Source organism: Artibeus jamaicensis, unplaced genomic scaffold, assembly GCF_021234435.1.
Source record: "Artibeus jamaicensis isolate MK-2021 breed Jamaican fruit bat unplaced genomic scaffold, CSHL_Jam_final contig_452, whole genome shotgun sequence".
Lineage (NCBI taxonomy): Eukaryota > Metazoa > Chordata > Mammalia > Chiroptera > Phyllostomidae > Artibeus > Artibeus jamaicensis.
In genome coordinates this window covers 11,313,261-11,385,349 of record NW_026521837.1, presented here as the reverse complement: position 1 = coordinate 11,385,349, position 72,089 = coordinate 11,313,261, and the positions used below count along the sequence as shown (strand labels likewise).

Genomic DNA, 72,089 nt, shown 5'->3' with positions numbered 1-72,089 from the left:
GAAAGAGACTACTTCTGTGAGCATGACCACTACATTCTTATATTGAGGTAGAGTTTCAGTGGAAAATTGAATTATAGGCTTAATGTTTTTCTAGGTCATGAATTTAAAATTTTTAAAACTTTTACTTATTGATTTTAGAGGGAGAAAGGAAGGAAATAGAAACATTGATTTGTTGTTCCACTTACACCTTGGCCTGTTGACTAACCAGCAGAGCTACAAGGCTAGGGCTGTGAACTTGTATTCTTTGAGAGAGGACTTTGTTTCAGGGAATAGCCATAACAAAAATGTAATATATAAGGTAGTTACAGTTTAACAGTCTCAGAAATGGCTGTGAGTGGGAAAGCGGTTCTGTGCTTTCTACCTTTTTCTCTAAAAACAATGAGAATTACTCTGCCCTGTTGGCTCAGTTGGTTGGAGTGTCTCACAAAAGTTTGCGGGTTCAGTCCTTGATCAGGGCGCACGTACCTAGCTTATGGTTCAATCCCAGTTGGAGTGCATATAGGAGGCAACCGACTGATGTGTCTCTCTTTCTCTCTCCCTCCCTTCCTTTCTTTCCCTCTAAAATCAATAACTATATCCTTGGGTGAAGATTAAATATAAAAATAAAAAATAGCATGAAGTTCACCCTTCCATTTAATTAAAATCTCAGAGATTTTAAAAAGACTTTTTGTGATATTTTATGTTATTTTAATTAGGTCTAGAACATCTTCATTCTATAATGTGTTACAATTTTTTTCCCTGATGATTTAGATTGTTGTCTTGCACCATAGATGTAATTTCCAACTGGCTAACCAAGTTGCCATAGGGTCAGGGTGGTGACTTTAAAATGAGGAGTAGAATGGAGTCTTAGGCATTTTTTCTACCATTTTTGAAACTATTTTCATGAGGTTCAAATCACTGGCTGAAAAGTAAATAACATTGACAAACTGTGTGTCTTATAGTCTCTCAAAAGGCTAAAAACACCTATAAAATTAAGTCACATACTCTTATACTTATAAATTTACAGATTTGTCTTTTTTTTAAAGAGTGAAGAAGAGAGAAAGAGAAACATCAATCAGTTGCCTTCCATATGTGCCCTGACCAGGAATGGAATTTGCAACCTGAGATACTTGCCCTGCCTGGGTGTCAACCCACGGCTTCAGGTGGACAGGACTATGCCCAAACCACTCAGCCACACAAGCCATGGCAGATTCCTCTTTTTCTGACCAGGTAACTATCTAATGTCATGATGATTTTTTTTGTTTTGTTTTGTTAGCTTAGTCTCAAACATAGGCTTGTAGAATTCATTTAAGGAAAGAAGTTTCTTCCCTCAGGAATATTATTATTAGGATGAAATTTTGTAATCTTTTTAGATTCTTGGATTTACTAGGAGACTTCAAAGTTTCAATGCCCAATAGAAATTAATATATTAGAAATATAAACTCATGTGTCTATTTGCATACTAGCTTTTGCTGAAGATATCAAATGTCCAAAATATCTAATAAAAATCTACATACACATTAAGGGTATCCATAACATCAATCTGAAGGAAAATCCATTTAGTATCTTTTATCTAATCTTTAATATAGACATAGAAAAAGTTTGTTAAGTGAAAAGGATATTTCTTTTTCCCCACTTTGCCAATTTGGGGGCAGTTCAGCATCTTCATCTGTCTTTTTTTTTTTAGTATTTTTTATTGATTATGCTATTACAGTTTTCCAAATTTTTTCCTGCTTTATCCCCCCTCTGCCCTGCACCCCCAACCCCCCAGCACTCTGTTCCCACTTAGTTCATGTCCATGGGTTGTATATGTATGTTATTTGAATTCTCTGTTTCCTATACCATTTTTATCTCTCCCCATCTATTTTATGTCTACTAGTTATGCTTCATCTTCTCTGTACCTTTTCAGTCTGTCTTTTATAGTCCTCTCACCTCCCTGTTGGAGAAGAATAACCATCGTCTGTACAGAGACATCCATTTGATGCTCTGAGACAGACTCACTCCCCACTGTGGACACTGAAGAGGTGAGGTCAGTTTCCCATCTCCCTGGTGCGGTCAAGGGCAGGCATGTGATTTAGATAGACCTGGCCTATCAAACACTCCTCTCTCCACACTTTGGAATATTGAATGAATGACACAAAGGGTAGCAGGTTATTTGTTGCTTCTGTGGCAATCTTTTTGTCAAACCTTTCTTGTTCAAGGACCATTGATGTGGATTTTTTTATCTGACCCTCCGGAGCCCTGATCTCCTATTTAAAACATCAGATGCTTTAGTCTCTGCCAGTTATCTCCTACTAAAGATACTTTCTCTTCTACTAAGTTAGTCATAGTCAGTTTCTGTGGCTTGCAAGTGAGAAAAATTTTTACTGAAGACAATGGGGAAAGTCAAAATTTTGTGACTTTACATGGTAATCTGAGGATGTAACATTCAATTTTAAGTTTTAGGTGACTACAAAAGCATGTAGCAAAGCAACAGGAGATATCAAATTTTAGTTCATCAACAGATTGGTAGTTATAAAATAGTCATGGAGTTGTAAAGTGCAGCACAAGAAATATAGTCAATAATATTATAATAACTTATGTATAGTGCCAGGTGGATACTGAAAATATTGGGGGGAACACTTTATAAAGAATATGCTTGTCTAACCACCATGCTGTATACCCTAAACTAATTACAAAATAATATTGAATGAAGGTTGTAATTGAAGATAAATTTTAAAAAATAGCCTATGAAGTTATCAAGGATGAAAATGATAGAACTCCACACTAAGAAGAGAAGGGCAAACTTTCTTGTGCACTGTTGATAGAATGTAAATTGATGATACTAGCATATATGCAGTTTAGAATAAGTTAACGTTTAAAAGGAGGGTATCTTTTCATTAGCAACTTCAATCCAAGTGCTATCTTCTAAAAAGGTAATACCCCTTGTTAGAAGAGACTCCTGCACAAAGATGTTCACCGAAGCAGTCCGGAGAGCATACTATTGGCAAAAACCCAAATGTCTATTACTAAGCAATTGAGTAAATAAATTATAGTGTATCCATACGATATTGTATTTAATAGTCATCAAATACATAAAAATACCTATATTTGTTGACAGAGACAAATATCTATAACATTTTTTATACTTTGAATTTTAGAAAAATTTTATATTTATTTTAAAAATGTGTTAAAATTTGTATGTTATCTTAAGGGACTCTGAATAACCAAATAAGTCTTGAAAAAAGAACAAAGTTGGAGATCTTATACTTCCTGATTTTGAAACTTACTATCGAGCAATAATAATCAAAGCAGTATAGTACTGGCATAAAAAACATACATGCAAATGAATGAAACAGATTAGACTGTCCAAAAATAAACTCACGTATCTGGTCAAATGATTTTCAACAAGCATGCCAAGACCATTCAGTGCAGGAAAGGCAGTCTGCGTGTTGGATTTTATCTAACACCATATAACAAAATTAACTCAATAGCCCTGGCTAGTGTAGCTCAGTGGATTGAGTGTGGGCCTGCGAACGAGAGGATCGCAGTTCCATTCCCAGTCAGGGCACGTGCCTGGGTTGCAGGCCAGTTCCCAGCAGGGGACACACAAGAGGCAACCATACATTGATATTTCTTTCCCTCTCTCCTTCCCTTACCCTCTAAAGATAAATAAATAAAATCTTTAAAAAAATTAACTCAGTAGATCAAAGACCTAAACCTGAGGACTAAATTAGATTTAGAATTACCATATGAAAGATACATAAGTATATATCCAAAAGAATTGATAAATATATATCTAAAAGTATTGAAAGCAGGGTCACAAAGAGATTTGCTCACCCGTGTTCATAATAGCACTATACACAATAGCCAAGAGGTGGAAGCAACCCAAGTGTCCACTGATAGATGAATAGATGAACAAAATGTAGAATACACACACATACACACACATACACACACACAACTCAGCCTTAAAAAAGAAAGGAAATTGACTCTTATGGATGGAATGTTTTTGCTCCTCAAAACTCGTGTGTTCAAATCCCCATCCCCAATGTGATAGTATTAGGATGTGGGGCCTTTGGGAGGTAATTAGATTTATAGGTGGTCTTGGGGGTGGGGCTTGCATGATGAAATTAGTGCCCTTTAAGGAGAGGAAGAGACTAGAGCTATCTCTCCATCATGTGAGGACATAGCAAAAAGTCTAAAAGTCCAGAGGAGAGTCTTCATAAGAACTTGACCAAGTCATCACATTGATTTCAGATTTCCTAGCCTCCAGAACAGTGAGAAGTCAATGCCTGTTGTTTAAGCCTCCTGGTCTATGGTATTTTGTTACAGCCACCCCAGCTGGTTAGGACACCAGCACATACTCCAACATGGATGAACCTTGAGGACATTGTGCTCAAGTGAAATTAGCTAGTCACAAAAAGACTGGCATAGATTTCTTAAATCATTGCTTTAATTTTTCTAGTTTTACCCAATGGGAGTTCTTTCATGTTGGCTCTTATGTGCTTTTATTTTGAGCATTTTTTGTTTGTTTGTTTTTGTTTTTGTTTTTCTCCAGCATCATCTTGTATTTTCTCTAACCTGAACTGGTCAGTTTGCCAATGACCTGGTTCCTTTTATTGGAGATTGATATTGGAAGCCAAGGTTTAGAAACTGAATATGTTTGTTGCTACACTGGGATCACTGGTTGTAGGCCCTCACAGTGGAAGGACTTAGAAAGTATATGTATATACAAACTATGTATTTACACCTATGTATAATTTAATTATTTTAATTTATCTATATCTATATTAACTTAAAATGATTTTATACCAATGTATTCAAATCTAATGTAGCACCACATGTCTCATTCTTGCTTTCCCTTCTTTGACCTATATTCTTCTTCTCCAACAGTGAGAGGCCTGGCTCCCATCATTGGCCACACATTCATTGCCTATTTGTTCAGTCCCAATATACAGGTATAACAATCTCAGAATTGCTAACCTGTATGCCTGTGAGAAATGACTTTTTGATTAGGTACAGTGTTTACATACAGTTCCTTTTTATTTTAGTCTTACAGTGTCTAGTAAAAAATATGGTTATCTAATAAAAATGTTTTAAGGAAGTGCTTAATATTTAAAAAATATTCTTTTAAAATTATATAAAATAGATACAACTACATTCCTGCTTACTAAAGATTGAAGCGGTATCAAAGAACATGGCACAAAACATGGCTAAGCCTTTAGTTTATATTCTTTTAATTTACTCACAAGGAAGGGTGTGCATGCACACGTGTGTGCATGTGTATATATAAGTATGTAAAATATTAATAGTACGTACATACAAATACATATACAAATAAGTGATTTATTTCTCTTATTCATATATATTATTATATGACTGACTTTTTTGAAATTAATTTATTGCTATATATATTACATATTGGTGTATTTTTTAAAATTATATTTTATTGATTGTGCTATTACAGTTATTCCAGTTTTTCTACCCTTGCCCTCTCCACTCAGCACCACCCACTCCCTCAGGCAATGCCCACACCATTGTTTATGTTCATGGGTCATGTTCCTATACTGTAATTTATATCCCCATGACTATTACAGATTTCCACTTTCTTGCTCTTTCTGATCTCCTTCTGGTACCCCTAGAATGAGAATGTTGGTATGTTTGAGGTTGTCCCATAAGTTCCTTACACTATTCTTGTTTTTCTGGATTCTTTTTTCTTATTGCTGTTCTGGTTGGTTGTTTTTTTCCTTCATTATTATCCAGATCATTTATTTGATTCTCAGCTTTATCCATCCTACTGTTGTTTCTCTGTGAATTGTTTTTTTATTTCAATTAGTGTATCCTTCATTTCTGACTGGATCTTTTTTATGCTGCTGCTGAGGTACTTACTAAATTCTTAGAACATCCTTATAACTACTGTTTTGTACTCTGTATCTGATATCTTGCTTATCTTCATTTTGTTTAGTTTTCCTTCCTGAGGTTTTGTTCTGTTCTTTTATTTGGGCCATATTTCTTTGTCTTCTCATTTTGGCAGCCTCTCTGTGTTTATTTCTATGTATCAGGTCGAGCTGCTATGACTCCCTCTCTTGGTAGCATGGCCCAATGTAGTAGGTGTCTTGTAAGGGCCAAGTGGCACAGCCTTCCTTAATGCCCTAGCTGGGTACTCAAGGTGCACCCTCCATGTGGGCTGAGTACACCCTCCTCTTGTAGTTGAGCTTTGATTGGCAGGTTAACTTGTTGGCAGGTTAATGGGAAGAGTTTAGCCAGGCAGTTGTAGGAACTGGCTGTGTATATTGGTCTATTTTTAAGGGTGTTATTTTATGATGTCATTGTACCACAGTTGATTCTCTTGTTCTCTTACATATAAGCAGTTGTGTCAGTTCCTAGCACTGCTGTAATAAAGTAATAAAATTAGGTGGCTTAAAAGAAAGAAGTTTATTGTCTCATAGTTTGGAGGCTAGAGGTTTGAAATCAAGGTGTCCACTGGGCCAGACTCTGTCTGATGGCCCTAAGAGAAAAATCTTTTCTTTCTTCTTCTAGCATATAGTGTTTGCTGGCAATGCTTTGTGTCCTTTAGCTGGTTGATGCATCACTCCAGTCATGTGGCTGTCTTTTTCCTGTGTGCCTTCAGATTGTTTTCTCTGTGGGTGTGCTTGTGTTTATAAAGTGTTCTCCTCTTACAAGAACATTAGTCATATTGGATTAGGGCCTATACTACTTGATTATGACCTTATTTTAGCTAATTGTAATAAGCCCATTTCCAAATAGGATCACATTCTATAGTACTGGGTGTTAGGCTTCCAACGTATGTTTTTTTAAAAAATGTATGTTTATTGATTTTAGGCATAGTGGAATGGAGAGAGAGAGAAAAGAAAAAGACATTGATATGAGAGAGAAACATTGATTGGTTGCCTCCCATATGCACCTTTCTGGGAAATGAACATTCATTCTAGGTATGTACCCTACCAGGAATCCAATGATTAACCTTTTGGTGCATAGGATGATGCTTAAACAAAACAAGCTACACCAGTCAGAGCAACACATTTTTTAATGGATACAATTCAACCTACAGATTCAATTTAATGGATGCAATTCAGCCATTCAAAAAATGAAGTTGCTTCTTCATTTTTTGCTATTAAAGGCATTAACGCAATGAAAATAATTGTGTGTACATTTTTTAAAAAATATATTTTATTGATTATGCCATTACAGTTGTTCTATTCCCCCCCTTCATTCCCCTACACGCTGCACACCCCTCACCCACCATTCCTCCCCTTTAGTTTATGACCATGTGTCTCAAGTTCTTTAGATTCTATATTTCTCCTGCTATTCTTGCCCTCCCCCTATCTATTTTCTACCTACCATCTATGCTACTTACTTTCTGTACCTTCTCCCCCCTTCTCCTTCTCCCACTCCCCTGTTGCTAACCCTCCATGTGATCTTCATTTCTGTGGTTTGCTCCTGATTTAGCTGTCCTTTTAGTTTGCTTTTGTTTTAGGTGTGGTTGTTAATAACTGTGAGTTTGCTGTCCTTTCACTGTTCATCTTTTTTATCTTCTTTTTCTTAGATAAGTCCCTTTAACATTTCATATAAGGGCTTGGTGATGATGAACTCCTTGAATTTGATCTTATCTGAGAAGCACTTTATCTGTCCTTCCATTCTAAATGAAAGCTTTGGTGGATAGAGCAATCTTGGTTGTAGGTGTTTGGATTTCATGACTTGGAATGCTTCTTTCCAGCCCCTTCTTGCCTGTAAGGTCTCTGTTGAGAAATCAGCTGACAGTCTGATGGGAACTCCTTTGTAGGTAACGGTCCCCTTATCTCTTGCTGCTTCTAGGATTCTCTCCTTCGTTTTGATCTTGGCTAATGTAATTATGATGTGCCTTGGTGTGTTCCTTCTTGGGTCCAACTTCTTTGGGACTCTCTGAGCTTCCTGGATTTCCTGGAAGTCTATTTCCTTTGCCAGATTGGGGAAGTTCTCCTCTATTATTTGTTCAAATAAATTTTCCACTGGTGGCTGTTCCTCTTCCCCTTGTGGTATCCCTATTTTTTAGATGTTGGAACGTGTAAAGATGTCCTGGAGGTTCCTAAGTCTCTCCTCATTTTTTTGAATTCTTGTTTCTTCATCCTTTTCTGTTTGGTCATTTTTTTCTTCCTTCTGGTCCACTCCCTTGATTTGAGTCCCAGGTTCCTTTCCCTTACTATTGGTTTCCTGTGCGTTTCTCTTCATTTCAACTAGTTTAGCCTTCATATGTTCCTCTAATTTTTGACTAAAATCAACCAGTTCTGTGAGCATCCTGATCACCAGTGTTTTGAACTGTGCATCTGAAAGTTTGGCTATTTCTTTATCACTTAGAGTTTTTGGCTCTGGAGCTTTGAGCTGGTCTTCTTGAGCCATAATGTTTTGTTCTGTTTGAGCCTGTTAGGTATGAGGAGCGGAGCCTTGGGTGTTCACAAGGGCAGGGCCGTCCAGGTTGCTGGTTTGTGATGCTGTATGTGGGGGTGGGGTCAGAGAGGGATAATAGCGGTCCCCTCTGCTGCTTCCTGCTGCTGGGGCCTGCCCGGTCTGTCTCACTGCTCGCTCCTTCGCTGGTTTAATCTGCATGTGAATGTGTGACCACTGTCAGCCCTCAGTGGGTCCACCACCTTGCGCCCTCAGTGGGTCTGCCCGCTAATCCACACCTGGGATCCACCCACTGCCTGCGTGCCTGGGTCGCGCGCCAGGGTCGGTCTGGTGGTTCTTTCCTGCTTGACCCCACTCTGCTGCTGGCTCTGCCCCTCTTACTGGTTTGGCTGAAGGGTTCGTTGTTGTCAGACTTCCATATAGTTCAATTTTCTGTGGTTTGGCTGTGTTTTTATTGCTAAAACTTTGTTGTTTTTAAACTTGGTTGTGAGAGAAGGCAGAGTGTTCCCACCTATGCCTCCATCTTGGCGGAAGTCCTCTAATTGTGTGTACATTTTTGTGTATGTATATGATAGTCTTCTGATCACATCTCAAAAGAGGAAGTGTTGGGTTAAATGGCACGTGCCTTATAAATTTTGTAACATTCTGCTAAATTTTCTTTCCAAAAAGATTCATTTATTTTCCATCTTCAGAACACTGCATGAGAGATCCTGCTTCCACACACTTCTATGTTATTGTTAAATAAACATTGCCCTTCTATTGGGACAAAGTATTATTTTAATAAAAAGGCAGATAAAATATTTCCCTTTTGGCCCTAAAGTAGCCTTGACTGTGTTCTAAATCTTTCTAAGTAAATTTTGTTAGTTTTTCTCGGAACTTCTCTCCCCAAAGTGACAAAAGAAACTAGTTCTTGGGTCTCAAGAGCAGACAGACCCATCCTTTCCTTCCTATTCACTCATCTGTCCTCCGAGTCCTGTACAAATCACAGACTCTTTTCTGTTATCAACTAAAGACAAATAAAAATGAAAAAAAATATCCTGGATACAACAATGGATGCAAACAGGCTTTAGGGGTGGGAGTTAGATATGCTGTTTATACTAATATTTTCTGGACTTCTTTTAAGCTTGTTAAAAGGTTCATTGTCCACCCATATTTCCTAGTTATATTTATGTAGACTCTTGCAAAAGGATCTATTTTAGTTTAAGAATCCATCCTCGGAATTGGGGGAGGGGCTCTATGGAACTCTTCCAAGGGTCAGGGACATCCATATGTAATTTGTCATCTCTTGTGAGGCTTCCTGGTACCTGTACCTGTGCTTGGCACCTAGACCTCCAAATATAGTTGGTGAGAGCATGAGTAAGGGGAATTTTTTTACATCTCAGTCACCCACATCAACCCACTCTCCTCCTCTACCAGGTGAAAGACTTCTCCTGTTTTAGAGGTAGAGCACCCCTATCTTTATCCTGGCTAACTCAGCCTTTACAAAGGTCGTGCTGATCCCCAGAGCTTTGCAGAGGACTTCCCTAGAGGACTCAGCTGAGTACTGAGCAGCACATGCATGTGAAGGAATTGCCTGAAGCCAGGAAAAGAACCAGCCAAAGGATTGGAGGGAATGGTACTCACATAGGTTAAGGAAAGAGCCTGCTCCCATCAGCTAGAATAGAAAACCTCATAATTCACAGGGTGTTGGTTGGGAGTGGTCTTGTGTGCTCTCTGCTTTTTTCCCTTTTCCATAGGTTGGGAAGTGAGGAGAGGTGGAGCGGCTAAGTTGGACATCCTGTAATTAAATGAAGAAGCAACACGTTTAGGATGGCAGGCCTACCCTATTAGCCCTCAACTATACACCTCTGACTGTTTTAAGAAAGAACAGTAAACTTTTTCACATTTAAGCTATTTAATTAATTTGGGTTACCCCCAAAACATACTTTGAGATAAAGATTTGGATGCAGTTAATTTATTTGGGAAGTCCCCAGGAAGCAAAGATAAGAGACAAAAGGCAATACAGGATGCACTTATGTGAGTAGTCAGCAATGTGGGTGGTATCCATGGTGTCTGAGTATTATAGAATTATTCTTTTATGTGAGTTTTCTCATGTAAAAGTTGCCCAGTGAGATGGCCTTTTTCTTATAAGAAAGTTATAATTATTTACTGTTATGCTCCTGTGACATAGGACTTTACCATTTCCAAAAGTGGTGCAGAATCAATGCTTTTTTCCATACTACTTTTAGGAATAAGAATAAGCATTATGTAGTTTGATTTGTTTATGTCAATTATACTTTGATTTGGTGCGGAAATATTTACATATGGTCTTCGTAATCTTAGTGATTGCCAGCTGTTGGCAATATGATTTAATTTTCAAGGTCTAGTTGATCACTTCTTCCACTATTAATTAAGGACATTCCAGCATCATGAGTTAGTTGATTATAACATAAATTCTCAGGCTGTTTATTGTATATCACATTACAGATTCCAAGACCTCATGCCTTATGTATTGTTACTAGTAGATGTAATATCTGTTTTATGTTGGGGTCATAAGTTATGTGCCAAGTCTGTGGCCTGTTGCTTCTCATTCGATGCACAGTAGGTGTAAATTAATAGACCACAGCACAGCTTTTCTGAGGGCTATAACTAGACTGTGCCTGCAGCTGGTTTGCAGTAGAGAAAATTCTCTTCTAAAAGAGCCACTACTTTGTGCTTGTTCCAAAATTGAAAATTTTCCTTCTCGGATGTTCCATATGTTTCATAGCTCCTGCTTTGCAGAACTTTTAAGAGAGATTATTAGAGAAGTTGAAGATTTTCAGGTAAGAAATGATCTCTTTTTACATTGCTATTAATTAAGAAGCTAATTTTTCATTACTAAGTTTTGAAAAATGTATTTTTTGGAGATATTATAAGATTTCGTAAATATTTCAAAGTTATTTGGGGGACATGAAGAATGTTAAAAAGTTTTAAATGTTATATTTTGAAAACATAATATAAATGAAAATAATAGTATTATTGAGAACGAATGACCATTTTTTATTTTAAAAAACATTTCTTTAATGACCATATTAGAGATGCCATCTAAGCCAGTTTCAACATAGCTAAGATTCTGGAAATTAGATTATATAGTTATTCCTTCCATCACAATGTCAAAAATTCATTAGCACTAGATTCCACAGTTAGTTAATGCCCAAACCAGGAACTTAAGAACTGTACAACTTAGATAAACACTTCCAATAGCAAGAATAACATGGAAGAATACATGATCAAAGTCTTCTCATGTGATGGCTAACTCTGGGTGAAATGGTACTTATTTTCAAGGTATATGCTTTACAGTCATAGAATGATATTGCAAGGTGAAGTTGTAGGAAAACAGTTATTTGTATACATTATTCTTGTGAGTATCAGTTATATATAACTGTAAATTTACATATAAAGTAATTGGTAACATCTCTCAAAAATTGAAATACATATTCCTTTGATCCACCAATTCCATTGCTAAGAATTTCTCTTACTGAAGCTAATGTGCAAAAATATATGTGCATGTATGCTCATTTTAGCAGATTGTAATGTAAGAACTGGAAGCAACTTAAATATATATCAGTAGGAAATTATCAAGTAATGTAGAGTATAATAATGCCTGCAATAACATTTAGCTATTACAAAGAATGAAGTTTTGTGCACCAACATGAAAGATTTTTCAATATATATTTTAAGGCAGAAAAGCAACTGCAGAACAATAGGCATATTTTGTTCCTCACATGCATAAAATAAATGTGTGCATGTTCTTGTACATGTCCCAGAATTTCTATGAGACCCCCCTCAAAATGAATAACTTTGCTTACAGAAAGTGAGGCTTGAGGTTGAAGTAGAGGAAGATATTTACTTTTATTTTACTGCCTTATTCTATTTGAATTTATTAAAAAGTCCATGCCTATGTTGTTTTTATAATAATTACATTAAAATAATATTGAGAAGCTGTATAGACATCTAATTTACCAACAATGGAACTATGGAGAAATCCAATAACGTAGGTTCATTGATAGCTTCATAGTTTTCAAATACAGTACCTCCAAGGAATAACTTAGGTTAAATCGATACTTGCTAATTTTCTATTCTCTCTGATTTTGTTTCTTTTTATTTGGTTTGTTTTGATTATTCAGTTTTGTTTTTTAAAATCATTTGTCCTGATCCTTATCAAATAATATATTTTATTAGAGAAGTCAAATAACCAAATTTAGCAGGAATGATTTAATATTTTTCCATCATGCTAAGTTGTTACAAAATCTAGGAAATGACACAGAAGCCACAGGCAAATTCTACTCTGGTAAATTCTCCACTCTGAGTACAAGGAGATGGGGGGTGGGATGGGAGTGGGGGTGGGGAAGAGCTGCCCCAGAATTTGCTGGCAGCTGCTTTGGTGGAGATCATGGGCTCCTGTTTTTCCTTGTTACACCGAGTCTCTGAGGATGGGTAAGTATGATGCTAGATAAGCTTTTTCAGAAGGTTCCTCACCAACAAGAGTCCTTGCTTTGTTGCCCAATTGCATGGGTGTTTAGACAACAACTTCTAGGTCAGAAAATAGAGGGTTTTGTGTTATGCAGTTTTTATTACAGAAATATTTTAAAATAAACTTATTGTAATTCATATTTTAGAAAGTGTTGAAAGTATTAAGATGTTCATATCAATCCTTTTACACATTAATCAGTCAAACACCCACGATTCCATCTCCTAGCTACAATTGTTAGTATTAAATTACTATTTAATATTTTACCACATTTTAAGAAATATTACTCTGTTACATGTATCACATTTTAAACTTTTTGCTTCCATTATCATATACACTTCCTCTCATTGTTAAAAACTTTTCCTAAACAATTTTCAGGATGCTTAATATTCCATTCTGAATTTATACAGGGTCCAGCAGAAGTAAGGCTTGCTTGAGTGTGGTTGGAAGGTTAAAATATGGGTGTAATAATATATAGTTTTAATTTGAACATTTCACTTAAAATGTCATATGGTGCACTTGAGTGTGATATTGTTATATTACAGAATTACATGCTTATAATTTTGTAATAAATAATTTTGTAATAAAAAAGGGGCATTATTTGTGCCAGACCATCAATCTGAATTTGGATATTTAAGTCAATTCCATTAAAAAATATTTAGCCATTATAAAAAACTTACTAAAAACTTCTTTTAATAAATTGTATCTATAGTTCTGATAATCATTTCATGTTTTCTTTTAAAAAATATTTTTGTACATATTTTGGAATAAAGCAGCCACCCAAGGTTTCTTTCTTTTTTTTTTTAATTTACTAAAAGTATCACAAATAGCTGGGGTAGGGGAAATGGGAGGGGAATGGAGACAACTGTACTTGAACAACAATAGAAAAATAAAATCAATCAATAAAAAAATAAAAAATATTTTGTGTATGCCTACAAAATTAAAAAAAGTTTCACATATGTACTCAAATAAGCAAATTACTCATCTCATGTTAACTGACGAGCATTCAGAGATATCAAGGGTAGCTTGGACTGGTAGCATCTGAAGCTATTTATCTGTGTGTATCTCTAAATAATGAACAAAAGATGCAGGTGAAAACATGGATGTTCAGGTTGAAATAATTATATTTCTCATGGATAGTCATTAACTCAGCATAATTCTTTTTTTAAAAGATTTTATTTATTTACTTTTAGAGAGATGGGAAGAGAGGGAGAAAGAGAGGGAAAAAACATCAGTGTGTGAGGGAAAAAACTGACTGATTGCCTCTTGCATGCCTCCAACTGGGGATCCGGCCTGCAATCAGGCATGTGCCCTGACTGGGAATTGAACCAGTGACCTTTTGGTTTGCAGGCTGGCAATCAATCTACTGAGCCACACCACCCAGGGCAACTCAGCATAATTCTTATTAATTAATTTTTTTGTAATTAGCTTTCAAACAAAATAAATTTAAGTGTAACCTTGATTTATTATTTAATAAGCTGTTTCATTTCAGATTTCATTTAAAATAAGGATTCCATTGCTTAAAAAATATGTGAAGGACCATGGAAAAGGGGATTTGACTGTCAAATGATGGCACACAAGGTTAGTAGAGAAGCATAAGTTGGTCGTGTTTGTATTATTTACCTCCTAAGTTACATAGAAAATGCATTTTCTTAAATGGGGATGTAGTCATTACTCAATTTCTGCACAAGTAGATTATTTTCTTTATCTGTAGGCAGTACTCACTTTGCACAGCAGTGTGAGACAGTAAAAACAACGGCAAACAATCTTAAAATCAACGGGAAAAGTTGATCCTTCTGTGATCATTAAACATCTTTTGTCAAAACGGAAACTCTTTTACTGTTGTTTTGACATGTAAATGCATAGTTATACATGTACAGGTACACGAAAATAATAGCACAACTAATATTTACTACACTATAATATAAAACATTAGAAAGTTTGAGAATTAATGTTTTATTTGTTTGTAAAAACTTATTAAGTGTATTTTGAGAAATACTTGTCTTCTTGTTTAACTTATAATAAATAAGGAGTGAGTATCATTTCCATGAGTTGGTGAATTGTAGTTTATTTTTTAAGTTTTGATCAGCTTCCAACATTTAATTCTATGCATTTTGCTGGTTTATTTATTTAGAATATCACTGCATTTATTTTTATACATGTAGTTTTTTCTACTGCTTTAACATTTTCCTTTCAAAAAAAGAACAAAAGAGTCCCAAAACTTAGAACAGGACAGCTCGGTCCATTCTCTTCTCATCTACTCCCAGTTCAAAGTGCGCGTGTCTCTTAATGGCCAGTATCCTCTTGGATCTGCAGTTAGACTCAACACATTCAAGCCACTGCACAATCTTCTTTGTGATTTTAGTCTTCTTCTGGAAAATCGGCTTTGTCCAATGTAGCCACTCCGCTTCCGAACATAACACCTATTTTCCCTGGGCATACAGGGAATCCTTGCTCTTCTTATACTGGGTCATTTTGTGAGGCTGATGCTTTCCACACTTCTTACACAAAGTTTTTCGGGTTTTAGACTGTCTTTGCCCTAAAGTTGTTTGGAAACTCAGCGCCCTCACTCTTCGACTTGCTCTGCTCGTGCCTCTCATTCTATGCATTTTAACGTTGGGAATGATCTCTGAGAATTTCTTTTATGTGAGGCTTTTTTTCTGGAGTTACTTCCTTTTGGATATCTTTGCTACAATAATTTATTTCCTCATTTATGTTCACTTTCACTAAGCTCCTCTTGCTGGACTATGTAAAGGTGACAATGTCTACATTCATATGATCAACCATTCTCGCTATAAATGCATTTATATTTGATCCTAATTTTACTACCAGCATTTTTACTTGTTTTTTCTCCCCCTCCTCTCTCTTCCTCCTTTTTAGCTGCATCGTTTTGGCCAATTCCCTCTTTTGATTAGCCATTTTTGTGAAATGTCACCTGAGGTCATCACTGGGAAAAACAAGGACACAACACAACTACACACTTTCTTGTCTGTGTTTGAAATAAATAACATGCTCAGTGATCACTTATAAATAGACTTTGAAAGAACTGACATGATTGCACACTGATCATGAAGCACGTTTATTACTTATGTAGTGATTTGCAGACCGAAATCAGCAGAGAAGTCTGTACTTTGAGCAATCACTCACATGGAATATTCTGGGTAGTCAAAATTTGAATTTCTTTTGGGGGACAGATGTTATTTAATCAATTCCTGGTAACTGAAATCATGTCTATGGGAATCATGCAAAGTCATGATCACCCATCTTCTCTGCTTAAGCTGTAATATCATAAATATCTCTGCTTTGGAGACTGGAGTTATGTGAGTTAATAATTATCACAAAACAATGAGAATTTGTAAATATCTTATTTAGTTTGCGTGTCCATCTTATTTTTTGACACAACAGGTAGGTCAAACATTTTTGTTTGTAAGCTATTATAATTCTTATCATTGGTGTCACTACCATTATTATTTTATGAATATTAATTATTAACCATATTGCATTATGAGAAATTCAAACAATACCAAGATGCTTTTAAAATTTTATTGTACACATATTTAGTTAAAGCAAGGTGTAGTATTTTAAAAAGCATTTTATTTTTAACTATAGATTCATAGAAAATTGCAAAAATAGTACAGGGAAGTCCTGTGCACCCTTTGCCCAGTTTCCCCAATGGTTACATGTTGTGTAACTGTAGCACAATATCAAAAGCAGGAACACATATTAGTAGCATATATGTGTACAGTTCTGTCATTTTAATCACATGTGTAGATTGGTGTAACAGCCGTGGCAAGATGCAGAACTATTCCTTCACCACAAAGGTCTTCCTCATGCCGCCATTGCATAGACACACCCAACTCTTCCCTGGCTGCCTGCTATCCCTACCTGGCAGCCACTAATCTCAAGTTTTCTTTTCAAAAATGACGAAAACTCTGTTCCTTGTTGTCACTAGGTACTATTCCATGGTCAATGATTTTGTGTGTATTAAATGTCTTCATGGGTTGTTTCGTATTCTTTCACTCTTTTGAAACTCAGCGTTTTTTTGAGATTCATCCATATTGATCATTGCTGATCTATTTCAAAAGTAGCATATAGTTACTGTTTTAAACATTCATCTGAGAGGCTTTTAACTAGTGACTTAAGTCCATTTACACCTAACACCATAAGTGGAATATTTGTTTTTATTTGTACTGTCTTACATTTAATTTTTCACTTACTTTTTCCCTGTTTCTTGTTTCTTTTTTCTTGCTTTCTATTGAAATGATTGGATTTATAATTTTTTCTTTTTTTGAAGTTACACATTGTTTCTATTCTTCTAATGAATATCCCAATTTTTTTGTATGTATTCTTGTTCTAAAACGTTTTTAAATTAATATGCATCTTTACATTTTTAGTAAACTTTCAGAACTTTGGAATGCATTTCTTGAGTCACTTTTCAAGTTTTGTAGTGTTTTATTTCTCTCATTTGTTTTGTCACTCTTCCTCCAGTTGTCATTACTGTCGTTGCTTACATTAATTCACATCTACCAATTTTTATTCTCCATTGTTTCTGCCTCTCTTTTTCAAAATCACTCCTATTGACAAATTTGGGACACAATAGACTTCACAGAACAATAGAAATAAGACAGTCCCAAGACTCCGGAGTGTAACATTACAGCAGATAGGTTAATACTCTTCATCCTCATCCTCTTACTCAGCACTATCTGCTTCAACCTTGTCATAAAGGTCTTTGTAAGAGCAGCCATGTCCTGGGCCTCAGAAAACCCTCCTTCCTCTCTGCCTTCACCCATGAACCAGTTGACAAAGGCATGCTTGGCATATATCAAGTGAAACTTGTGGTCCAGGCAAGCCCAGGCCTGAGCAATAGCTGTGGTGCTGCTCAGCATGCACACAGCTCCCTGTATTTTGGACACATCTCCACCAGGCACCACAGTGGGAGGCTGGTAATTAATGCCAACTTTGAAGCCCATGGGTACCAGTCCACAAACAGGATATTACACTTGGTCTATATGGTACCAATGGCAGCATTGACATCTATGGAAACCATGTCACCATGTTAAAACAAGCAGCAAGCCATGCATTTATGATGGTGAGGATCATATTTCACCATCTGGTTTGCTGGCTCAAAGCATGCATTGGAGATCTTTGCTAGCGTAAACTGTTCATGGTAGGTTTTCTCAGCAGAGATGACAGGGGCATATATGGCCAGAGAGACATGGATGCAAGGATAGGGCACCAGGCTGGCTGGTCTGGAATTCTGTCAGATCAACATTCAGGCTCCATTAAACCTCAGGGAAGCAGCGATGCAGGACACTATCTGGCTAATAAGGCGGTTTAGGTTAGTGTAGGTTGGGTGCTCCATATCAAGGTTTCTATGGTAGATGTTGTTGATGGCCATGTGGCAAACTGAGGCACAATCAGAGTGCTCCAGGGTGGTGTGGGTGGTGAGGATGGAGGTGTAGGGCTCAAGTACAGCTGTGAAAATAAGGGAGGCTGGGTAAATGGAACACTGCAGCTTGGACTTCTTGCCATAATTGGCAGAGAGGTTCCATTAGCAGGGAGGTGAACACAGAGCCAGTTTCCCCACCAAAGCTGTGCTCTCTCTATTCTCACTTTGCTGATTATCTTAATCATAAATGGGTACTGTACTTTATCAAATGCATTTTCAGCATCTATTGATATGATCGTATGATTTTTGTCTTTCATTTTGTCTATGTGGTATATTACCTTGATTGATTTGTGAGTATTATACCATCCTTGCATCCTTGGGATGAATCTCACTTGATCATGGTGTGTGATTTTCTTAATGTATTGCTGGATCTAGTTTGCCAATATTTTGTTGAGGATTTTAGCATCTATATTCATCAGAGATATTGGCCTAGTTTTCTTTCTTTGTTGTGTCTTTACCTAGTTTTGGAATTAGGATAATACTGGTCTTGTATAAAGAGTTTGAGAGTCTTCTCGCTTCTTGAATTTTTTGGAATAGTTTGAGAAGGATAAGAGTTAGTTGTTCCCTAAATGTTTGACAAAATTCACCTGTGAAGCCATCTGGTCCAGAACTTTTGTGTGTTGGGAGTTTTTTGATTACTGGTTCAATTTCGTTAGTTGTTATTGGTCTTCTCAGGCTTTCTGCTTGTTTTTGATTCAGTTTTGGAGACAATATTTTTCTAGAAATTTGTCCATTTCACTTGGGTTGTCAAATTTCTCAGCATATAGTTATTTGCAGTAATTTCTTATGATCCTTTGTATTTCTGTGGTATTGGTTATAGTTTCTCCTCTTTGGTTTCTGATTTTAATTATTTGGGTTCTCTCTCAATTTTCCTTGATGAGTCAGGTTAAAGGCTTATCTATTTGTTTATCTTTTCAAAGAACAATCCTGGATTTATTGATCTTTTGACTTGTTCCTTTAGTCTCTGTGTCATTTAATTCTACCCTCATCTTGATTATTTCCTTCCTTCTACTTGCTCTGGGCTTTATTGTTGTTCTTCTAGTTCTTGCAGATGTAGAGTTAGGTGTTTATTTAACATTTTTCTATGTTTTAGGTAGGCCTGTATTGCTATGAACTTTCCTCTCAGGACTGCCTTTGCTATATCCTATAGGTTTTTGGCTATTGTGTGTTCAATTTTATTTGTTTCCAGAAAAATTTTGATTTCTTCCTTGATCTCATTGTTAAGCCATTCATTGTTTAATAGCATGTTATTTAGTCTCCATGAATTTGAATGTTTTTGAGTTTTTCCCCTGAGGTTGGTTTCTAGTTTCAAGCCATTGTGATCTGTGAAAATGCTTGATATGATTTCAATTTTCTCAAATTTGTTGATGCTTGTTTTCTGTCCTAGCATGTGGTCTATCTTTGAAAATGTTCTATGTGCATTTGAAAAGAATGTATAGTTTGCTTCTTTGGGGTGAAAGTTTCTATATATTAATTAAGTACATTTGACCTAGAGTGTTGTTCAATGCAACAATGTCCTTGTTGATTCTTTGCTTGGAAGATCTACCCATCTTTGACAATGAGATGTTAAAATCTTCTATGATGAGTGTGCTGCTCTTGATATCATTCTTTCAGTCCTCCAAGATTTTCCTTGTATATTTGGGTGCTCCTATATTGGGTACATATATGCTTACAAGGGTTACATCTTCTTGATTGACTACTTCCTTAAGTATTATGTAGTGTCCTTCTTTGTCTCTTTTTATGGCCTTTATTTTGAAATCTATATTCTCTGATATTAGTATTGCTACCCCAGCTTTTTTTTTCAGGTTCATTTGCTTGGAATACTTTTTTCCATCCTTTCGCTTTCAATCTGTGTAGATCTTTTGCTCTGATGTGGGTCTCTTATAGACAGCATATATGCAGGTTTTGTTTTTTTATCTATCCAGCTACGCTATGTCTTTTGATTGGAGCATTTAATCCATTTACATTTAAGGTTATTATTGATAGGTACTTATTCTTTGCCACATTACCCCTTTGTACCTGTGTTCTTGTCTCTCTCACTCTTTTTCTTCATATTCTTAAAGCAGTCCTTTTAGCATCTCTTGCAATGCTGGTTTGGTGGAGATGTATTCTTTCAGCCTTCTTTTGTCTGGGAAACTCCTTATTTTACCTTCCATTTTAAATGAGAGCCTTGTTGGGTAGAGTAGTCTTGGTTTCAGGCTTAAGCTTTCATTAGTTGAATATTTCTTGCCATTGCCTTCTGGCTTATAGGGTTTCTCTTGAGTAATCAGCTAGCTAATAACCTTATCAGAGTTCCTTTGTTTATTTATTATTAGCTGTTTCTCTCTTGCCTTTAAGATTCTCTCATTGCATGTAAAATTTGCAATTTTAATTATGATGTGTCTTGGAGTGGGCCTCTTTGGGTTTATCTTGATTGGGACCCTCTGTGCTTCCTGGGTTTGCATGACTTTTCTCTCATTAAATTGGGGAAGTTTTCTGTCATTAGCTTTTCGAACAGGTTTTCTATCCCTTGCTCCTCTTCTTCTCCTTCTGGTATCACTATGGTATGGATATTATTCCATTTCCTGTTGTCCTGCAGCTTTCTTAACCCCTCTTCATTCTTTTTGAGTGTTTTTTGTTTTGTTTTGTTTTGCTGCTCTGTCTGGGAATTTTTTTATTTTGTCCTCCAGCTCGCTGATTTATTCCTCTGCTTCATCTAGCCTGCTTTTAATTTTTTCTGCTGTGTTCTTCATTTCAGATATTATATTCTTCATTTCCTCTCATCTCTTATTGATAGTTTCTATGTCGTTTTTCATGCTGGTGTACTTTGTAGCGAGTTCTTTGCAGCTTTCCTGGAGTTTTTCATAGTTCTCACTGAGCTCATTCAGCACCTGTATAACCATTGTTTTGAACTAAATGTCTGATAGTTTGCTTGCTTCTATTTCATTTAGCACTCTTTCTGGGGATTCCTTCTTTCCTTTTGATTAGGGGTTGTTTCTTTGTCTCCCCCTTTTAGGTAACTCTGTGTTTATTTCTGCATATTAGATTGATCTGTTTTTGCTCCCTGCTTGTGGTATGAACTTTCTGTGGTAGGAGACCTCTGGGATTCTGTGGTGCACACTCCTTGATCTCCTAAATTTGATGCTCTTGTGATGCTTTTTATGCTGTTTATGTTGGCTCTATGGTTGTAATTGGGTTTGGGTTCTTGTTGGGTCATTCTTTGGTGAGTCCTTCCCTCTGGCTGGCTGAGAGTCACTCTGCCCAACAAGTCTTGTATACAGTTAAACAGGTGCACTGTCTTCTCTTTCTGGACCACCCTTGGTGATGTTTGTTGGTGTCCCTGTCTGACCCTAGGCAGCCTGTTCAAAACTACCAGGGATTCACAGTCTGTAGCTGTTTCCTTCAGTTGTTAATTTAGTCAACCAGTCACATTGTCGTGAAGTGGTTTCTTCTGTCTGTACTTAGTTACAAGGCCTCTCTCCAGCTACTGTTCAGTTGGCTATTCCAGGTAACTTCTCCACAATTTAGCTATAATTCCAGATTGGTCCCCAGATGAGGTCGGTGCAGCCTCCACTTACTCCTCCACCATCTTGGATCTCCTTATAGTTTCTTTTAGATTATCTCATTACCAGATGCTTTTGGGTTCTGATCTATCTGTTGTAATGCTCGCTGTATTCATGTTGGAATATTTTTATTTAGAATTTGTACTTTGGAATTCATGTCATCTTTTTTTTCATCTTTATTTTTTATTTTTTTTATTTTCTTTTTTATTTTTTGAGAGAGGGGGAGGAGAAAGAGTGGGGGGAGACTCTTATCTTTTTAATGATTGTGTGTATATTTATTTGTCCAGAGTTAAAGAAATATGCTGAAAAAATAACCGTCAATCTAGAATTCTGTAATGCTAATAAAGAGTAGTTTTGCATTTTCCTCTACCAGTTGTTGTAAATTTAGTAGTGTAAGTAAATTTTTATGCTATTTTTTTGGTTTAATGATTCCTATGAGACAAGATAACACAGGCTGAGTCTTCACCGTCAAATAATTTTTTTAATCCTTACAGAACTCTTGGGAGGGGTGGTTTCTGTTTTTGTCTTTTAAACTTTGGGGTAGAATCCTTATCATACAATGAAGAAACAGTGCTTTGGGGGTCCCAACTTTATTAAAGGTTTTATTTCTATCTCTTTATGTGCATAAAGTTCAAGGCCACATCTGTTACCCCTGTATGGAAAATGAAGCCTTAGCCTCTGGCCTCTAGGCCTATAATTCTCCCACATCTCTGACTGATCCATTTGTCTTGTAAGCTGCCTGTTTTTCTCTGGCACCTGCATGTTTCTCTTTCTTTCAATAGACATAAGATATATACTTGTCTTCTTGTTATACATATACTTAGTATTTTATATTTTACTACTTTAAAATGATATTTATTTAAAAAATTTAGTGTAGGCTATGATGTTCAAGGTCAGCCAAACTGAGATTGGCAAAATTTTATTTTTCATTGATAGGCATACTTTGTTTTGTAAGTACTATAAAATGAGAAAATATAAGAAAACAAATGCTGTGGATGTTAAAACTGAGATGGTAAATTCACAAAATATTTTTCTTGTTATTCTAATTCCAATAAAGTAAAGATAATTAAATTGCACATTCCAACTGTAAATTGATCCCATTTCTACTAATGAAGGAGGTTGGAGGTAGTGATGGTGAGGAAGATAGTTACAGGTTGCTCATCATAACTTGCAGTTTCAGTTGCTTCTTCATTGACAGTGAAGGCTACATTTTATTTTGAGGGCCAGAGTGGAAAGAGATTTTTCTGTTTTTCCCTTCTCCTGGAGGCACTATATAGAAGAAGGAGCAAGAGCACAACAATGTGAACAAATTCTTTTCTAAGGAAACATAAGTTCAGACTAAATAATAAAGTTACTTCCCCAAATAGAACAATATTTCAGGCTCTGTCACTACATAGTATGAAGTGTCTAGAGAAATACAACATAACTTAATCACCTAAGAATCTTGCTGAAAAAATTAGACACTTTTTTTCAAGTAGAATATGGCATGGAATATTTACTAGTGAGAAAAAAAACTCCAAACTTTTAATTTTGAGAGCTTATGTACCTATTTTGACATAGTACCTATTTAATAGTACCTATTTTGACATTAGAATCACTTAGTTTGAATCCAAATTTTGTTATCTACTAATTCTGGTGCTCTTGGAAAATAACATAAATTCTCTGACTCTAGTTTATTTATCTATAAAGCGACAAGAATAATACCAAACTCCCATGCTTCTAGTGAGAGTTCAAATGAAACACTCGTGAAATATGTAAAGCACTTAGCACACTGCCTGTGCATGATGATCACTGATGTACAAAAGCCACTCTCTGCCATGAGCACAGAGATTTCAGAATCACTTGGGGTGAAAAAGTCTCCAAAAGACTGGGAATGTAAGGAGCTCATCTCTCATCTAATTTGTTCAAATTCTGGGATTCCTAAGGCACAACAAATAGAGGAGGTAATATTATTCCCAAAGCTTGACAATATTGTTGTGGGAATTTTTCTGTTCTATGAGTCCCAATTTACAGAAAACTAATCCTTGTTTGAAAAGAAAAGAACAATGTTACTTTTTGTAAATAAGCCTCTGTGGGTGCCCTATGTTAATGTGCATGATCTGGTAGAAATACTTTTATTCTCTAGTACCTACTTAGGAAAAAGATTGTAACAGAAAAATGTTTTCAGAAAACCACAAATCTTCTTTTCACTTGGTCAAAAAGTTCTAAGTGCAGATAATTTTTACAATGATTAGAAAGTATGTGCCTTATAAATAAAGCATTCTATTCTTTGCTTTTAATTTGCTTATCTGTTTTTTTCTAAGCAACTTTGCATCTTCTGTGCTGGGCTTGAAAACTTAACAATTATCTTATTCTTTGAAAAGGCAGTGGTGACATTGAGTCACCTGAGTTTCATCTCCGGGCAACAATGACAAATGGTCACTTGCAGTGCAAAGATCAAGTGCTGAGAGTGTGAGGTCAGCTGCTTTACACGACACCTAACATGACTGTCAGTTCTCAGGGACCTTATCGAAAGGCGGGGTGGCGACATGGAGTACCCATCACTAAGGTGCCATGTCTGGCATCTAAATAGTGTTCAGTAATTCCAGCGGAGCCAAGTTATTAGAGATCTAATTGCCATTGTCTAATAAATTCCTTTGAGGTCTTTGTGTGTTAGTTCACTTAAATATTCAATGTATCCATCTACAAGCAGTTATTAAAATATAATTGTTTCATAAATTTTTATTTTTCAATTCCAAAATGCCCTCATGAATTAATAAATGGCATTTATATAGAATAAGAATATTCATCAATAATGCAAGATTTTCTTGTGTCATTGGGGGTATAACCTTACTATCCTGTTGATCAGAAACTCTGGGGAAATAACATACCTTTTGTAATACATTTCTATCTTAGATATTCTAGATCATTTTTAGCTGGAGAGTTTTTACTTTGAACAAAAGGGTTTTTTATTCATATCTTATTTCCAATAGAGTTTATTTGAACTCATCATCATCCTAAGTTTATTTTCATTTATTACTTTCTTGCTTGCTTTTCCCAAGCTGGCTATGAATACACAGTGGACTTTAAAATAGCAAGGGTAATTTTCTTTAAAATAAGCAATAATGGACTTGTCCTCAATTAGGGGAATAGAACATAACCTTCCCAAGGAATTTAGATGTTCCCCAAAATGCTGGCCAATAGTCAACAAATAGGGAAATATAAAATTTCTCCAGACGAGTGAATGCTTCCTTAAGTGACCTGATTGACAGCTCCAGGCTTGCCCAGTGACACTGTCATTTGAGGGATCCTACACTTTTTTCTCCCGGGTTTTCTGAAGTCTCTCTGGTGTCATAAGGGGACAAACCCCTGTGGTACTGGCAGACCCCTCTCTGTCAGAGGGCTAAGACCTGGGCTAATTCATTGCAGTGCAGTTTAATTAAACTGCACCAGAGTTGTTTCCCTGGTAAAATAAGTGTGGGAAGAGAATGTGTGTCAAAAGGGACATGCCCCTTACTGTGTGCACTTTATTGTTACACCACAGCTAATATATTGTGGGAATTCCCATGGAGTCAATGATAAACTGTATTATCGAGCTCCATAAAATAGGCATTCTACTAGTGCAGGTTACTGTAGCTCACAATTCTATTAATCCTTCTAATTTATTATATTATAGCTGTATGTGAGGTCTCATAAATTTATTATACCCCTTTCATCTAAAAAGAAACCCACCATGCTTGTTTCTCCTCTCAAATAAAACCTCTTATTATTTTTTGTGTCTGTCTCTAAAAATGTAATAGCCACTTGTAAGAAAATATAATTACTGGCTGAGAAATGTAAACTGCATTTGACATGTCTTCTACTCTAAAATTAAAAAATTCTATTAAACCTTGCTGTATGGGTACAAACACTGAGCATGAAGACCCGTTGGATTTTTATTTCCAGTTTTCTGGCAATAAGTTCATATAAATGACATCTTTATAATTTTTACTGTTTTTCTCATTTTGTTTATGATACAGGAATTTACTCAAGTTCTCTTTCTTCCTTACCATTTACATTGGAGGTCTGTGAAAGGGCAGAGATAACATCTGCTTCGTTCATTTCTATGTGTCCAATGGCAAGTACAATGCCTGGTACATATTAGAGATTGAATAAATGTGTGTAAAGTAAATGTGGTGAATGCAATAGAAAATTCTGTAATTTCCTTGCGTAAATCCTCATCTAATTTTTACCTTTATATTTATTAACATGTTTATTAATAAAATAGTTCATTTTTATCTGGTGGACTTTCACAAAGATTTAGTTTACTGGATAAGATGATAATAGCTAAAAAAATACAAGAATAAGTTTATTAAGTTATGAAATTTTAGTGGGTTACATTTCCTCTTAGTTTTAGAAATCCTGTTGCCTCAAAGTCAGCTAAAGCTTGGGCCTTGAGAATAAAACAAAGATTCTGTGGGCTGGCCCTCACATGATAGGAAGAAACGTGAAATGAGAGACACTCCATATCCATTGCTGATTAGAATTATACATGAATTTTTTGTGAATAAGCTGAGATGAACCTTGTGATATATGCCTTTCAATTAGGCATCCTCATTTTGTTATCCTTAAGCAAAAAGGAAAGTGCTGGTTGCCACAGAATGACTGGGCAAGGCATAGAACTCTAGCTCCTTGAAGTTACTATCTCACATTCTAAGTGAACAATGAAAATACCAAATTGTCTTCATAGTAAATTTTGCTTTAGAGCACTGTGTATGAGCAAAAATGATATGAGTGTAGTACAGGTGGTTGAGAATTACAAAAGGAGTGAAGATGATTGGCATTGTCAGCATATTATTAGAGTGATCAAATGAAGCTTGGAAATAGAATTGCTAGACTTCCAGCCAAGATGGAGACATAGGTGGAAACGCTGTGCCTCCTTGCACAACCAAGTTTAAAGACAACAAAGTTTTAATAACTAATACACAACCAAAACAGAGAAAATTGAACCATACAGAAGTTCAACAACAACAAACTGTTCAGGTAGACTGGTAAGAGGGGCAGAGCCAGTGGCTGGTGGAGCAGGGTCACGCAGGAAAAATCGGCCAGCTGGACCAGGTGCAGGTGGCTGTTGGCAGATCCCAGGCATGGAGTGGCAACAGGCAGACGCAGTGAGGGCAGAAGATAGCTGGCTGACCGTGGTCACACATTCGTGCACAGATAAACCAGGCAGAGGAGCGAACAGTGAGACAGACCACGCAGGCCCCAGCAGCTTGTGGGAAGCAGCAGAGGGGACTACTATTGCCCCTCTCTGACCCTGCCCCCACATACAGCCTCACAACCCAGCCAATGGGTTGCCCCACCCTGGTGAATACCTAAGGCTTCACCCTTCATATGTAACAGGCACAAACAGACCAAACATTATGGCTCAAGAACAGCTCAAAGCCCCAGAGCCAATACTTCTAACTGACCATAGCCAACCTATCAGATGCACAGTTCAAAACACTGGTGATCAGGATGCTCACAGAACTGGTTGATTTTAGTCACAGATTAGAGGAACATATGAAGGCTAAACTAATTGAAATGAAGGGAAATACACAGGAAAACAATAGTGATGGAAAGGAAACGGGGACTCAAATCAAGGGAGTGGAACAGAAGAAAGAAAAAAATGACCAAACAGAAAAATATGAAGAAACAAGAATTCAAAAAAAGGAGGAGAGGCTTAGGAACCTCCAGGACATCTTTAAAGGTTCCAACATCCGAATTATAGAAGTACCAGAAGGGGAAGAGGAAGAGTGACAAGTGGTAAACTTATTTGAACAAATAATAAAGAAGAACTTCCCCAATCTGGCAAAGGCAATAGACTTCCAGGAAATCCAGGAAGCTCAGAGAGTCCCAAAGAAGGTGGACCCAAGGAGGAACACACCAAGGCACATCATAATTACATTAGCTAAGATCAAAATGAAGGAGAGAAGCCTAGAAGCAGCAAGAGATAAGGGGACAGTCACCTACAAAGGAGTTCCCATCAGACTGTCAGCTGATTTCTCAACAGAGACCTTACAGGCAAGAAGGAGCTGGAAAGTATTCCAAGTCATGAAATGCAAGGACCTACATCCAAGATTGCTCTATCCAGCAAAGCTTTCATTTAGAATGGAAGGACAGATAAAGTGCTTCTCAGATAAGGTCAAGTTCAAAGAGTTCATCATCACCAAGCCCTTATTATATGAAATGTTAAAGGGATTTATTTAAGAAAAGAAGATAAAAAATATGTACAGTAAAGTGACAGCAAACTCACAATTATTAACAACCTCACCTAAACAAAAACAAAAACAAAGCAAACGGCTAGAATAGGAAGAGAATCACAGAAATGAAGATCACATGGAAGGTTATGAACAAGGGAGCGGGAGGGGGAGAGAGGGGAAAAAGTACAGAGAATAAGTAGCATAGCTTGTAGATGGAAAATAGACAGGGGCAGGGTAAGAATAATATGGGAAAAGTAGAAGCTAAAGAACTTGTGACACATTGACATGAACTAAAGGGGGGTGTGGGGGGAAAGGGGGTGGGCAGGGTGGAGGGAAATGAAGGGGGGAAATGGGACAACTGTAATGGCATAATCAATAAAATATATTAAAAAATAAAATACTATAAATTAAATATATAACATGAGTGATTTCTTCTACATTTTAAATAACAAAGGGGAGTCTAATAACACATAAATAAAATAAGTAACTACTTCAATGATTTTATAAATTTATTTTGATAAAAAATAGAAGTGAAGCCCTGGCTGAGTAGATTGAGTGCTGGCCTGCAAACGGAAGTGTTGCCAGTTCCATTCCCAGTCTAGGGCACATGCCTGGGTTGCACGTCAGGTCCCCAGTAGGGGTCATGTAAGAAGAAACCACACATTGATGTTTCTTTTCCTCTCTTTCTCCCTTTCATCTGCTCCTTCTAAAATTAATGAATAAAATCTTAAAAAACATAGAAATTACATTTAATCTCTGTAATTGAAAGCACAAAGATTGTTTCTATATTGGCAAAACTAACCTAGCCTTTGTAAAATATCTAGTGTTTTCAATTTTGGCATGAAAAATATAATAAAGAAAATGAAATTAAAATATTTTCAAATGTTATGTTTCATTTTGATAATAGAAGGATTGAATAAATATACATTTAAGAACTTTAACATGTTCTTATTAATGTAATACAAATGGTCACTTTGGATTTTTAGGAATATAGGTAAGAAAAGTTTATTCCCTCCTGGATCAAGATACAAGAACATTTTTTAACACAATGATTGACACAGAAATTTACATACAGTGTCACTAAGAAGTGACCAATGCTTTCTAAAATATATTTCAGTTGTATTATGTGAGATTCAGCAGATATATGTGAGGTATTATGTGGGGAAATTCAAGGTTTTTTTTTTTTTATACTAAGGATTTTTATTTATTTATTTTTATAACTATTTACTTTTTTTTATTGATTATGCTGTTACAGTTGTTCTATTCCCCCTTTATTCCCCTCCACCCTACCCCCCATCCCCACCATCACCCCCCCTTTAGTTTATGACCATGTGTCTCAAGTCCTTTAGATTCTATATTTCCCATGCTATTCTTGCCCCCCCATCTATTTTCTATCTACTGTCTATGCTACTTATTTTCTGTACCTTCTCCCCCCATCTCCTTCTCCCACTCACTTGTTGCTAACCCTCCTTGAGATCTTCATTTCTATGTTTACACTCCTGATCTAGCTGTCCTTTTAGTTTGCTTTCGTTTTAGGTGTGGTTGTTAATAACTGTGAGTTTGTTGTCCTTTCACTGTTCATGTTTCTTTAACTTCTTTTTCTTAGATAAGTCCCTTTAACATTTCATATAATAAGGGCTTGGTGATGATGAACTCCTTGAATTTGGTCCTATCTGAGAAGCACCTTATCTGTCCTTCCGTTCTAAATGAAAGTTTTGCTGGGTAGAGCAATCTTGGTTGTAGGTCTTTAGATTTCATGACTTGGAATACCTCTTTCCAGCCCCTTCTTGCCTGTAAGGTCTCTTTTGAGAAATCCGCTGACAGTCTGATGGGGACTCCTTTGTAGGTGACTGTCCCCTTAGCTCTTGCTGCTTCTAGGATTCTCTCCTTCATTTTAATCTTGGCTAATGTAATTACGATGTGCCTTGGTGTGTTTCTTCTTGGGTCCAACTTCTTTGGTACTCTCTGAGCTTCCTGGATTTCCTGGAAGTCTATTTCCTTTGCCAGATTGGGGAAATTCTCCCTTTATTATTTGTTCAAATAAGTTTTCCACTGGTGGCTGTGCCTTTCCCCCTTCTGGTACCCCTATAATTCGGATGTTGGAGCGTTTAAAGATGTCCTGGAGGTTCCTAAGACTCTCCTCATTTCTTTGAATTCTTGCTTCTTGACTCTTTTCTGTTTGGCCATTATTTGCTTTCTTCTGGTCCACTCCATTGATTTGAGTTCCAGTTTCCTTTTCATTGCTATTGGTGTCCTGTGCAATTCCATTCATTTCAATGAGTTTCGCCTTCATATATTTGTCTAATTTGTCCGTATAATCAACCAGTTCTGTGAGGATCCTGATCACCAATTTTTTAAACTGTGCGTCTGTGAGTTTTGCTATTTCTTCATCGCTTAGATTTATTTCTGGGGCTCTGAGATCCTCCTGCGCCATTCTTGGTCTGTTCTGGCCCTTTAAGTGTGAGAAGCCGGTGGCTTGGATTCCCAGGTCGCTGGGTTGTGACACTGTATGTGGGGGCGTGGCCAGAGCGGGGAAATGGCGACCCCCTCTGCCGCTTCTCACAGCTGGGTGCGGAGGAGGAGTGCCGTAGGTGGTTCACCTGGGCCGGGCCACTCAGAGTCGCTGGGTTATGACGCTGTATGTGGAGGTGGGGTCAGAGCAGGGAAATGGCGGCGCCCTCCGCTGCCGCTTGCCGTGGGGACCTGCCGGCCTGGTCCAACCGCCCACTTCCTCGCCTGTCCACCCTCGCACAAATGCGCGACCTCAGTCAACACGCAGCCCCGGCCCAGCTGTCTCCCCCGAGGTCGCTCGCCTGGTTGCTCGCTGGGTCGCTCACTAGGTCTGACCCTGCGTCTGGATTCCACGGGCCTGAGTGTGTCTGGCCGAGTCCTCCTGTGCAACCCTGCTCCTCCAGCCGCTGGTTTCGCCCCTTACCGGTCAGGCTGAAGAATTTGTTGTTAACGGACTTCCGAAAAGTTCAATTTTCCGTGTTCTGGCTGTGTTTTCTGTTGCTAATATTTAGTTTTCTCTAATCTTGGTTGTGGGAGAAGGCACGGCACATCCACCTATGCCTCCATCTTGGCGGAAGTCCTCAAATTCAAGGTTTTTAAAAAACAATTATGTATTGTAGAGTAGCTGTTAATAGACCTATATTAAAAATATCAGACATCCCTGCTTCTAATCCTTGCTCAAATGTTAGAATATTAATAATCCTTGTAAATTTAACCTCAAAGTCTCAGTATTTTTATCTGTAAAAAAAGAAATAAGATATCTATGTAATCCAATAAAAATTCTTGACATATACTTGATTCTTAAAGAAAAAATAACTTGCCACAACAGTCTTAAATATGCCATTTTCCTAACTTTAAAGTGAATGAGATTAATAAATGGCAAATTAATATTTTTACTTTAATTTCAAAATTAATTTTTAAATAACATTAAGGCATAATGTTTGACATAAAATAACTTTAAATCATATGGAATTGTTGGAAGGGAGAGATCATGCTATATCACAGTAAAATAGCACACCATAGAAAGAACAATAATTCTTAGAAAAGAAACATTGTTAGCATGATGTCTTCATTTGCCAAAATAACTATTTTGCTTTCTGTAAATAATGAGCAAATTGAAGGCACTCTCTGCACTTTGCCAAATCAAGGAGGCCCACCTGCCTTAATATTTGCCATTCTGTTATTTTATCTTAGATTGCTTTTGATTTGATGTTATGTTGCTAGGTTTGTAGGCAACACTGCAGTTGCAATTTAGGTGCCTGCATTCTTAGGGCTTCTCATGTGACTTAACCTCTGTAAACTCTCTTGCCTTCACCTGGTACATAATCCAGAGCGAGAACGAGCATGTGAAGTTGGAGGGCCCAGGAGAAGGGTAATGTGATCTTTGACCTGCTTGGCTTGCTTGTGACATATTGTGTAAAGATTTTGGGAAGTGTTGTCTTAGGTAATCCATCATGGAGCCTTTTGGTATAAACTTGGTGACCTTGTTATTCTAGCACAAGTATAATCCTGATGTGGCTAGTGTTTTGAAAAAATTTTATTAATATATTTTATTGATTATGCCACTACAGTTGTGGCATAATCAATATGCTCATTTCTCCCCTTTCATTCCCCTCCACCCTGCACACCCCTCTTCTCCTCACTTCCTCCCTTTAGTTCATGTCCAAGTGTCATAAGTTTTTAAGCTTCTATATTTCCCATACTACTCTTACCCTTCCCTTGTCTATTTTCTCCCCACCATCTATGCTACTTACTCTCTGTACCTTCTCCCCCTTCTCCTCCTCCCACTCCCCTGTTGCTAACCCTCCATATGATCTTCATTTCTATGGTTCTGTTCCTGATCTAGCTGTCCTCCTAGTTTGCTTTTGTTTTAGGTGTGGTTGTTAATAACTGTGAGTTTGCTGTCCTTTCACTGTTCATCTTTTTTATCTTCTTTTTCTTAGATAAATCCCTTTAGCATTTCATATAATAAGGGCTTGTTGATAATGAAATCCTTGAATTTGATCTTATCTGAGAAGCACTTTATCTGCCCTTCCATTCTAAATGAAAGTTTTGCTGGATAGAGCAATCTTGGATGTAGGTCTTTGGATTTCATGACTTGGAATAATTCTTTCCAGCCCCTCCACAGTGGTTGCACCAGTCTGCATTGCCACCAACAGTTCATGAGGGTTCTCTTTTCTTCACATCCTCACCAACACTTGCTTGTGGATTTATTGATGATAGCCATCTAACATGTATGGGGTGATATCTCGTTGTTAAATTTGCATTTCTCTGACAGTAAGCATCTTTTCATGTATCTATTGGCCATCTGTATGTACTCTTTGGAGAACAGGTACTATTTAGGAACTTTGCCCATTTTTTAAATTGAGTCGTTTGTTGTTTTTGCTGTTGAGTTGTGTAAGTTCCTTATATATTGTAGATATAAACTTTTATCATATATATCACTGGACAATGTGTTTTTTCCATTCAGTGCATTGTCTTTTGAATTTGTTGATGATTTCCTTGGTTGTGAAAAGACTTAATTCAATGTAGTCCATTGTTTTTCTTTTATTTCCAGGGTTTCGAACTCTGTGTTTGGTTGGTTGGGTATCTCTTCATTGATTAGTTCTATTTATTGGACCTTTGATGTGTTCTTTCATTTGGGCCATATTTTTTGTCTTGGCACACTTGTTATGTAGTAAGGGGTGGAGCCTTAGGTGTTCATCTGGGTGGGGCAACCCACAAATCACTTCACTGTGGTGCTGTATGTGGGGGAGGAGTCCAAGAGGGAACAGAGCCACTTGCTCAATTCTCAGTCATTTTTTAGTCACTCCTGTGTTACACACAAGCAATTTGAGCTCTTCTTATGCTGATTCCCTGGTGGGTGGGTTTGTATACATTCTAGGTTCCTGTGGGTCTCTCCAACAAACTCTCCTGTGAGGCCAGGATTTCATTCTACCACCACAACCCCCACAGATTTTTATTGTCAGAGGTTTTGAGGCTGTATTACTCTGCACTGGAACCCTGGGGTTGCACAGTCTGTCTTGCTCCTGAGTTGTTCCTCCTGGTTATCTGCACACAAATGTGGGACCACCCAGTCTGCCAGCTACCACCTTGCTGTGAGTCCTCTCTGCCATGGCTGCTTGTCTCTGCCCCTCCTACTAGTCTGGATGAATGTTTCTTCTTTAACTCCTTGGTTGTTGGAATTCCACACAATTTGATTTTTTGGCAGTTCTGTTTTTTTTTTTTTTTAATTATCCTTCTTTTGGTTTTGTGAGGAGGCAAAGTATATCTACCTATGCCTTCACATTGGCTGGCAGTTGAATTCCATGTTCTTTTGATTACTATGACCTTGTAGTATTTGATATTAGGTAGCATGATACCTTCAACTTTGTTCTTCTTTCTCAACGTTGCTGTGGCTACAGGGTCTTTTATGGTTCCAAATAAATTTTAGAACATATGTTCAAATTCTGTGAAATATGCCATCAGTATCTTGATAGGAATTGAACTGAATCTATATATTGCTTTGAGTAGTATAGACATTTTAATGATGTTAATTCATCCTAAACATGAACATGGCATATGTTCCACTTATTTGTATCTTCTTCAATCTTTCTTCAATGACTTAAAATTTCGAGTACAGGTCTTTTACATCCTTGGTTAAATACAGGGTTTAGCATAAATAATATCATCTCTGAGTCTCTTACTATAGCCTTTATTTTAAAGTCTATCTTGTCTGATATAAGTACATATTGCTAGTCCAGGTTTTTCCATTTTGATTTGCATGAAATATCTTTTCCATCCTTTTACTTTTAGTCTGTGTATATCTTTTGTTCTGAAGTGGATGTCTGATAGACAACACATATATGGTTCTTGGTTTCTTATCTATTCAACTACCCTATGTCTTTTGATGAGAGCATTTAAGCCATTTACATTTAAAGTGATTGTGATGGGTACATATTTCTTGCCATTTTATTCTTTTAACTGTATTCCTCTGTTTTTCTTTGTCTCTTTTTTCTTATTAAAGAAGACCATTTATCATTTCTTGTAATACTGGTTCGGTGGTAATGAACTCCTTTAGCTTTGTCTTATCTGGGAAGCTCTTTATTTATTCTTTGATTTTAAATTATAGCTTTGCTGGGTAAAGTAGTCTCGGTTTTAGGTCTTTACTTTTCATCACTTTGAATATTTCACACCAGTCCCTTCTGGCCTGCAGTGTCTTTGTTGAGAAATCAGCTGACAGTCTTATGGGAACTCTCTTGTAGGAGCTGTCTTTCTGTTGCCAGTTTTAGAATTCTCTCTGTTTTTAACCTTTGACATTTTAATTATGTTGTGTCTTGGTGTAAGCCTCTTTGGGCTTATTTTGTTTGGGACTCTCTGTACTTCCTATAATTGTCTGTCTTTTTCCTTCACCAGGTTAGGAAAGTTTTCAGCCATGATTTCTTCAAATACATTTTCAATCCTTTGCTTGCTCTCTTCTGATACACCTTAGATGCTAATTTGTTTTTTTAATATATTTTATTGATTATACTATTATAGTTGTCCCATTTTCCTCCTTCACTCCCCTCTACCCTGCACACCCTTTCTGACCCACATCCCCCCACTTTAGTTCATGTCCATGCGTCATACATATAAGTTCTTTAGCTTCTGCATTTCCCATACTATTCTTATCCTGCCCCTGTCTATTTTCTATCTACCATCTATGCTACTTATTCTCTGTACTTTTTCCCCTCTCTCCCCCTCCCACTCCCCTGTTCATAACCCTCCGTGTGATCTCCATTTCTGTGATTCTCTTCCTGTTCTAGCTGTTTGCTTTGTTTTTGTTTTTATTTTTGTTTAGGTGAGGTTGTTAATAATTGTGAGTCTGCTGTCACTTTACTGTACATATTTTTTATCTTCTTTTCTTAGATAAATTCCTTTAACATTTCATATAATAAGGGCTTGGTGATGATGAACTCTTTGAACTTGACCTTATCTGAGAAGCACTTTATCTGCCCTTCCATTCTAAATGAAAGCTTGCTGGATAGAGCAATCTTGGATGTAGGTCCTTGCATTTCATGACTTGGAATACTTTCCAGCTCCTTCTTGCCTGTAAGGTCTCTTTGGAGAAATCAGCTGACAGTCTGATGGGAACTCCTTTGTAGGTGACTGTTCCCTTATCTCTTGCTACTTCTAGGATTCTCTCCTTCATTTTGATCTTGGCTAATGTAATTATGATGTGCCTTGGTGCGTTCCTCCTTGGGTCCACCTTCTTTGGGACTCTCTGAGCTTCCTGGACTTCCTGGAAGTCTATTTCCTTTGCCAGATTGGGGAAGTTCTTCTTTATTATTTGTTCAAATAAGTTTACCACTTGTCACTCTTCCTCTTCCCCTTCTGGTACCCCTATAATTTGGATGTTGGAGTGTTTAAAGATGTTCTGGAGGTTCCTAAGCCTCTCCTCCTTTTTTTAAATTCTTGTTTCTTCATTCTTTTCTCATTGGTTGTTTCTTTCTTCCTTCTGGTTCAGTCCATTGATTTGAGTCCCAGTTTCCTTCCAATTGACATTGATTTCCTGTACATTTCCCTTTATTTCACTTAGCATAGCCTTCCTTTTTTTCATCCCATTTGCAACCGAAATCAACCAGTTCTGTGAGCATCCTGATCACCAGTGTTTCCAACTGTGCATCAGATAGGTTGGCTACTTCTTCCTCACATAGTTGTATTTTTTCTGGAGCTTTGATCCATTCTTTCATTTGGGCTGTTTTTTTTTTTTCCTCTTGACATGCCTATTACTAATGAGGGGCAGAGTCTTAGGTGTCCACCAGAGTGGGCAACCCACATTGCTGCATTGTGATGCTGTATGTAGGGGAGGGGTCCAAGAGGGAATGATGGTACTTGCTCTGCTCTCTGCTGGCTTTCAGTCACTTCCCCCACTACCCACAAGCAAAGTGGGCCCTTCTGGTGATGATTCCTGCGTGGGTGGGTTAGTGTACATTCTAGGATCCTCTGCGTCTCTTCAACAAACACTCCTGTGAGGCTGGGAGTTTCTGCTGCTGCCACCTGAATCCCCCACAAGTGCCACCTCTTCAGTCATAGGTTTGAGGCTTTATCTCCCCAAGCTGGGACCCAGGGTTGCAAGGTCTGTCTTGCTTCCCAGGTGTTCCTTCCGGTTTATCTGCACGTAAATGTGGGACTGCCTGCTCAGCCAGTTCCTGCCTTGCAGTGAGTCCTCTCCACCATGTTGCCGGACTCCACCCCTCCTACCAGTCTGGATGAATGTTTGTTCTTTAACTCCTTGCTTGTCACACTTCCATACAGTTCTATTTTCTGTCAGTACTGGTTGTTTTTTGTGTTTAAATTGTTGTTGTCCTTCTTTTGGTTTTGTGAGGAGGCACAGTGTGTTTACCTATGCCTTCATCTTGGCTGGAAGTCCCTAATTTGTTATGTTTCATGTTTTCCCAAAGGTCCCTTAAACTATCTTCATTTAATTTTTTTTTGCCCTGATTGGGTGTATTCTGCTACCTTGTCTTCCAAATCACTGACTTGTTTCTGCCTCATCCAACCTACTGTTTATTTTTCTAGTGCAAACTTCATTTTATATATATCCTATCCTTTCTTTCTGACTGGTTCCTTTTTATGGTGTCTATGTCCTTTTCATGTTGCTATAGTTCTCACCAAGTTCTTTGTAGAGCTCACTAAGTCTTGATGATCCTTATAAACATTCTTTGGAACTCCATATCCGGTAAACTGCTTGCCTTCAATACATTTAGCTTTTTTTTCTGGAGAGTTCTTCCATTATTTAATTTGGGGTATAATTCTTTGCCTCCCTATTTTGGCTATTCCTTTGTATTTATTTCTATGTATTACATAGACCTTCTATGTCTCCCAGTCTTGGTAGGGTGGCTTTGTATAGTAGGTGTCACACAGGACCCAGTCCTCTTGATCGCTCAAGCTGGATGATCCAGGAATGTCCTTTATGTGGGTTATGTGGACCCTTCTGTTGTAATTTAGCTTAATTGCTATTGGTCCATTTATGTATGGGGAGAATCCTCAGGCTGGCTGATTGTGAGATTCAACCCCAACCACAGTATGTGACCACAGGGGAATTTGCCTTAGCAGTTTTTGGTGTCTGCTGAGATATCCCTTTGGATTAGTTGCTTGTGAAGCTAACTGGATCCTGCTCCCTTGCTGTCTAAAGTTGGCCACTGGGTGTATCTGTTCTGGGGCCTCTTGGGATGAATTCTTGTGCAGGCCAATAGTAAACATTGCTTGTGACTGGCCCTGAGCAACTTATTTGGAGTTATAGTGTGATACACAGTTTGTGTCATTTCTGCTGGGCCAGTGTGTGTGCAGGAAGGATCAAGTTGCCAATCAAGGTTGACTTTTACCAGCACTGGGCCCAGGGGCAGGTAAGCAAAAGTCCATAGGCACCTCAATATATGTCTACGTCTGCATCCTCCTGCCAGCTGTATGTTAGTCTGAGTCACTGAGAGAGCTTCTGGTAGTCCTCAAGTTCCATGAGCTATGTTCTCAGTGAGTAACCAGGTAGTGGCAATGGGCTTTCACCAGATCTATACAGATTTAAAGTCAATGACAGTGCTGGGTCTGGGCCACTCAGCAAATATCCCAGGGTATATCAAGTCTACCTACTCCCTGCTGGGTGTTTACACACTTCTGTGGTGGGACAGAGTCTTGGGGAGTCATCAGGGTGAAGCAAGAAGTGTTTATCAGGCTCAAACTCACCAAGGTTTGGTTGTGAGAAGGGAGGGCTCTGTATCACTGGGGCACTTGAAGGAAAAAATTCCCCATCCTAGAGCCATACAGCTCAGTCTGTTTCAGATTATTCCAGGAGTCAGGTCTGAGCAGGGCAGAGCTGATGGGAGTCAGGAGAGTAGGAGGTGTCAGTCAGTCTTGGGGGAATGTTGAGGGGTGGTTTCTGCTGTAGAACCACATAACTCAGTCTGTCCTGGATTCTGGTCAGACCTTGGCCAGGAGGAGCCATGAGGAGTTGGGTGGGTAGGGTCACCAGGATCCAGGAGAGTCAGGCTAGCAGACACCCCTGATGCAGAAGCTCTATTCAGGTTCCTGGGAAGGTGGGGGGAATGGCCCCTACCCCAAACCACACAACTCAGTCACTGAAGCCTCCTGAATCTTCCTGGATCTCTACACCATAGCCCAGGCAGCTGACTTCTCAGCAGGATGCAAGTTCTGCAGAGTTGAGGCTATTGCATTTCCTCAGCTGATGCTATAAGGAGGGACATGCTTTGCCTAAGAAAGATGACTTCTGCAGTACTGGAGAGTAACTCAGCATAGGGTGCCCAGGGCCTGTCCCCTTAGCTTTCCCCGCAAAGCCACAAACCCCAGTCTTTCCTTGTAGGACTCTAGTCTGCTCTACTCTCCCTTTGCCAGAGCCCAGGGTGCATGTTTGTGCATGAGATTTGTGCATTGGCCCTTTAAGAGGATGACTGTGTCTCTAGCAAACTCTTGTCTCTCCTTGTCGGATAGAATCCCTGCTACTTTTCACAACTAGATTTTATGTGGGTGATTTCCTGGCTCTGGTGCTCTGGGCTAGGGAGCCTTGTATGAGGTTGAAATCCCATGCTCCTCAGGTTTCTTCCAGAACCTCAGCTGCTGCTGGTGGGTGCAGGGCCAGCCCTTTTTGTGTCTCTGACCTTTCTACCAGTCTCTGTGTCTTCTCTCATAAATCCCTGGTGTAAGACTTCTTTTCAGTTAGTCATCAGTTGCTCATTCAGGTTGATTGCATTATAGTTGTAATTCCAGTTTGGTCCTGGGATGAGGTGAATATAACATTCACCTGTTCCATTGCTTTATTGGATCTCTGGAGCTAGGTTCTTATGCAAGTTCTATATGTGGCATGGGAGTTTGAGTTCAGATTTTTTTCTCTTCCTATACTCACAATGCTAGATTGTAGGGATTAATAGAGGTCTCTTGTGTCTTTGTTACACACACACACACACACACACACACACACACACACACACACACAGAGTCTGTCCAAGTGTTCCTTCAATCTGGAGAAGTGAGAGCTATCTACCAAGAGGAGGGTGGTGGAGAATGAGAAAGAGCATTTTAATTATTTTTAAAGTATAGAGCAAGTTAATCAAAATATCCTAGGCTTTGTGGTTCATTGACATGATGTAAGAATTCGCTTTTTTCCTGTATGCTCTTCCTAATTTCTCATCTCTCTTTTGGCAGATTGTCCTCCAGTGAGGCCATGGAGTCAGAAGAAGCTGCACTGCAGCAGCTGTAGTGTCAGGTAAGGTGCAATTTTCTCTCTGCTGTGCTCTCTGCACTGACATACACCACTGTTCTCAACCCCATGGTTTGCAATGTGTTGCAGCAGCTGACTTTTTGCGCTACCATAAAATCAAGTGGTCATTGTGTATGGTGGCATGAAAATTCAGTGGCTTCAAGTCCCAAAATAATCACAAAACTCCTGAAGTATTTTTTCAGATCTACCTTTCCTTTTTTTTCTTCCCTTTTTACCATTGCTAGTGAAAAATAACAAAAGAAAATCTTTGATTTTTGGGGGGAGCTGGTGAAAATAACATTCATTATGAGCCAGAGACTCCTGGGTTAAAATGCTTCCTCCACCATTTAATAGCGATGTAAAACTGGAAAACTGCACAATAATTTTGAAGTAGTTTTCTAACCCATAACACAGATCATACATTTCACAGTGGTTAAACAGACAAAAGAAAACAGTTGATGACAGTGCTGACTCCTGGTAGGTTTAGCTCATCAAGTGTTACTCCCCCCACCCTTGCCCCCTTACTTTGTCCTTTTTCTTCCCTACCTCTTGATTCAATTGCTAATGGCTATGAAATCGCCACAATATAGGGAGTGCAGGAGAAGAGAAATACAAAGAAGTCAGGTAAGAGTCCCATTATTCACTGGGAGTGGGAAACATTCTTACAGTGTAGGGAATATCTTTTGACACTCTGTATACAGTTTATCATTAAACCTTATAACAAGACTTTAAAAAATAGTTTGTGAAGCTTCACTATCACAGTTCACTCTGTTTTTGGAAATCACTTACATGTAGAAAGGCATCTCAGTTCTTTAGGCACTAAGTTCATAGTTCTCAGCCTTGGCTGCAGAAGAATACCTGGAGCATAGACAACAATTGTTTAAGTAATAAAATTATTTAAAAGTTTTAAAAACATATAAATGCTAGGGTTCTGACCTAGACTGGGTATGAGGCCCTGGCTTCAGTACTAGAGCAAAATTTTCTAACTTATTGCAGTGAGGGTTGTAAACCTTTGCCTAAATCATAAATGTCACTATGATTTTCTTGCCATGTTGGATTGGAGTCAAAAAATATAATAATAGTTGTGTAAAGTGACTTTTAAAAAATAACACAAACCAAATTAAATGAAAAAACCATAGAAAGGAAAAATATTATTTTAAAACATTATGATTTTGATAAAATAGGATCCTGGAGGCACTCAAAATTCTATAAATATGTCAAGTTCCATAGGGAAGAAGTGGACCACTTCTTTTTTCTTATGAACACAGACAGAGTGGCACTGGGAGATTGCTAATTGGTTTCAATGAAGGGTTGAAAATCTGTATTTTCTTTTCTGATTACAGAAATAATTTATAGAATCCACATTTATGAGAATAAGAAACTAAAAATAATATAAATATGATGTGCTAAATTCAAGGAAGCTTCTAAAGAGGTATATTTATTGGTCTAAATTGAAATATTAACTCCTTGGAAACTCCTGACATCTATTTAGTCAGAAATGGAAAAGAGCTATCAGATAACAGAACCTATCCTCTGGGGACCCTCCCGGATTGTGTCTAGTGTCCAGATAGAGGATAACGCTCTCCTCCCAGCCCAGAGGCCATCCTCCTAAGTACTCACTTGGCAGGCATCCTGGAAAATGGTAGTGCTGTGAGGGCTAAGTTACTATTCTCAGAGATCTCTATTGGACATGATAAAGAAAAAAAAGACCTCAAAGCACAAACTGTATACAATCCAATGTACATTTTAAAGGATGTACTAGTGAGTATTTACATAGTGGGTCAGGTTTTCATTCTCTGAGATTCAAAAGAAGAAAAGAACTCTTTGAGCTGAGAATCTAGCTTACTGTTTTTAGTGATGGAGTTTAGAGACAAGTGATCCAATAGGCACTACTTTTGAAGATCGTGATTTTATAAGCAATGGAAGTTTCAGGTGTCTGTAACCCATGTTGCAGTGGTTTAAGGTGATTGTTGGTAGTTATTTCAAAGTCCCTTAACACTGCTATTTGTAGAAAATAAATCTGACATAGCTTTTGCCAACAGCAAAGGCCTCTCTTTTCTTAATCGCAGCAAGCAGACAACTATTCTCAATGCATTGACAATAAAAGGCAAAACATAAAGAGAACTCAGTCTTTTTCTGGGACCCAGCTACTGATTTGTATCTTCAGTGTAAGGCTTACCAAATAAATATAATTATTAATTTAAAAGGCTATTGAATTTTCTCAAAGAACAATTCCAATCAACTTAACATTAAGAGTCTTGGTAGATCACACTCCTTTATCAATTTAGTTTGTATTATTTTTCTTTCCTTCTTTTTTTTTTTTTAGTGCATAGACATCTCCTAATGCATACCAATGAATAAAAAACATATTTCTTCACAGGCTGATTATTTGCCAAACTGGTATCATTGGGAAGATTTTAACAATCTTCAGATGGTATCCAAAGCAATTACATCTCTTCTGAAACTAGTTGTTTCTGAAACAAGGTTTATGTATTTTTGTTTTAGAAGGATGCTGATCCTTATGTTTTATTTATAGACAAGTAATTCATAAAAGGAACACCCTATGAGACATTTATTTATGTGTTGAAAAGTTTTTATATCTTTTAATATTTTCTCTTCACTTTTCTCAGCATATACGTTAAATTTTAGGAGCAAATGCTATTGTTGGCTCTAAAGGGTTGACTGCTGCTTGTTCTTAGGGGATCTCTCAGTCTTTCTGAGCCAGGACTCAGAACAAGAGGTCATTTGGTGTAGACTCAGCTGTTCTCCCTAGTCAGGGGAAGCGTCTTCCCTGAAGGGTGGGTTCCCTGCCTGCCTGCTGTGTCTGGATCAGAGACATAGTGGCTATAACTTATAATCCAGTTGAGAGTGCCTGGAATGAATGCCACACCCAGTTAGTATGGGACTCATCTTTCTTGTCACAGCCCTGAGTTTTAAACTGGGTGAAGGTTTTCACTACCTACCCCAAATCTGGACCTTTAGAACCCTCTTGAGGAAAATACTTCAACTTACAAAATATAGGAATAAATTCCTAAGGTGATTAGTTTTGTAAGATATGTTGTTCCATAGTTCATAAATTTATTATAAGATTGCTCCACAGTTAAAAACTTTTCTACTTGAAAAGCATTACAAAATGTACTTTATTAATTTATTTATACTATCCCATATTTCAGAAAGAATTCCAGGTAGCTAAAAAAATGAGATGAGGTAAAGAATATATAAATGTGAATGGATAAATAAAAAAAGATGTAAAGCCCATACGATACTAACCTATATATAAATTCAAGATAACATGTTATTCAAATCTAAATAAAATGACAAAATCATTCTACATTTTGCTTATGAAACAAATTATTTGGAACTATTTTATTACCATAACCCAAATTTTAAGTGAGATAATATCATTGTATGTTTAATAGTAGTATATAAAATTAGAGTGATGTTTAGTTTGTCTTGCTTTTCTAGGGCATGGAGAAAATCACAGCTAAAGAAGGTATCATGACTTCCGGCCAAGATGGAGGTGTAGGTAGACAGACATACCATGCCTCCTCGAACACCCAAAATAAGGACAACAACAATTCAGAAACAAAGTAACAACCAAAACTGAAAGAAAATGGAACCATATGGAAGTCTGACAACCAAGGAGTTAAAATAGACATATTCATCCAGACTGGTAGGTGGGGGGGAGTCCAGTGGCTGAGTGGAGAGGGGTTGCAGCACAGGAAGCGGTGACACCAGGCGTGCAAGGCACCCTGGGCATGCAAGGTGGCACTGAGCAGACCCTGGGCACCCAGGGGGTGAGTGGCAGACCCCGGATGTAGGGTGGCAACAGGCAGACCCAGTGAGGCAGTGATCAAGAAGCCGAGTACCATGCGCAAGGTGGCTGGCTGACCACGCCACCATCCCACATTTGTGTGCAGATAACTGGCGAGCGAGACAGATGGTACAACCCAGGGTCCTAGTGCTGGGAAATAAAGCCTCAAAACACCAATTGAAAACACTTGCACCTCAAAATATATGTGGAAGTGCAGGGAGAGACTCCAACCCTCACAGAAAAGTATGTTGCATAGACCCACAGGGTTCTAGAACTTACAAAAGCCCATCCACACAGGAATCAGCACCAGAAAGGCCCAGTTTGCTGTGAGGAAGTAGAGGAAGGGACTGAGGTGCAACAGAGAGTGGAGTAAAGTGCCATTTTTTTCTCTCTGCCCCGCCCCCACATATAGCATCACAACCCAGCCACTTGGGTTACCCCAACCTGGTGCACACCTAAGGCTCTGCCCCTCATATGTAACTGGCTTCAACAGACCAAAACATTATGGCTCAAGAACAGCTCAAAGCCCCAGAGACAATACTTCTAACTGACCAAGAGATAGCCAACCTATCAAATGCATAGTTCAAAACACTGGTGATCAGGATGCTCACAGAACTGGTTGATTTTAGTCACAAATTAGAGGAACAAATGAAGGCTAAACTAATTGAAATGAAGGGAAATGCACAGGAAACCAATAGTGATGGAAAGGAAACTGGGACTCAAATCACGGGAGTGAACCAGAAGGAAGAAAAAATTGACCAAACAGAAAAATATGAAGAAACAAGAATTCAAAAAAATGAGGAGAGGCTTAGGAACCTCCAGGACATCTTTAAAGGTTCCAACATCCGAATTATAGGGGTACCAGAAGGGGAAGAGGAAGAACAACAAGTGGAATACTTGCTTGAACAAATAATAAAAGAGAACTTCCCCAATCTGGCAAAGGCAATAGACTTCCAGGAAGTCCAGAAAGCTCAGAGAGTCCCAAAGAAGGTGGACCCAAGGAGGAACACACCAAGGCACATCATAATTATATTAGCCAAGATCAAAATGAAGAAGAGAATCCTAGAAGCAGCAAGAGATAAGGGGACAGTCACCTACAAAGGAGTTCCCATCAGACTGTCAGCAGATTTCTCAAAAGAGACATTACAGGAAAGAAGGGGCTGGAAAGAAGTATTCCAAGTCATGAAAACCAAAGACCTACAACCAAGATTGCTGTATCCAGCAAAGCTTTCATTTAGAACAGAAGGGCAGATAAAGTGCTTCACAGATAAGATCAAGTTCAAGGAGTTCATCATCACCAAGCCCTTATTATATGAAATGTTAAAGGGACTTAGCTATGAAAAATGGAGTTAAATATATGAACAGTGAAAGGATAGCAAACTCACAGTTGTTAACGACCACACCTAAAACAAAAGCAATCTAAGAGGGCAGCTAGATCAGGAGCAGAACCATAGAAATGGAGATCACATGGAGGGTCAGCAACAGGGGAGTGGGAGGAGGAGAAGGGGGAGAAGGTACAGAGAATAAGTAGCATAGAGGGTAGGTAGAAAATAGACAGGGGGGAGGGCAAGAATAGTATGAGAAATGTAGAAGCTAAAGAACTTATGACTCATGGACATGAACTAAAGGGGGGGAACAGGGAAGAGGGGGTGTGCAGGGTGGAGGAGAGTAAAAGGGGGGAAATGAGACAACTGTAATGGCATAATCAATAAAATATATTAAAAAAATTTAGAAAAAGAGGGTTATCATATTGTCCTGGGTTTATCAGCATTTTCCTAGTGAGTGTGTTAACTATAGCCATGGTAAAAAATATTTGAGAACATGGAACCATTCTGTGTATAAGTACTTTCAAGATTCCTATGTACTTTTCACATTAAAATGAACACATAGAAATTCAATATATGTATATATAGTTATGCATTCCATGTTAATTATTACACACACGTACATATTTTGAATAACAAAATTATGTTGATGGTAAAGAATGAAGGAGAAAATGTGACATCATCAGCATAGTGTCTCTGGGAGCAGTGTGCAGATTTGAATGCTACTCACAGATAAAGATGGAAACAAAAATAAAAGATAAAATTAAACCCAAATAACATAAATACTCTTTTTATGGAAGTACACACTAATTTTAGGCTTTAAAGTTTTTTTAATAGGAATGAGCAATTCTATCTCTCACTGTGCTAAGAAACCAGCATAAAAACTCTTCCCAATACAAAAATTTAACAGGAAGAATGACAATAGAATAAGGTTTTTTGTTTTGTTTTGTTTTAGAGAGCTAAATTACTTATTTTCTTAGTTTTTATCATTACACAGTTCTTTTTTTAAAAATAAAACATAATTTAATGTAGGTCTGGTCACAATGAATGAGAGCAATATGTATGTATTGAATTCTACCAGGCAGTTATTTTGTTGTTGTATACAAGAGGGAACAAGAAATTCTTATTTTACAATTCTTGCACCTATATGTGTGGGTGGTGAAATACAAAACATTCAAGTGTGGCGGTGGATGGACTGTCTTAAAAAAAGAGTTGTAGGGCCCTGGCTGGTGTAGCTCAGTGGATCGAGCGCGGGCCTGTGAATTAGAGTATCGTGGTTTGATTCCCAGTCAGGGCACATGCCTGGGTTGCAGGCCAGTTCCCAGCAGGGGACACACAAGAGGCAACCATACATAGATATTTCTCTCTCTCTCCTTCCCTTCCCCTCTAAAGATAAATAAATAAAATATTTAAAAAATATTTTTTAGAAAAGAGTATATAGGATAGAGAACTGTTAATAAGAAAACAACAAACCATGGTATGTATTTCTATAAGAATAGTCATTCTGGGGAGAGTATTAGCTCAGGTATCAAAGGCAGACATGTAAAATTTGTGCATAATGTGGGAAAAAGAAAGTGTAAGGTACATGAAATAAGCATTAAATGTGAATAAAAAACAGGATCTGGGCAATGCTAATTAACAGAGGGACCGCTGAGGTCAGCATCCTGCCTTATACCCCATGGCCTGCTGGGATAGCAGAAAGGGCTTGCTTTGAATGACCACCTTTAGTCTCAGTTCTTATAAACAAGTTCCCTGTGGATGAATGGGAATTGTATGAAATAAATATTCCTCAAATTAGGCAGAAACTGAGAAATTTTGAATTGTTTCACAGAAGACTTTAATTAGGTCTTTTTTTTAAAACAAACAATCACTAGGCACAGACATTATAATATCAAAGCCAATTCTCTCTGAAATGTTGAATAAGGAATGGGAATAGTGTAAAAAAAAGTACAAGATTCCCAGGAAGATTTGACTTATGACTGAGAGGAAAATGAATTCACTTACTTTTGTAAGCAAATGTCTTTCAAAAAGTCTAATTGGTGCTGTATTCAGGAGGTAGAATGAGAAAATGTTGATTTCACCAGTATAAAAAGAAACAACGATATCACTAGCTACTCATTTCATGAAGAAGACTAAGCCTTGATATCACTAGACATACTCTTTTTAAGCAAAAATGAAAACACCAAGTTCCATTCAGTATAAGCAGACGAGCCCTGGCCATGTCGCTCAGTTGGTCAGAGCATCAGTCATCCCAGGAACTGAAAGTTCATGTGTTTGATCCCCAGCCAGGCACACGAGGGGGAAAACAATAGGAATAATTTGAGAGTTCATCTGAAGTAAATCAGTAACCATAAAGAATATTTTTTGAAAATTGGTATAAAAAACTTCATATTGTGACTTCATATTATGCCTACAAATTAAAGAATAATATATCAAGATATTTTTTACTTACAGCATTGTAATTAATTGTGAAAAGTAACACTTAATGGAGGTCTAACTCCTTGAAATACACTGTATTTTGTGCTTTACATGTATTATCTCAGTTAATTCTAATAGTAGCAGTAAGAAGTAGTTATATCATCATCTCAACTTTACAAAAGAAGGAAGTGAGGGTAGGTAGTACTTTGCTCAAGGTCATATAGCCAGTCATTGGAAGGTGGACAAATTTTGAACTTCAGAGCCATGCATTGTTTCTAGGTCACAATTAAATGCATAGTTTATTTGAAATGTAGAAAAAGCACTGAATCGTGATTTATCATTTAAATACATCACTTTTTAAAAGAATGTTTTATTGATTATGCCATTATAGTTGTCCTATTTCCCCCTTCATCCTGCACACTCTCCCCTCCACATTCCCCTGCTTTAGTTCATGTCCATGTGTCATAAGTTCTTTAGCTTCTACATTTCCCACTTCCTACTCTTGCCCTCCCATTGTCTATGCTACTACCTATTCTCTATACCTTCTCCCCTTCTCTCTTCCTCCCATTCCTCTGTTGCTAACCCTCTATGTGATCTCCATTTCTGTGGCTCTGCTCCTGATCTAGCTGTCCACTTAGTTTGCTTTTGTTTTAGGTGTGGTTTTCAGTAACTGTGAGTTTGCTGACCTTTTATTGTTCACATTTTTTATCTTCTTTTTCTTAGATAAGTCCCTTTAACATTTCATATAATAAGGGCTTGGTGATGATGAACTCCTTAAATTTGATCTTATCTGAGAAGCACTTTATCTGCCCTTCCATTCTAAATGAAAGCTTTGCTGGATAGAGCAATCTTGGATGTAGGTCCTTGCATTTCATGACTTGGAATACTTCTTTCCAGCCCCTTCTTGCCTGTAAGGTCTCTTTGGAAAAATCAGTGGACAGTCCTTTTTACCAGAAAATAAACACCTACTTCATTAGTGCAATAGCAACAGAAAGAGTTTCCAATTTCTTTTATTTTTTTAAAAATTTATTTTAGACAGAGGGGAAGCAAAACAAAAAAAGGAAGAGAAACATCAATGTGTGGTTGTGTTTCTCACGCCCCCTACTGGGGACCTGAAGCATGTGCCTTGACTGGGAATCATACCAGTGACCCTTTGGTTCCCAGGCCTGCTCTCAATCCATTGAGCCACACCAGCCGGGGTTGAGTTTCTAATTTCTTAGATGAAAAATAACATGAACCAGCACCACATGGTAAGTGTTACAAGTTTAAATGCTCACGTTTAAGGTTCTAAGAATTTCCTACCACACTGCTGATGTTTCATCAAATACAACTGCCATCTGAGCTCCTATAAGAACAGTTAGCTTCATAGTCAACTCCTCAAAAAGAACACTGAAATAATATTATTTCTGTTTTAGAAGTTCTTGCTGTAGAGAGACCTTAATGTGGAAAACAGAGTCTTACTTCTTGAATTTAAGAAAACCCATGAACTAATCTATCATTTTCTTCTGTGATACAGTCTGCCAGAGAACTCTGTGAAGAATCCTTTCCATTCCTACAACCTTATCCGGATGAGAGAAGAGGGAAGGGAAGAAAGGTGGCTCTTGCAATGTTCACTGTTTAAGTTCACTCGTTCACTATGTGACGAACACTTCCTGTTGATGATTGAGGAAAAGGATTTGTGACATTTAAAACTATTGTCTACTATATGATTGTCTAACCACTGCTGTACACCTGAAGCTAACACAAAATAATATTGAATGTAAACTGTAATGGAAAAACAATAAAATTAAAATACTATCTGCATGTTTTTAAAAATACATTTTATTTATTATGCCATTACAGTTGTCCTATTCCCCTCCATTCATTCCCTCCACCCTGCACACCCCCTTGCCCATAATTCCCCCCCTTTAGTTTATGTCCATGTGTCACAAGTTCTTTAGATTCCATATTTCCCATACTATTCTTGCCCTGCACCCTGTCTACTTTCTACCTACCATTTATGCTACTTATTTTCTATACTTTCTCCCCCCCTTCTCCTCCTCCCACTCCACTGTTGCTAACCCTCCATGAGATCTCCATTTCTATGGATCTGCTCCTGATCTAGCTGTCCTCTTAGTTTGCTTTTGTTTTAGGCGTGGTTGTTAATAACTGTGAGTTTGCTATCCTTTCACTGTTCATGTTTTTTATCTTCTTTTTCTTAGATAAGTCCCTTTAACATTTCATATAATAAGGGCTTGGTGATGATGAAATCCTTGAATTTGGCCTTATCTTGGAAGCACTTTATCTGCCCTTCCATTCTAAATGAAAGTTTTGCTGGATAGAGCAATCTTGGATGTAGGTCTTTGGATTTCATGACTTGGAACACTTCTTTCCAGCCCCTTCTTGCCTGTAAGGTCTCTTCCAAGAAATCAGCTGACAGTATGATGGGTACTCCTTTGTAGGTGACTGTCCCCTTTGCTCTTGCTGCTTCTAGGATTCTCTCCTTCATTTTGATCTTGGCTAATGTAATTATGATGTGCCTTGGTGCGTTCCTCCTTGGGTCCACCTTCTTTGGGACTCTCTGAGCTTCCTGGACTTCCTGGAAGTCTATTGCCTTTGCCAGATTGGGGAAGTTCTTCTTTATTATTTGTTCAAATAAGTTTACCACTTGTCGCTCTTCCTCTTCCCCTTCTGGTACTCCTATAATTCAGATGTTGGAACCTTTAAAGATGTCCTGGAGGTTCCTAAGCCTCTCCTCATTTTTTTGAATTCTTGTTTCTTCATATTTTTCTGTTTGGTCAACTTTTTCTTCCTTCTGGTTCACTCCCTTGATTTGAGTCCCAGTTTCCTTTCCATTACATTTCCTGTGGTTTCCTGTGCATTTCCCTTCATTTCAATTAGTTTAGCCTTCATTTGTTCCTCTAATTTGTGACTAAATTCAACCAGTTCTGTGAGCATCCTGATCACCAGTGTTTTGAACTGTGCATCTGATAGGTTGGCTATCTCTTGGTTGCTTAGAATTATTGGCTCTGGGGCTTTGAGCTATTCTTGATCCATAATGTTTTGGTCTGTTGATGCCTGTTACATATGAGGGGTGGAGCTTAGATGTTCACCGGCGTGGGGCAACCCATTGGCTGGTTTGTGATGCTGTATGTGGGGGCAGGGTCAGAGAGGGGCAATAGTGGTCCCCTCTGCTGCTTCCCACAAGCTGCTGGGGCCTGCTTGGTCTGTCTCACTGCTTGCTCCTCCACTTGGTTTATCTGTGCATGAATGTGTGACCATGGTCAGTCAGCTATCTTGAGCCCTCACTGGGTCTGCCTGTTGCCACCCCATGCCTGGGATCTGCCAACTGCTGCCTGCGTGAAGTGGGTCAGTTTGACCAATTTTTCCTGCTTGACCCTGCTCCCCTGGCCAATTTTTCCTGCTTGACCCTGCTCCCCTGGCCGCTGGCTCCGCCCCTCTTACCAGTCTGGCTGAACAGTTTGTTGTTGAACTTCCGTATGGTTCAATTTTCTGTGTTTTGGTTGTGTTCTTGTTACTAAAACTTTGTTGTCTTTAAACATGGTTGTGTGAGGAGGCACAGTGTTTCCACCTACGCCTCCATCTTGGCTGGAAGTCCTAAAATACTATCTGCATGTTTAGTAAACCTAGGAAATCAGAAAATTTAATTTACAGAAAATTCTGTAACTCAGAAGCCTTAACTTTTAGGAATGTTCTGGACCTTTGCATTTTCCACTGAAAGATATAACATGGCTTACTTAGGAACACAAGTAAATACAACCAGCAAAATAGGCTACGAGATATAAACATTTTCATCTTGTCTCCACCCTGCGTGAGAGCCAGTAAGAGCCTCCTGGGAAGGTGGTCGTGGTGATCAAAACAACTCTCTAGAAAAGGCCACATGCAAAAGGGTTATATGACAGGGAGTTCTGTCTGAGACAGCCCTTAGCAGTATACAATGGCTTGAGAGGATGGCAGAGGTAGCAAATACTGTTAGGCAGGAATATTGGAACAGAACTCATTAATTCTCATCAGTAGAGAGTGTTCCACTGTGCGTCAGAATAAAAATGAAATATGGAATATATATTTCATTATCAGGATGTGAGAGGAGTTAAGGGGCAAAGGAACCTAGTAGTAATTCAGTTAAAATGAGGTAGCCTTGTGAAGTTAAGAGGGAAAATGAATATTTCACTTGGTTCTAACACATTTAATTTGTCTTTCAACTACTACACAAAGATAACCATGTCAGACAATAGAACATTCTGTTCCAGTCTCTGATTAGGCTATGCCATTGGATTTTTTTCCGCCTTAGGTTAACAAGAATCAGTCATAGCAGTAATTTCCTATGAAAAAGAAATCCTACCAGGCTTTCTGCGTCTGGGGAGCTGATGGATTGCTTCTTTTTTATAGAGCCAAATCATTTTTGTAGGAATCAGCTTTCAAGTGTATAAATTTCAGTTTGGAAATTATTTCTTGCAATATTTGCTTTCAGTAATTCTTTTTAAAACATTAATTAGATGAATAAATCCACCAAGGGACACAAAGTGTTTTCTGCAAAATAATACGATAATTTGTATTGAAAATGTGATTGAATGATGGGAAGAAATAAAAGAAACAAAAGGATCACAAAGGGCATAACTCTGTTTAGCTATTCAAAATATGGGATAAAATCTACTTATACTTTCTTCTGTTTGATCTAATATATCTGATTTTCTTCCCATTTTCCCTTTCTATCCCTCTATCTTCTCTCAATTTAGACAGTGTCTCTTCTGTTTATTTGTTACAAAGATTTTCAGTTGTGACTCACCATTCATAATAAATGCTGAGAGCTTTCAGAAAAAACTTCCAATGACTGAGATAAATTTCAACATTAACAAAAAGTAAGCCTTTTCCTGCTGGCATGTTTTTGAATAATATTAAGGATACTGTCAAGCCTCTTACAGGCCAACAGATTTTTATTGCTGTGATATTTATATTATAATCATTTGTATTTTTATCATGTATTTGTAAGTACAGAAATACAATGAAACAGGTACATGGGACATTTGAGATAAGTGTAAATATCTTTAGGTTATAAAAACAGTCTTTGCCTTAGTGAAGGGAAGTTTAATAATATTTTATATCAGGAATGAAATTTGGGTTAATTATCAATCAGGGATGCTCAGTGAGTTGTTCTGTTTGTTGTGGTAACAGACTTGTGATAATACAAATACAGTGGCTACCACATTCAGTGATAAGATGAATTGATCACATATAAAAAGATTCCTGGTTTACCACCAACCACTAGTAAGGTCTTGTTGGAGTAAACTGGTCCATTTTTCTTATCTGTTTAGTGAGAAGTATAACTTAGAGTTTATAGGTGGTGTGTGTGTATATTAAATATCACAAAGCACATTTGAGGGTTATAATGAATTTTACCATGTGGGAGTTGAATCCATGACATGGCACTCACATAGCCAAAAGAACCCTTTCCACATCAAATGAGGAAATGTTGGGACCATGAGGGAGCTCTAGTGTTGAAAATGAATTGTCAAAATAGAAATGTAAAGTTTTAAAATGTATCTTTTGGAGATTTGCTTCTAAACTTAGCAGCAATGACATGTAATAATAATGCAGATTGAAAAATTATTAAGGCTGATTTATTTTATTTATTTATTATTAAATTTACTTAGGTGACATTGGTAAAATTATATTGGTTTCAAGTATGTATTTCTATAATACATCATTTGTATGTACAGTGAGTGTATTGTATGTTTATCATTCACAGTCAAGTCTCCTTTCATCACCATTTATCCTCATTCATACTCTTCAACTTCGCCTGCCTTTTCTTCACCATACCATTGTCTATCTATGATTTTTTTTTTTGCTTAATCCCTTCATCTTTTTCACTAAGCTTTCCAACACCACATGCTTCTGACAACTCTCAGTCTATTCTCTGTGTCTATGCATCTGTTTCTATTTTCTTTGTTAGCTTATTTTGTTCATTAGATTCCTCATGTAAATGAAGTCACATAGTAATTGTCTTTCTCTGACTGCTTATTTCACTTAGCACAATACTTTATAGGTCCATCCATGCTGTTTCAAAAAGTAAGATTTCCTTCTTTTTTATGGCCAAGTAGAATTTTGTTGTGTCAATGTGCCATGGCTATTTTATCCACTCATCTGCTGATGGGCATTGGGGGCTTCCAAATCTTGGATCTTGTAAATAACACTGCAATGAACATAGGGATGCATACATTCTTTCAAACTAGAGTTTTGGGTTTCTTTGTATATATCCCCAGAAGTGGCATTGCTGAGTCATGAGGTAGTTCCACTTTTAAGTTTTTAAGGTAACTTCATATTACTTTCCACACTGAATTCACCAATCTGCATTTCCACCAACAGTGCATGAGAGTCTCCTTTACTCCACATCCTTGCTAACACTTGTTATTTGTTGATTTATTGAGGATAGCCATTCTGTCAGGTGTGAGCTGATGATAACTGTGGTTTTGATTTGCATTCCTCTGAGAATTACTGATGTTGAGCATATTTTCATACATTTGTTCACCATCTGCATGTTCTCTTTGGAGAATGTCTATTCAGGTCCTTTGCTCATTTTTTAATTGGGTCATTTTGTGTGTTGTTTTAATTGTTTTTTTGGTGTTGAGTTGTATAAATTTTTTTATAAGTTTTGGATATTAATCCCTTAGTAGATGTATCATTAGCAAATATGTTCTCCCATTTAGTGGGTTGTCTTTTTATTTTTTGATGGCTTCCTTTGCTGTGCAAACTTTTAAATATGATATATTCCCATTTGTTTATTTTTTCTTTTATTTCCCTTGCCCAAAGACATATATCAGAAAGAATATTGCTATGAGAAATGTCCATGATTTGGCTGCCTATACTTTTGTCTAGGATTTTTATGGTTTTTGAGTCAATCTTGTTTATCTTTTTGAAGAACCACCTCTTGGTTTTATTGATCTTTTGTTTTTTTTTAGTCTCTGTTTTGTTTATTTCTGTTCTCATCTTTATTACTTCCATTATTCTACTCATTTTGGGATTTGCTGTTCTTTTTCAAGTTTCTTTAAGTGTAAAGTTAGATTATTTGTTTCAGATTTTTTCTTCATCAGATTAAAAAAGTTTTCAGCCATTATTTTTTCAGATAGGTTCTTCATCCCTTGCTCAATCTCTTCTTCTGATACTCCTTTGATGTGGTTGTTGTTGCCTTTCATGCTGTCCCAAACATCCCTTAAGTTATTCTCATATTTTTTACAATTCTTTTCTCTCGTTTTTAAATTTTTGCTCTGATGATGTGTGTTCTTCTATCCTGACTTCCAAATCACTGATTCAGTCCTTTATTTCATCTACCTACTGTTTATTCCTTCTAGTGTATTTCTCATTTCAGATACTGTAATATCTGACTGGCTCTTTTTTGATGGTTCCTATTTTTATCCTTTTTGCTGAAGTTCTCACTAAGTTCTTTGAGCAGCCTTATAACCATTCTTTTGAATTCTGTATCTGGTAAATTGCTTGCCTCCATGTCATTTAGCTCTTTTTCTGAAGATTTCTCCTGTTCTTCCTTTGTGGCATGATTCTTTGTTTCCCCATTTGATTGCATCTTTTTGTTTATTTCTATGTATTAGATAGATCTTCTATGTCTCCCAGTCTTTGTAGGGTGGGCTTATGTAGATGTCCTGTGGGACCAAGTGGTGAACTCTCCTTGATGACCTGAGGTGGGTACTCCAGTTATTTCACTTGTGTGGGGTTTGTGGGCCCTCCTGTTGTAATTGTGTTGTTTACCTTGTTCATGTGTGGGGAGGTCCCCTCAGGCTGGTTGGCTGTGGTAAATTACCTAGACCACAGTGTACAAGTTGCTGTGCAGATGCTGACCTCACAAAGTGGATAACAGGTTCTGGTGTTTGCCAAGATTTCCCTTTGGATATGCCACTTGTGAAGCTTATAGCATCCTGCTCTGATGTTGTCTGAAGATGGCCACTGAGAGTCTGTTTTGGGCCTCTTGGGCAGGATTCTGGTGCAGGTAAATGTCAGCTGCTGCTTGTGCCCGGTCCTAGGCAATTAGTTCGGAACTACAAAGCAATCCACAGTTTGTGGCTGCTTCTGATGAAACTTGGTTTGTGTGGGCAGGACTGAGCTTCAGGCCAAGGCCAGCTTCCTCCAATACCTATCCCAGAGGTAGGTCAGCAAAAGGCCCACGGCACCCCATGATCCACTTCTGCTTGCCTTCACCTATCGGCTGCCAGTTAAGCTCAGTCACTAAAAGACCCTCTGGTAGTATACAAGGTGCATGTGAGTCACATGGTAGGTGCAAGTGGTGTTCGCCAGATTGATCTGGACTTAATCTTGCTGCTGGTGCTGGATATGAGGCCACTCAGTAAATATCTTTGGAAATACCAAATCTAGCTGTCCTCCAATGGGTGTCTGCAGAACTTTGTGATGGGTGGGGTCTTGGGGAGTCATCAGGGTGAGGCCAATAGAGTTTCTTAGGCCCAAGCAGACCAAGATTTAGCTATGTGAAGACAAGGCCTTCCTCTGGTTGGCTGTTAGGGCGAAATAGCCTCCATTCTAGAGCCACACAACTTAGTTTTTCTAAATTCTGCCTGGAGCCATGAGGGGAGCTCAGCAGGGTGTGGCCGCTAGGAGTCTGAAGGGTGTGAAGGGATCCCAGGGGGTGGGGATAGCAGATCCCCAGTGTGGGGGCAGGTACCACTGATCAGGTTCCTGGGAAATTGGAGGAATGGGCCCCACACCAAAGTTATACAATTCGGTCATTGACACCCCCTAAGTCTGTCGAGACTTTTACAGTCTGGCCCAGGCAGCTGACTGCTCCGTAGAGCACGAGCTCCACAGAGTGGGGCAATAGAGAGTCTGGAGGGTGGGCTATTACATCCCCTCAGGCTGATTTTGTAAGGAGGGGAGTGACCCACCCAATTTTTATGTTGGAGAGGGACTCAGCACAGGGATCCTGGTGGCTGTTTTTTTGGCAGTCTCCCCCAGAGCCTCAAACCCCAGTCTCTCCTCACAGAACTCTAGTCTGCTCTATCCTCCCTTCAGTGGAGCCCAAGGTGAGCGGTTGTGAATGAAGTTTTGTGTGCTTTTTTAAAAGAGGGCACTGGTCTCTACTTGGTGAATAGAATCCCAGCTGCTTTTCACAGGCAGATGTTACATGGGCACCCCTTTGAACAACTTCTGGTCCTCTGGGTTGGTGAGCCACGGCATGGGGTTGAGACACCACACTCCTGGGGGAGAATCATTGCAGCAGAGATATCCCTCTGGGATCTTAGGCACTGCCCAAGGGATCAGGGCCAGTCATTTTCATGCCTCTGACCTTTTTACCAGTCTCTTTTTTAATTTTAAAATAAATCTTTATTTTTTTATTCTTGTTTATTCTACTACAGTTGTCTCAATTTCTTGCCCTCTTCTGTCCAGCCCCCTTGCTCCCACAGTTTGTCCCCAAATGTTGTCCATGTCCATGGGTCATTCATACCTATTCTTTGACTAATCCCTTCCCCTTCTTTCGTCCATTCTCCTCCCCTTCCCTCTTTTCCCTGGCAACTGTCAGTTTGTTGCCTGTTTACATATCTCTGGTTCTGTTCTGGTTAGTTTATTTTGTTCATTAGATTCCTCTTGTAAGTGAGAGCATAGAGCACAGTTTGCCTTTCACTGACTGGCTTATTTCACTTAGCATAATAATATCCTTAAATAAATAAATTAAAAAAATAATCTGCAGTTCCATCTATGCTATTGCAAAGGGTATAAATTCCTTCTTTCTTTGTGCTGAGTAGTATTTCATTGTGTAAATGTACCACAGTATTTTAATCCATTCACCTACTGATGGACCCTTAGGCTGTTTCCAACACTTGTCTATTGTATATAGTGCTGCTATAAACATAGGGGGGAATAAATTCTTTGGAATTGGTGTTTAGAGATTCTTAGGGTATATTCCCAGCAGTACCATTGCTGGCTCAAAAGGCAGTTCCATTTTTAGTTTTTGAGGAAATTCCATACTGTTTTTCACAGTGGGTACCCCAGTCTGCTTCCCCACCAACAGTGAGCTAGGGTTCACTTTTCACCACATTCTCCCTAGCACTTGTTGTTTGTTGATGTATTAGTGATGACTATTCTGACGAGTGTGAGGTGATCTCATTGTGGTGATCTCATTGTGGAGATATCTCAATGATATCTCATTGTGGACTTAATTTGTATATCTTTGGTGGCTAGTGATGTTGAGCATTTTTTGATATGTCTATGAGCCATCAGTATATCCTCTTTGGAAAAATGTCTATTAAGATATTTTTGCCCATTTAAAAAAATCTTTATTGGTTTTTTATATTACCTTTTAGTTTCCTTATACCCCTTTCCCCACAGCAATCACCACACTATAGTTCATGATCATTGGTCCTTTTTCTTTTTTGCTCAATATCTCCACTCCTTAACCTCCCACCACCACTGTCATCCTGCTCTCCATCTATGAGTCTGTTCATATTTTCCTGTTAGTTCAATTTGTTCATTAGATTCCACATATGAATGAAATCATGTGGTATTTGTCTTTCTCTGACTAGGTTAATTCACTTAGTATAAAGTTCTCTAGGTCCATCCATGCTGTGGGTAAAGTTTTCTTTTTTACAGCCAAGTAGTATTCCATTGCGTAAATGTACCATAGATATTTTATCCACTCATCTTTAATGCACACTTGGGCTGCTTCCATATCCTGATGATCATAAATGACACTGAAATGAACATAGGGGTGCTTATGTTCTTCCAAATTAGTGTTCTGAGTCCCTTCAGATATATTCCCAGAAGTGGGACTACTGAGTCAAAAGCAGATCCATTTTTAATTCTTTGAGGTACCTCCATACTGCTTTCCATAGTGACTGTACCAGTCTGCATTCCCAATGAAGGTTTTTGTGTCTTTTTCATACTAATGTAGGTCCCACTAAGTTTGTTGTAGTTCTCACTAAGTCCTTGAGCACCCTTATAACCACTACTTTGAACTCTGTGTCTGAGAAATTGCTTGCCTCAATTTTATTTAGCTTTTTTTCTGGGTATTCCTCCTGTTCTTTTATTTGTGGGTTGTTGCTCTTTCTCTCCATTTTATCTGTCCTTTTTGTTTCTTTCTATGTGTTAGAGAGATTTGCTTTGACTCCCTGTCTTTGTGGGATGGCCTTATGTGGTTGGAGTTCTATGGGACACAGTGGTACAGTCTCCTTGATCTCTTCCGCTGGTGGCTCTAGAAATGCCCCTTGTATGGCTTATGTGAGCTCTTCTGTTGTATTTGGGTCTCGATTGCTGTTAGCCCATTCATTGGTAGAATCTTCCCTCAGGGTGGCTGACTACATGGTTCAACCCCCTCTATGTCTTGTACACTGTTGTGCAGGTGATGACATAGCAAAACAAAACGACACAAAAACAAGCCAAAACAAGATTCTCTACAACAACAGAAAAATCAATGACAAATGAGCAAAGAATAATAAAAGTAGAAAGAGAAACAGAATAGTAAAAGAAAAAAAAAGAATAGAAACAGACCAAAGGGAAGAAAATTTATTATGAGAGAAGAGAAGGAAGAGACACAATAAGAGTAAGAAATAGAAAGAGAAAATCACCAAAAAAAGAACAAAGAAAGAGAAATAATAAAATGAAATGAAAAGAAGAACAAGTGGAGTAAGAAAAGGGAAGAGTAAAATAAGAAATGTAAAGGAGAAATAGAGAAAAAAGGGAAAACAAGTTAGAGAAAAAAATAAAAAAGCTATGCAAAAGAATTATAATGAAAAAGAACAAGATGGGTTTCATCTCAGCAGAGTTTGGTTCTTGCCTGCTGGGTTCTCCCTTTGGATACAGCTCTGATGTTGTCTAAAGTTGTCAGACACAGGGCACATCTATCCTTTAGCAGCCTGTTCAAAGCCACAAGTGATCCAGTGTGTGGGTATATTCTCCAGGCTTGGCTGCACCTAGAATGGGCCTTGGTGTACTTCAAGTTGGCTTTTATCAGCTCAGTGCCCAGGGGTGGGTCAGCATATGACAGAAGGACCATGGGTTCTGCCTCTGCCTGTGTTGGCCTGCTAGCCTGCTCTCAGCCTCAGTCTAGCCACTGACCCAACTGTTTCTGAGAGGGCTTCTGGTGAAATTGAAAGGATGAGACCTCTTAATCTCCCATGAGAGGTTCTGTTCAGACTTTAGGAATGACAGTGGCTATGTTTCCCCATCCCTTTGCCATATATCTGAATCTCTTCCAGACTGTTTTTCTGAGCTGAGCATGGCATTGCCCTCAGTAAGAAAGCGGGTGGAGTCCCAGAGCCCTGAATTGGAGTCCGCTGGAAACCAGGAGGGTGTTTCTATGGCTCTTTTATGAACAGGGACCACCAGTCTGGTTACCAGGAAAGTGTATGAAATGGTTGCACCCTACAGCCAGTCTCTGACACCCCAAGTCTGCCTATGTTGCTCTCTCCTCAGAAAGAGTTAAGATTAAGAAAAAAAAAAAAAAGAAAAGGAAAGAAATGACGAAGCATGGGGCAAGCAGGTTTCCAGAGTGTGGGGTGAGCAGGGTTCCAGTGGGTAAAATGAGCAGTTTCCCACTGGGTGTGGTAATTGTTTTTCCTCGGTAAGGGGTTTGCTCTTCACAAGAAAAATGGCTATTGTGGTGTTGAGGTATGATTTAGCACCAGGAACACAGCAGCTGCTCTCCCTCATCCCTCCCCCAGGCCTCCCACTCCCAACTATCCTCAGGTGACTCCACTTTGCACTGCCATCCCTTTCCTCTAGCCCAAGCAGAGTGGATTCTAACAACAAACCTGTGCTTTAGCCACTTTGAAAAGCAAAAGAAAAAAAAAAGGTGAGGGGCTGAGTCTCCAGTGGGCTCTGTTTTTCTCTGGCAGACAAAAACCCTGTGTCCTTTCACCCCCGGGTGCTATGTGGGCACCTGATCTTAGCACTGGTGCTCTTTGCTTGGGTGCCCAGTCCAGGGCCCAGGCTTCACTTCTCTCGGGGGGAAGCTCCCACAGCAGGGCAGCATGCTCAGCCTGGCCCCATGGAAGCAGTGCTAGCCCCTTTCAAGTCCCTGCCCTTTCTAACAGTGTCAAGGTGGCTTCTGCCCATCCTTGGTTAAGAGTCTCCTCTCAGGTAGTCTTTGGTTGTTTATTTTGGGTAGCTCTTCACCTTTCTATTTTTATTTTCAGTTTAGTTCTGAGAGATGGTGAGAGAGATTCTCTTACTCCACTGCCATCTTGCCTGACCTCTCCGTGAATATTATTATTTTTAGCTGGGCTGGGATTTTTTTAAATTCCTGATCTTTTAAATTTCTTTTTTATTAAGTATAATTCATTGATTATGCTTTTACAGTTGTCCCATTTTTTCCCCTTTGCCCCCCTACTCCTGGTGTCCCAGTTCCCTCCAGCAATCCACCCAACTTAGTTCTTGTCCATGGGTCGTACATGTAAGTTCTTTGGCTTATCCATTTCCTATACTATTAACATCCCTCTGTCTATTCTGTACCTACCAATTATGCTTCTTATTCCCTGTACATTTTCCCCCATTCTCCGCCCCCATTCCTGCTGATAACCCTTCATGTAATCTCTATTTCTGTGATTCTGTTCCTGTTCTAGTTGTTTGCTTAGTTTGTTTTTGTTTTTGTTTGAGATTCAAGTGTTGATAGTTGTGAGTTTGTTGTCACAGTATTGTTCATTACTGATCATCTTCTTTTTCTTAAATACATCCCTTTAACATTTCATATAAGGGCTCGGTGATGATGAACTCCTTTAACTTGCCCTTATCTGGGAAGCACATTACCTGCCCTTCCATTCTAAATGATAGCTTTGCTGGATAGAGCAATCTTGGATGTAGGTCATTGCCTTTCATGACATGGAATACTTCTTTCCAGCCTCTTCTTGCCTCCAAGATTTCTTTTGAGAAATTAGCTGATAGTCTTATGGGAGATTCTTTGTAAGTAACTGTCTCCTTTTCTCTTGCTGCTTTTAAGATTCTGTCCTTATCTTTAATCTCAGGTAACGTAATTACAACGTGCCTTGGTGTGTGTTTCCTTTGGTCAAACTTTTCTGGGACTCTCTAAGCTTCCTGGACTTCCTGCAGTCCATTTCCTTTGCTAGCTTGGGGAAATTCTCTTTCATTATATTTTCAAATAACTTCTCAATTTCTTGCTCTTCCTCTTCTCTTTCTAGCACCCCTATGATTTGGATGTTGGAATATTTAAAGTTGTCCTGAAGTTTCCTAAGCCTCTCCTCATTTTTTTTTTGAATTCTTGTTCCTTCATTCTATTCTGGTTGAATGATTATTGTTTCCTTCCCTTCACTGTTGGTTCTCTTTATTTCACTTTCCATAGCCTTCACTTTTTTTATTTTGCAACCATACTCAACCATTTCTGTGAGCCTGCTGATTACTAGTGTTTTGAACTCTGCATCTGATAGGCTGGCTGTCTCTTCATTACTTAGATATATTTTTTCTTGAGCTTTGGACTGTTCTTTCATTTGGGCTATAATGTTTGGCTTAGCATGCCTATTATGTAGTAAGGGGTAGAGCCTTAGGTATTCACCAGGGCAGGGCAACCTGGATTGTTGTGTTGTGGTGCTGTATGTGAGGGAGAGGCCCAAGTGGGAACAGTGCTGCTTGCTCAGTTCTTGGTGGGCTTTCAGTCACATTCTCCACTACCCACAAACAAATTTGGCCCTTCTGGTGCTGATTCCTGGGCAGGTAGGTTTGTATAGAACTCGTAGCCCTGTGGGGCTGGGAGTTTCTCCTGCTGCCTCAACCCCCACAGTTTTTTACAGTCAGAGGTTTTGAGGCTTTATTTCTCAGCGCTGGAACTTTATGTTGCCCAGTCTGTCTCAATCCCCAATTGTTCCTCCCAGTTTATCTGCATGTGAATGTGGGGCCACCCTCTTCATTAGCTGAAACCTTTCTGTGAGTCCTCTCCACCCCAGTGGCCTGTCTCTGCCCCTCCTGTAAGTCTGAATGAATGTTTCTACTTTAACTCCTTCATTGTCAGACCTCCAAGTTCAATTTTTTGAAAAACTGACCTCCATACAGTTCGATTTTTTTGCAGTTCTGGTTATTTTTTGTTTTTAAATTTGTTTTTGTCCTTCTTTTGGTTGTGTGAGGAGGCAAAGTGTATCTACCTGTGTGTCTCCATCTTGGCTGGAAAGTCCTCTGAATGAATTTTAGAAGGATAGGTATTCTTTAAATATTCGATAGAGTTTACCAGTAAAACCACCTGTTCCTGGGCTTTCCATTGTTTGACTTTGTTTTTTTATTATTGATTCAATTTTTTACTTTTATAGGTCTACTCATGTTTTCTATTTTTCTTGATTCTGGTAGTAGTTTGTATATTTTTAGAAATTTGTTCACTTATTTATTGTTATACAGTCATTCATGTATTTAATTTCTACCCTTTTTATTTTTGTAGTCAGGAGTAATGTCTTTATTTTCATTCCTGATTTTAATTTGAATATTCTCTATTTTTTTATTTGTCATTCTAGACAAAGACGTGTCAATTTTGTTGAGCTATTTAAAGAGCCAACTTTTGGTTTCATTGATTTTCTATATTATTTTTCTGTTTTCTACTTCTTTGGTGAAAATGGTGAAAATTTTCTATATTCTTCTTGTAATATTTTTTTTTAGTTCTCATATCAGGGTAGTTTTGGACTCATTAAATGCATTGGAAAATGTTCCCCATTCTGTTTTTAATAAGAGTTTGAAATGTGGGCAGTTGTCTACCTTATAGTTTAGTTTTCAAAGCCTTTGGGATTCTGTTTATGGTCAGACCCATATGTGTTTGGCTCGAGATCAAGCCTAGATTTTCATATACACATTTATTGGTTAATTTCTTGTATTTCCTCCCCTTCTTAAGCTGCTCAACACATCTGGTCCTCAGAGTTCTTCTTTCTTGGTCATCCTGCTAGAACATTGGACTTTAGTTACATGCTTGACTGCACCCTTTCCACACCTATGTCTGCCTCTACAGCCAAAGGAGGGAATGAGAAAAAAACAGGTTTCTTCTCCACTTCTTCATCAGTAGAGATGCCCTCTTCATCTCTTAGAAATTGATCACTTTTCTCAAAACATTTTATTTGCACCCAGCCATACATTTCTGGGTTTCTGGTTCCATACCCAGGACAGGAAACACCACAGGAGAAAAAGAAGTGGCTAACTCAAATCTAGTTTAGTTGTACTTTGAGTTCTGATTGCTTTAGTTGCTCCATGCATCTGTCTAGGGTTTTTTGTTGATTTCAGTGGTTGGAACATTGTGGAGTGAGTTTACTCCATCGTGTGTTGAACTAGACTCCTTCCTTTCATTTAACCTGATTAGTTTGTTTCTGAGAATTCTTTAGAGTGGTAATGATGAAGAAGATGCAAGTAGGATTAAGTAGAAGTAGATGTAGGAAAAGAAAAAAAGAGCATTTTTTCCCTCATACCTCCCAATCCCAATATCTTCGGCTTTTATTCTACTTTTAAGAAAAGCCCTTGCAAGCAACCATAGATGGATATAAAACAATTTGTTATATGTTTTTGAAATATCTTTTCTTTGGCTGTATAGAGGATGTATTGCTAGGGAGAGGGAAAATTAAGAGCAAAAGCAGGTGAGATCTTTTCTGGTTCTTTCTTGAGGTACGAGTTACATTTAGGCATAGGACTATGTGATGTCTTTCTTTTCATCCGATTATTCTGACCCTAAGGATGTTTGATGATGTGTAATAAAAAAACAGAGACATAAATTTGCAATGGAAGTATTTTCTGGAGTGAACCAAATTAATTTTTTCATCCTTTTTTTGCAGAGAAGTTAAACTGTGTCCTCTTTTTTACATTTCAACTTTATTATACTAAAATAATTTCACCAATGTAAATCTTTTTTAATGTAAATTTTACAGAGAAGCTTTGTTTCTTCTTTTGAGTTATGATATAAATTTTTAAAGATACATTTTGTTAAGAATGAATTTGGACAATAGACTAATTTATTTCCCCATGATTTTAAAAATTTGGTATAATTTTATACTATTAACTTTGTTTTACACAGTGCATTACTTTGAAAATTGTGGTAAAATTTGCCACTTTAACTATTTTAAAGGTACAGTTTAATGACAATGCATTCACAATGCTGTGAACCATCAGAATTGATATCAATTTCAGTAATAAACTTTCTATTTAATAATTTTCTGCCCAGTTGGATTTTAAAGTAAGATTTATAGATCAAATTTTATTATGTAGAGATTGTCATTATTAGTCTAATTTTGTGATTATTTTCTAAATGAAGATATTTTATTTTATTTTTTATTTTTATTTTTTTAAATTTTATTGATTATGCCATTACAGTTTTCTATCCCCCCCCTTTATTCTCCTCCACCCTGCACACCCCTCACCCATCATTCCTCCCCTTTAGTTTATGACCACACGTCTCAGGTTCTTTAGATTCTATATTTCCCCTACTATTCTTACCCTCCCCCTATCTATTTTCTATCTACCATCTATGCTACTTATTTTCTGTACCTTCTCCCCCCCTCTCCTTCTCCCACTCCCCTGTTGCTAACCCTCCATGTGATCTTCATTTCTATGGTTTGCTCCTGATCTAGCTGTCCTCTTAGTTTGCTTTTGTTTTAGGTGTGGTTGTGAATAACTGTGAGTTTGCTGTCCTTTCACTGTTCATGTTTTTTATCTTCTTTTTCTTAGATAAATTCCTTTAACATTTCATATAATAAGGGCTTGGTGATGATGAACTCCTTGAACTTGATCTTATCTGAGAAGCACTTCATCTGCCCTTCCATTCTAAATGAAAGCTTTGCTGGATAGAGCAATCTTAGATATAGGTCTTTGGATCTCATGACTTGGAACACTTCTTTCCATCCCATTCTTGCCTGTTAAGGTCTCTTCCAAGAAATCAGCTGACAGTCTGATGGGAACTCCTTTGTAGGTGACTTTCCCCTTATCTCTTGCTGCTTCTAGGATTCTCTCCTTCATTTGAATCTTGGCTAATGTAATGATGATGTGCCTTGGTGTGTTCCTTCTTGGGGTCCAACTTCTTTGGGACTCTCTGAGCTTCCTGGATTCCCTGGAAGTCTATTTCCTTTGCCAGATTGGAGAAATTCTCCTTTATTATTTGTTCAAATAAGTTTACCACTCGTGGCTGTTCCTCTTTCCCTTCTGGTATCCCTATAATTAGGATGTTGGAACATTTAAAGATGTCCTGGAGGTTCCTTAGCCTCTCCTCCTTTTTTTGAATTCTTGTTTCTTCATATATTTCTGTTTGGTCATTTTTTTCTTCCATCTGGTATGCTCCCTTGATTTGAGTCCCAGTATTCTTTCCATCACTATTGTTTTCCTGGGCATTTCCCATCATTTCAATTAGTTTAGCCTTCATGTGTTCCTCTAATTTGTGGCTAAAATCACCCAGCTCTGTGAGCATCCTGATCACCAGTGTTTTGAACTGTGCCTCTGATAGGATGGCAATATCTTTTTCACTTAGATTTATGGGCTCTGAGTTCTCCTTGAGCCATGTTTTGGTCTGTTCCCCCCTGTTACGTATGACAGGAGCCTTAGTTGTTCACCAGGGCAGTGCTACCCAGGTTGCTGGTTTGTGACACTGTAAGTGGGGGCGGGGTCAGAGAGGGAGCAATGGCAGTACTCTATGCTCCTTTCCACTGCTGGGGCCTGCATGATCTGTCTCAATGCTCACTCCTTCGCTGGTTTATCTGCGCGCAAATGTGTGACCGCGGTCAGCCTGCTGCCTTGCGCCTTCACTGGGTTTGCCCAGTCGCTACTCCACACCTGGGATTCGCCCTTGGCTGCCTGGGTAGGGGGATCTTTTTTGCCCTACCTGCTCTGCTGCTGGCTCCGCCCCTCTTACTGGTCTAGCTGAGTGGTTCGTTGTTGTTGGACTCCGTATTTTTCAATTTTCTGTGGCTTGGCTGCATTTATTGTTGCTAAAAGTTTATTGTTTTTAGATTTGGTTGTGTGAGAAGGTAAAGTGTTTCCACCTATGCCTCCATCTTGGCGGAAGTCCTAAATGAAGATATTTTAAAATAAATAAGCAATAATTTGTAATTATTTCTTAACTAATTCATGAAAAAATATGAGCTATTTCCTTTGAATTTTCCTCAGTTTTTTTCTATTTTTCGTATTTGAATTATTACAGTGTTGCACTAATTCTTCACTGTACTTCTATTAAATGAAGAGAATACTAAAGTAGCCATGCTACAAGTAGAGCACATAGCAAATATGGGGCAAAACAGCAGGATTAAAATATTTTTGAAGTAAACTTGACATGAGCTAAATTTTAAAGTAAAATGGTGGCTTTAAAATATTTTGCTTTGGCTTTAGGATCGTGTTGGCAAGAATATAATGACCCCTGTGTGTGTGTGTGTGTGTGTGTGTGTGTGTGTGTGTGTGTGTGAAAGCACTGGCATATTATGAATCTATCTCCAAGCTTCTGTAGCTCTGGAGAATTTATAGTAATTGGGATAGAAATAGTAGAAAGATTATCAAGTACTAAGGCTTATTAATTAACTGTCATTATTTTGTCAATTATTTATATGTACAAGTACATATTTTAATATGTAAAATAGTGCTATATATATTTATTTTATTGCCAAAAAATTTACAACAATGTATGGCAATGAACCCTTTTGGAAATTTTGAAGTAAAAGTCTTATGTCATAAGCCAAACACTGGATTTCAAGCATTAATCTCAAAACAGGAAAAATAACATGATCTAATGTTCTTGGCACTTAATATTATGTCTTATTTAGTAATATCAACTGAGACCCAGTATTAATTTATTCATTCAACAAATAATTTTAATACTTTTTATTGGTAGGATAGTGCTTTTCAATAAGCCAAACAGAAGAGTGAGTTATACGGCATTCAAAATCCGTGCTGTCATAAAGCTCATATTCTAGAGGGAGACAGACAATAAATTGATGCAATAACATAATTTTAGATAATAGTAAATGCTATGAGAAAAATAAAAGTTATTTAATAATAGTAATTAGAGGAGGAATTCATATTAGATAAGGTATTTAGTGATGACATATCTTGATATAGAGATGAAACCTGAAGAGCACGAAAAGCAAAACGAAAAGCAATTTCAGAGCCTTTGAATTGGGAAGCAGTTTGGTGATCACAAAGAATACAAAGGAGGCCAGCTTGTGTGGCTGGACTATAGTAAGAAGTAGGAGGAGTAGGATGTGCTGAGGTTGGAGAGATAGACTGGAATAAATTATCCAGGCAAGAAAAGGTATTTGCAATTGATCCTAAGTGCAAAGGGAAGCCACTGGTGAGTTTTAGGGGCTTAAAATTATTTTATTTACATTGTAGAAAGTACACTAGAATTGCTGTGTGGAGAATAGACCTCAGGGGCTTTAAGAAAAAAAAAACAAGAAGAAGCTACTGGGTAGCGACTACTGAAGTACAATCAGCAAAAGATGACAGTGACATGGACAACGGTGGTAGCAGAAGAGCTGAAGACAAGTGGACAGATAAAGGGGATATTTTTGAAGTGGGGATGGCCAGACTTAATGCTTGATTAGGAAGTATGTATGTAAGTGATGCAGGATGTGTAAGAGATAAAAGGGAAAGTCAAGGATGTTTCTAGGAATTTAGCTTGAACAAATGGTTGGAAGGTGATACCCTTCATTAACTAGGGAAAATACAGAGAGAAACCGAGCCAGAGATTCAAAATATAAAGTCAACAGCACACATATCATACAGCCAGGGGACTGGATGAGACCTCAGCAGAGAATGTGAGTAGACAAATAAACAAGGCCCTGCCCTGAGCTAGCATAGGAGGTCGGGAGTTCATTTTGATCTCTAACTTGATATTAAAGAGAATAAAGTGTTTCAAGAAGGAAGAAAATTGCTGCAAGTTTAAGTCAGATGAGGATAGAGAAATAACCTTTAATTTCATATCACAGACATTATTTTGATCTTGACAAGTACAATTTTAATGGTTGGAGGGGAGATAAACTTGGCTGGGTGGGTTGAGGAAAAAAGGTAAGATGATGAAAAAAGTCAATAAAGTTAGTTATCTCTTGATAAGTTGTGAAGGTAATAACTGGTAACGTGAGGTCAAATAAATAGTTTTTATTTTTAATGTAATTTTATTATTTAATCCTCACTGAAGATGTGTTTATTGATTTTAGAGAGAGAGAGGAAAGGAGGGAGGGAGGGAGAGAGAGAGAGAAACTTTGATGTGAAAGAAAAACATGGATCAGTTGCTTCCCATATACACCCTGAGCAGGAACAGAACCTGCAACTGGGAATCAAACCTGCAACCTTTTGGTGCACAGGATGATGCTCCAATCAACTGAGCCACATGGCCAAGGCAAAGGAATATTTTTTAATTAATAGTTCATGTTTATTGCAATAATCCTGTAGATAGAATGAGTCTAATACACGGAGAGTCCCAGAGTAATTGCAGCCTTAAATTTACTTGACATAAGAAGAGGGGATATAACCCAGAAAGTAGGAGGAGGGCTTAGTATTTTTAGGCACTGGGAAACCTTTTTTTCCATTGTAATAAGAGGAAGGCAGGGAATGTGGGTGTAGATACAGATAAGTTAATAAAGTTGGTGGTGGGAAGTTGAGGGAGTTCCCATCTGATTGCTACTCTTTTCTTAGCAAAGAATGCAGGGAGTTCATGAGCTGTGATGGGGAGGGGGTTTCGGAGGTTTGAAGAGAAAGATCTGAAACTTGTCTCAAATAATGGAAAATGCAGCAGGATTTCTGAACACTGGTGAGTGTTCTTCTAAAATTAGTGGTCATAAGTTTAGGGAAAGATCAATTTATATGGTTGTCAATTTTCCCCAAGAACACTCAGCTTTTGGGGCAGAGGTACAAAGAAGGTAAATAGTTGAGTTTAATCAGAGTTGAGGTATAATTAAATGGAAAAAAGAGAGAGGGACAAAAGAGTTAAAAACAAGTGGATTATAATGATCCTCCATAGAATATAAACTGGGAGAGGTAAGAAATGAGGTGGTGAGATGATGAGAATGGTCAACCATTCACTTCCCTCCACTCAGCTGAACAGTTGCTGGCATTGGAGGTGGGGCCAGGGGAGGGGCAAGGAAGGGATGCATGTCAAAAAAGTGAGAACTTCACAGTGAAGGGTTTTTTTGTGTGTGTGGGGTTTTTTTTTTTTTTTTTTTTTGCTGTGGCATATTTATTAGTGATGTCAAGGTCTGAAGTTATGGCATTGGACATGGATGAATGAGTATGGGTAGAGGAAAAGACTACAGAAAAGATCTAAGAACAGAGAAGGCAAGAGATTAAGAACACCCGTGTTTTTTTATAAAAAGTTCCCTTGAGGAAGTTATAGCTTGGGCAAGTCAGTCCAAAACTGAAACAGTCACTATGCCACACAACAGAATCATCTCTTCCCCCATAATTTTCATCACTGAAATCAGAGCTCAGGGCTTTAGCCATGTCTTGGAGCAGTGCTCTCTGAAGCATGCTACACACAGTAGTGCTCACAGCATGTTACTTCCACACACCCACCCTCCACAATAGCATTCCCAGTGCAAAGTTTATGAATTGAAGCCTTTAAGGCCTAACCACAGAGGGAAAATTAAACAATTTCAAACCCTGAAGGTTGGAAGATGTGCTGAATAATGATAAGGAATTGGTAGCCAATCTTCAGTTTTTCTCTCGGGTAATTAGTTAAGCCTTTCACTTAACACATCCTTATTTCGAGTAAGTGTTAGGTATAATAAGGGACATTTATTTTAGCAGGCCTTAAATTAGTACTGAAAAAAAAAGGTTTTGATAAAATTACACTCTATGAAGGTAAGAGGAGTTATCTGGCATTCTGGAAAGCACTTGAGATTCCTTTTTGTTTCCTAATTTAATGTAGAAGAGTAAAACAATACTAGAATCTGGGGAACTAGAATATTATGAATTTAATAGCAGTTGTTGAAAAATACATAAGCTAGAGTTAGAATGTCCCCCTGTTTGGTAAGAGTTAAAACATTCTTATACAGATACTCCTCTACTTACAATGGAATTATGTCCCATTAAACTCATTATAGTTAAAATTCCCTTCAGTTGAAGATGCATTTGCTACTGCATTGTGGGGTATCAGTTGTTTACCCTGGTGATCCTGTGGCTGACTGGGAGCTGGGCTCCTGTTATTGAGAGCATCATACCACATGTCACTAGCCTGGAAAAAAGATAAGACTTCAAAATTTGAAGTACAGTTTCTACTGAATGCACATCACTTTCACACCATCGTAAATCGGAACCATCGTAAACAAGGATCATCGGTAGTGCTTTTTCTCTGCAGGAAGGATCTCTAGCACTGATAAAAGTGCTTTGTATATTCATTCACTCAACAAATGCTTATTGCAGGTCTGCTGTGGGACAGACGCGAACAGAGCTCAAGTCCCTGTGTCTAGGGCCTTATATTCTGGTGGGAGGAGGCAGGCAATACAAATATAAATACATTTATGTAACTTGTTAAAGCTTATAATTGCTATGGGGAAAAAGAAGGAGGGTAAGGAGAAAAGGTTGAGAAGTAGGAAGGAGGTGTTCTTTTTAGGGTATTATGGGCAGCCTCTGATGGTGTGATATTTGAGAAGAAACATGAAAGACATGGGAGAGAATGCAGGTTATATTTGGGACCTGAGAGGTTAGCATTTTCATGTTCAAGTCTACCAGCTTCTTGTTGGGCTTCTTGCCCTTCTCAAAGCAGGTCCTGCTGTCCCACCTGAAACTTTGTAACTTGGCTTTCAGTGCTCTGCTCTGGCTCTTGCTGGTCCTGCAGCTCCAACTCCAAATCCTGCAGGGACCCATTTCTGACTCTCTGTACCAGGACTAAAATTGAGTTCTCCCTACTTTGCCCTTCTTTTGTACTTCTATATAATTTTTATTACAATAACTATAAAGTATTATTATAACACCTGTAAAATGTTACTTTCTGTGTCTGCATACCTTTCTTTTAATGCCCAGCAGTAAGGTATTGGAGAGTAGGAGTTGTGCTCTATTCATCTCTCTGCATCCTCAGTACATAGAGGGCCTGATGTATTATAGGCACTGTAATTTTGTGTTGGAAAAATGACATTTAGAACAATAAAAACAAATGAGCTATGCAGTGACAAAAGGACATGGAAGAACCTTAAATGCATATTGCTCAGTGGAAGAAAACAGTCTGAAAAGACTACATACTGTATGATTCCAATTATACAACATTTTGGAGAGAACAAAACTATAGAGACAGTAAAAAGATCAGTGGTTGCCAGGGACTCTGGGGTGGGGGTGGTGGGGAGAAAGGAAAAGAAGGGATGAATGGGTGAAGCAGAGGGAATTCAATTTTAGGGTAGTGAAACTATTCTGTATGGTACTGCAATCATGGAATCACTTCATTATTTATTTGCTGAAATCCATGCAGAGATACAACATACATAAATATAAATGCATGTTTTATTTTTCAATATATATACACATATATTTATATATGTTTATACACAAATATGAGAAAAAATCTCCCTAATTTCATCATGATTTGAATATATTTAAAATAAAACATTAAGCTAGGAACATACTTTTCCAAGTTTCTTTTTTTCAGCTACTTAGTTTGGACACACATGTGCAGGTTTAAAAGCAGTTCAAAGTAGGATGCAAAGAAAAGAAATCCACTTAAAATATCTCAGCTTGACTCTCATCACTCTGTACAAGGTTCAAATGTGATTTGGACACCAGCTGAGCTTTGTGTGAGGAAGTAAATGTTAGACTGAAATGGGAAACTGAAGCAGGTCATTCTCCTTTTGTTGGGCTTCTCCGC

General features: G+C 38.1%; 1 long non-coding RNA gene and 1 pseudogene across 1 annotated transcript; one reads left to right on the top strand and one right to left on the bottom strand.

The window, feature by feature from the left end:
- Window positions 1-17,518: 17,518 nt before the first annotated feature.
- LOC119045305 (tubulin alpha-1C chain-like) lies at window positions 17,519-18,901 on the bottom strand (annotated as a pseudogene).
- Window positions 18,902-39,726: 20,825 nt separating this feature from the next.
- LOC128627574 (uncharacterized) lies at window positions 39,727-49,092 on the top strand. Its single transcript, XR_008391830.1, has 3 exons — window positions 39,727-39,790; window positions 43,250-43,457; window positions 48,858-49,092. It is a non-coding gene; the product is annotated as an uncharacterized LOC128627574 (long non-coding RNA).
- The last annotated feature ends 22,997 nt before the right edge of the window (window positions 49,093-72,089 follow it).